Genomic DNA, 72,089 nt, shown 5'->3' on the forward strand with positions numbered 1-72,089 from the left:
TGAATAGTTAAAGGGATAGTTCACCCAAAAATTAAAATCTGTCATAATTGATTCACTCTCATGTTGTTCCAAAGCTGTATGCTGTGTTTGTGTTGAACACAAAAGAAGATATTTTGAAGAATGTTGGTAATCAAACAGTTGACGGTAGCTATTGACTTCCATAGTATGAAAAAAAAAATACTATGGAAGTCAATGGCTACCTTCAACTGTTTGATATCTTCTTTTGTGTTCAGCAAAAGAAAGAAACTCACACAGGTCTGGAACAACATGAGTAAATGATGACAGAATTGACAGACCACTTTAATGTAGAAAATATAACGATTTAAACTCGGTAGGGTGACAGATCATCACTGACTGCATGCAAGACTAAAAGAACTGAAGACAAAACAAATTTGGAACTTACCACTTAAAAGCCATAAGCAAAAACAAATGAATGTGTAAACCATGTTCTCTAAGATTATGTCCTGTGAGATATCACGACAATAGTCAGGTGAGGCACTATGCTATGGTGATGGTTCGTCACATGCGTGGGATGTTCACTTGACCTAGAAAGCAGCTCTACAGCTCCACATATAGCTTCAATCAATGAGCAAAATAATTCAATGCAATAACATTTTTTTACGTACAATCAAGGAAATTGCCCTATGGAATATAGAACAGAACACTGAGATTATTTTGGTGCCATTTTTCTTTAAAATAATGTCAAATAGTTTGAAAATATTGTAGAGTTATGCATATTGGATACATCAAATGGTGGACAGCTAAACTAGTTTTACCAAGTATTGTTTTAAACTGCACAGTATGCACTTACATAATATTTATGTGGTGGAAATGTTCATGAATAACAGGAGAGAGAAAAAAGACATGACAGAATTCTCCTGTGATGTGTTAATGTACATATCCAATATTTGACATTGTTAGTACACAACTTTAACAACTAATGGGAGTGAAAATATGTCAGTATGTGAATCAAAATGTAATATTTAATATTTAATTCAATTGCAGTAGAAACTACATTGCTTATTCAGACCTGGATACATTGTTGTTGTTTTTCAATACAGCATAAATGCAACAGGAATTCATCATACATACAATCAGATCCATTGCCTTTGCTTTTACAAACAACATAAGCATTCTTCACATCACATTTGTTTTACACTTGTAGAGGTGGTAGTTGACGGTAAGCCCCTATTTCCTGTAGTCTACAGAGAAGAGAGAAACTCTTACATTGGGACATTAAAAAAGCGGATTTAGCTCTAGATGGTAAAGATTGCTGTATTGTAACTCAAAGCGTTAGTTTGCTGTAAGGCATTTTACTCTGAAAGTAAGAGACAAACTGCCCATCAACTAAACTCACCCACACACACACACAAACGCACACTTTCCACTTACAATAAAAGCCTTTAACCAATAGCCTAGACCACAGTACATCTCGCTTTAGCTCAGAAACCCAGTTGGAAAGTGTGTCAAGGTGCATGAAGAACCTCATGGTTATTATGTTTAGTCTCCTCCCCGCAAAAAGGAAAAAAAGGACCCCCTTAAACCCAGTGTATTCATGTAGAATTACATTTTCAGTTACATTTGTGATGTACGCTCATAATTTGCCTATTAAAACATGTAATTCCCATGAACCAATGTAACTCTACAATAATGAAACACTACATGAAATATTCTTTATTAGATTTCATATTTTTAAGACTGTAAAGGGCTGATACAGAGTCCACACAACAGCCTGGTTTTACTTCCGCCACCCACTGTAACCCATACAATAATCAGGTAATCTTTTCCCAATACTTATTTTCAATGTTGGTATGTATCCTAAAAAAGTTGGTACTGAAATGTGCACATCAAATTACGGTAGTTACATGTTTTTTTTTTTTAAATTTATGTGTGTAGATTTGAGAACATCGCCCCCTGGTTAATGTCCTGTCTTACTGAACTCCTCCAGATCTGATGTGATAAACCATCTGCCAACAGTAGCCACGCCCACCAGAGCAAAGATCACCAATCAGATCAAAGCTTCGGTGAAACCACAACACTGCAGAGTCTGAGGAAAGAAACAGAAGACATGTAACTCTTTATTAGTCGTGTAACAATCAACAACATTAATGCTGAGGTAACCTACCTGAACATGTCCCACAGAGATAGAGTAAATTATGTTGTTTTTCAAAGTTTTAAATTTAGCCCATGCTCAGAAATAACCCACCTCACCACCTAAGCATCTCTTTACATAATGACATAAAGTCCAGTGTGTTCAGGTCTGATGTTTCTGATGGTCAGAGATCCCGTTTGACTGTCCATCTGGAGGCTTTTCTTAAATGTTGGACCAGTGGCATAGACGTTCTTGTCTGTGGATTTCATGCAATACAAGTCTCTTGTCCAAACATCCACACTGTCATCTTTCTGTAGTTCAGTGTTTAGAGTGACAGAATCTCCCTCCATCGCGGACACTGACTTCATTACATCAGTATCAGCACAAAACACACCTAAAATTATAACTAAAAAACATTATTATCAGACCGAGACTTAATCGCTTAATCATGCACTTCTAGGGAAACAATTTTTTTTAGCTCTTGAGGAAATGCATTAATGTTTAAATAAATGCTCCACATTTGCTTATTAAAAGTGTTGAGAGTTTCTCACCGCTCAGGACAAACAGGATTAGAACACACAGATGAGAAGACATCGTGACAGAAACAGTCGAGAGTCAGAAGAGCGACTTCCTGATTAAAAAGTTCAGGTATTTCCAGTCTAAACTGCTAAATCAAAGGCAGGGTTTTAGTGTCTCGCTGTCCAGATAAAGTTTAATGTGTTCTTTATCTTCCTCTTAATATTTGAGAAACTAACTGTGTATCTCATAATCAAATGTTTCATCACAACATCCTTCTGGATTCCTCTTCATCAGAAAACTCTGATTTCATGTTGTTTCTGAGTCTATCAGGTTCTCAGAAGGTTTGTTTGTGGTTGTGAGAACAAACTGCACGTCTCACACTCTCACGAACACAAACACACATTATTAACTGAACATCCGGCCAGCAAATTACACCACAAGCCTTCAGTTCAAACACATTTACTGAGCTCAATAACACAAGAGCTGACTCCGAAACATGTGCTGGATCACACACACAATATAATGATGAATGTCTTTCAAACGATTTGAATAAGTGAATCAAACGTTTATTGATTTACAGTAATTCTCTTTTTTAGTTCAATTCATATTTTGGTAGGCAGATTCATTGTTCCTAAATTACATGTTGAACACATTTCATTTCATTATATCAAATGCATTTTACACTTTTGTTAATGCATACATCTTGTAACCTAAAGACCTTGTTAAACTGCATGATGGTTTTGGTAAAATCATGTTGAATGAGGAGATATGACCAGTGACGGTGTCAGATCTGCAGACGGTAGATGATTTCTGTGTATTCTGATATGCTTTCCTGATCTAAAACACACACACACATGGAGATTTTCAGTGTATTTAACATCAGGTGCTGCTTTCTGACATTTCACTCTGATATCATATATTTTAGATTACATTACCAATATACACAAAGTTTTCATGGTAAAACTATTACAAATTTTAATAATGTAATTTAGGCTCTTAGTTGTAAAACTAATTTGCATATAAAGAGGGTTGTTGTATTATCAGTTAGTAATATAGTGATACTTGCCCTTTGGTTTTACTCGATTGCTTTTCTTGCAGCAACAGTAAAACACACACGCAGAAATGAACAGTAGCGTCACTGTTATGAATATCAAATTAAATTTACTCTCTGACATTTCTGTAATTAATAAAAGAGAAAATGGTCAATACTTTCAGTCAGACTTCATAGACAGTAAACTTCACATTTACAAAGAAAAAGAGTTGCAAAATGTTGCTGCTGACGTACCTGAACATGTGTGACAGAGATCAGTGATGTTGAGGTGTTTAGTTCGGTTGGTGAATGAATAAGACACGACACATCTGTATGAATCATCCAGACACTGAATCTCCAGAGGTAGAGAGAGAATGATGCTGAGATCAGACACACTGATGCTGGACAATACACTGATTCCTTTGTACCAGGAGAGAGTCACATGACTCACATTCAACACTGAACACACCAGTGAACAATTTGATGATGATGATGAAGAGTCTCTGATAATGACAGGAACTGTCAGCATACCTTAAAAAACATGAAAGAAAAACATATTTCAGGAACAAGCAATACTGATATTTGACGTGTGTAAAGATCTTCAATCATCATAGACCAATAATAAGTAAACGTTCGCATCAGATTTGCATTTTATTTCGAATTTAAACCTTGTAACTTATTCAGTTTACTCACCATATACAGTAATGTTGAAACTCCTGTGTTTGACCCCTTCATTGATGACCTGTAGTTTATAAAGTCCAGAGTGTAATGTGGTGATGTTTGTGATGGTCAGAGATCCTGTTTTCTCATCTATCTTTAATCTGTCTCTGAATCTCTCATTATCACCACTAACATATATACTAGAAATGATCGGTCTGTAAATTTCAGCGATACGAGTCTCTGAACTGTTCATTCTAAATGTCCACAGTATCTGAAGACGTTCCTGTATTTCAGTAACACCGGTGTGTAAAGTGACAGATTCTCCCTCCATCACTGATATCATCTCAGTTTCATCTGTATAAACACCAGACACACCTGGAACCAAAGAGTCAGTAAAAAGAAATCACAAAATCTTATCTCCGATATCTTTTGGTTTGATAAAAAAAACAACACACACACAGTAATAAAATGTAAATGATTACAAATTCCTATTAGATTGTGTTGGTAATTTACAGTATTTCATTACACAATGTAACGGATCCTACCAGGGCATTGAATAATCTTTTCATCAGTATCACCAAACACACATGAAGAACATATAAAAGTTTTCCAGCCACATAATTATGTTAATTATACAGAGATGATAAATAAATTTTATTTACTCACGGCACAGGCCGAACAGGAACAGAACACACAGAAGAGAGGAAATCATTCTGACACTTTACTCAACCTCAACAGAAAACTGCTATGAGATAACATTTAAACTGTGAGCGGATCCTTCACACACTGATGTTCTGTGTGTGAAGAGGTTTATATGTGGTTAAGAAAACAAACCACACACTTTACACTCACACAGACACACTCTTGTGCTTTAACTTCACATCTCAACACAATAAACCACAAACTAACACCGGCTAGTTGTAACACACGTGGTTTAAAACTTTCCACACATGCCAGCATGACAAAACTTAGTGCATTTACTAGTCACCATCTCAACACTATATAGAGAAAAAAATTCTATATTCTAAACAAATCTTTGCAAGAAATCACTGAACATTTCACGAGTTCATTTATGCTTTTTAACCCTTTAGCGTCCTCTCGACCATTAGGTAGAGCACATTTTGAGTCACTATATTTTATTGAGAGGAGTACCTAACTTAACTCAACTTTATTCACCTTTAATCACCCCATCAAGGTCAGTCAGAAACCTTGGAGTAACATTTGATGAGCACCTGACCTTCACAGACCACATCACAAAGACAGCTCGATCATGCAGGTTTGCACTGCACAACATCAGGAAGATCAGGCCCTTCCTAACTGAACATGCAACACAACTTCTCGCCCAGGCCTTGGTTATCTCTAGGCTTGATTACTGCAATGCTCTTCTGGCCGGTCTTCCATCATGTGCAACTAAACCTCTACAAATGATCCAGAATGCTGCAGCCCGTCTTGTCTTCAACGAGCCCAAAAGGGCCCACGTCACTCCTCTGTTCATCTCTCTGCACTGGCTACCACTCGCTGCTCGCATCAAGTTCAAGGCATTGACGCTTGCTTAAAGATCGACCACAGGCTCAGCCCCCTCCTACTTTCACTCGCTCCTATGAATCTACATCCCTACCAGAAGCCTGCGATCGGTCAATGAGCGACGGCTCGTGGTACCATCACTCTCCAGAACATTCTCATTCACGGTTCCTTGCTGGTGGAATGATCTCCCTACCCTCGTCTGGAATGCAGATTCCCTGACTACATTCAAAAGACAACTGAAAACTCATCTCTTCTGTGTGCACTTGACATTAAAAAAAAAAAAAAAAAAAAAAAAACACCTCTTCCTTTAATCCTCCCTTGTTTGGCTTATGCTACTCTGAGCAATGCCTGAACTTTGTATTTTGAGCACTTCTTGCGTTGTTTTTGCCTCTTCACGATGACTCGCTTGCTGTAGTCCTCAGTTGTAAGTCGCTTTGGATAAAAGCATCTGCTAAATGACTAAATGTAAAATGTAATTCAAGCTGATTGAGCATCTCTACCATCTGAGGTATGTTAAGACAAAAAAAAATCCACTAGATGTCACTGTGTCAATCAACAGCACTTGTCACAACACTTCCTCAAACATGGATTTCAAAAATAAAAAAAGTCACTCCTGCCATGTGAACTGTTTTTGGTGAAATTTTGCAAGGTAAGCATATTTTTTTGCATATTACACTGTAAGAGCCCTAACTTTACAAAATTATGTTAGTTGGTGCCATGAAAAAATGTTAGCAGCCTATGTTTTTAATAGTTTTTCAAAAACATGCTCAACCAAATGGTCGATTTGGCACATAACGGTTAACTGTCACCCCCTTTTTTAGAATGGAAATTCGAATGCACTATTACAACTTGGTTTTAATTCAAGAATGTTTTGGAATATAGACCCAAGTTTGGTCTTGTTTTAAAGAAAACACTCAGCAGATTATTGCTGGAGTGAAAGCACTTAAAAAATGTAAAGTATGAAAAAGTAATGGAAGTTTAAATTTACATTAAATCAAATCAAATAGACTGTTAATATTTAATATGCTTAATACTTAATATGCATTCTGCCTAACAAATTAATACATGTCTGTCCAAATATAACTTCTGTCACAAAATATGGAACCTTGAGACTCAGATAAATAAAGAAGATTCAATATACAAAAATATTTTATTTTGAATGTTTTTAAATAAATTTGTATTAAAGTTCATATGAAAATGTCTATACATTTTTTTTTACCTTTAAGTGCCATACCATTTGGTAGAGGTTGATATTTTTTTTAATTATGGGATGTGTTAAAAAAAAGACATTGATTGTGGTTACTAGCGACATAAGGAGATAAGAAATGCAAACAACATTTTTTTTCAAATGCCTTTTTCTTGGTGGGACTGTTAAAGGGTTAAGATAATAATAGATTTGGCTTGCTGTCGGCAGTGGAGGGGCTCGAGGAAGTATCTTCAATTCAAGCTCAGATAAACCCTTCAGTGGGACTACTAATGCTGGGATGAGGAGTATGGTAGCAAGATGCCTAAATTATGATGGTGGAGCTGGGGAGGTGGAGGGACGCTAAAACAGCGGATGCCAGAGCAATGTGAGCGGCTGCTTATATGATCCGCAGTTCATTGAGAGATTAGATGGATTCACTCCTCCCGAAATTAAGTTTGTGAACATCACTTATGCAACCATATAGCAAAAGTAAATGTATTACTTTTTTAGTGTTTATATACAATGAGACAAATCTGATATTATTGTAATCTAATATCTGTTATTTAACAGTAACAGATAGTTCTTTAATGCTGATCTAACCAGCAGAAGACACTAGCCGGGTGTAAATCCCACTTGCGCAGATGGGGCATTTTGTCATGTTGTATTTTTTTTTATTAGATCAGATCAAATTTTAAGCTGTCATATGGTCATGTTACATTGTGCTCCACCTGTGGGGCATGTTGTCACATTTCACTTCCATTATTTCGGGGGAAATCAAGAAAAAGGTATACACTGTATTAATGAAACAAAAACAAAATTGTACATGTGGGAAATTAATGAGAAAAAAAAAACTCTGAACCTAAGTGGATTTTCTCAAACTGAGAAAGTCAAAAAGTGTTAGGTATAGTGCCCCTCTCTCTATATTGAGCTCAGAGAGCAAGTCTGAACGTCCAAAGACAGTTGAAGACTGATGGTCATTACTGTTGTGATACTGACCTCTGCTGGTGAAAATGAGTTATTGGATGTGAAAAGTTCGCAATAGATTTCAACATTTAATTCTATAGTGGCTTCACATACAATGATATGTACAAAAACAATTGCAGAAAAAATTAACATTCGTGCAGCGAGATGATCTTTTATCGATCAAGATAAAATCCGATGAGACCGAATGTATTTCATTTGAGTCGATATCCGAATTAAGTGATATCGAATGAAAAATGCCTTTTTTTTACCGAACTTCAGATAATTCGATTGATAAGTGGATGAAAACTTAGCTACTATCTTGATATTCTAATCGAATTGAATTTCAGAAACTGACACAAAAGATGACTCTAGCCTACATTTAACAAGGCTAGAAAAAAATCAACCATTCGGAAACTGCAGTAGGCCTATATATCTGAATTTTCCTAATGTTCTTCTCCATTTCTCACTTACAAATAAAAAAATGTCCACATTTATTTGTAAAGCGCTTTTCACAATACATATCAAATCAGTTTGACAGAAAATGTATGTTTCGTGATTGTTATAGAGTGAGTTTGATCTTTTATCAGAGGCGACTGTGTCCAATATCCATATTTCAGAAACGAACACTTCTAAAACAACAGAGATCATGCGGTTGGCTAGATCATGTATTAATTTGAGCTCATTGAAGCAATTATTACAAGTTGTGATCCATATAATGATTAAGAAACATTTGGTAGTAGGCATCATCAAGTCCTTGACATATAGTCCACATACTGTGAAACACTTCAACCACAATGTCAATTAATATTCAACAGAATCCACTATGGCTGAAAACAATCAAGTTTCCATGAATCAGTTTCCATGTATTTCATTTCACCGTTAATATCTATATCTGAGGCTTACTTTGGCATAAACAGACAAACATAATCAGTGCAGAGAGAGAATATTTAATAATAATTCGTCAGAAAATAGACAATTGCCACTCCTACAGCCTAAAAGAACTAATCTGCTTACAACACATGAGTTATAACTCAAATCATCAGTCACATTCATCTGGTGTCCATGATATACAGACATAAATAATACTGACAGCAGTTGCAAAAACTTTTTGTTAAATAGTGCACCATTACGGTTTTACATTACGACACCTTTCTTCAGGAATATAAAAACTTCATTAAATGCGTCACATTCAGAAATAATATTACATGTTGGCTGGCTATACCTGGACTGACGAGTTCACTACTTTACTAGTTCAAACAACTTCTTGCTTGCCAATTTCATTACATTGTTTGATGTAACAATTTTACACCACATAGCTAAATGACATCAATAATTTAAAGAATCTGAGATTATCATCTTGAACTAATATTTTGCTAATACTGTAGGCAGCAATAAATTATAAATGACCTGTTTTAATGACATTGTCTTTAGAAGAGGAGTCTTGAAATTATTCAGTCAAAGGCCATCATTTAAAACTTATGAAATATGCTTTTTGTCCCACAGACAGTGTAGTTATGGTTATATACTAGCAGAAGCTAACTGAACACTGCTAACCAGTCAAACCCATAATAACATATTGATTCCTGTAAGTCTCTCAACAGTCAGAAGAGGGAGCCATTAACACACATGCAGGACTGAACACATTTCATCTCATTTTACACGTGTTCGAGTCTCTGAAAATCACTAAAAAAGTTGCATTTCCTTTGTGTATTATCCAGACACGTGGTCTTTATTAATAAATATTACATTCTTTTAGAAATGGCTTAAAATTAAATGCTGAAATTCAGTCATCTGTCGCAAACAACAACAATCAGTGCATTTGTGCTTTAACTTTGAGGTTTTAAGCTTAAACCGCCTCAACATGATATGTGCTGTAATAAACTGATCTGTACGATTATAGTCTGAATGATAATTTTCTTAAAGCGACTTCTGAATACACCGTCTGGTCCCGTCCATCAGCCTCCTGTAATGAAATGCACTTTATAGGATGATTTCAATTCACAAAAGAAAACAAGCAAGCACATTATGAACCATTAAATACAGATTTTTAAAAATTGTGTATGATTTGTGAGTGTTTAATTATACAACATAATGTATATAAAAACAAGTAGACAAACAAATAAACTGTACTTGCTTAGCAATAGCAAGCTCTCATATAAGAGATTTAGTGCAGAGAATAACAATCGTATCTTACCGTATCCGGAGATCTGTGTTTAATGAATGTCGCATCAGTATAATCAACTTCTTCTTCATTCGTCTGAGCTGTTTAATAATTATTTATAAAAAAAAAAACATTTATAATACTTAAATGGTTACAGGCTTTGTTGGCATTTCTGAGAACTACTTTAGCAATAAAACATAAATTTTCCTGTTGTGTGTATACTTGCCATCTTGTTTTGCTTGTATGTATTCCCTGCGGCGACAGAAGAACAACACGACTAAAACTGTGATCAGCGCCAGCAGCAACAGCAGCGATAAAAGGAGTAATGGAGTTTGGCTGGATTCTACAATGATAAAACACACACAGTTATTAACCTACTGTAAGATTCTCAACGAAGATGAAAACAGCAGATCTGATGGAAAAATACCTTAGTGAATACCAGAGTTATTTTGATAATCAATTAATCTGTAAATTATTTGTAATAAACAGGATACAAATTATTTTCTGTAATGAAACAATTAATTATTCCAAATCTTGCTCAATGTTCTCCTGCAAATTAAATATACACTATTTCCCAGCTAACAAATTTGTGCTCTACAAACAATGTTGGAACAGTGATTTACAATGTTTCTGAAATGTTACATTTCTTGCAGTGATTAGAACGTTATTTTAACGGTTACGTAATGTTAGTACAGCATTCTCCTAACCGTATTGATTATACGGTTCAAAACTACGGTATTATTATAATCTTTGAATGTTAATTGTAATATTCCAAGAAGGTCAACATTAACATTGATCGAGTACAAAATGGATGCTTCGGAAATGTTCTCAGAATGTTCTCTTGACATATATCAAATATTAATAATGTTATACGAACATTCTATAAATGTTATTTAAATTATGTTTTATCTGAGGATTCACATAACCTTTACAAAATATTAGTGAAAGAAGTTTTGGGAACTTTGTTAGCTGGGATGCTATACATTATGTGTTTTAAAAAAATGCTTACTTTACAAAACAAAATAGCAACTTCTCGTCTGTTGATGAACACTCAACCATCTATAAAACATTTGAGAGATATACCAGCATGACATTATTAACGAGTCCAACTCTAAATTTAACTCTAAAATTACGGACAATGAATGTGCCGTATGAAAACCCCTGACGTACCTTCACATGGTTGACAGAGATGACTGATGTTGTCCAGATGTGTGGTCTGGTTGCTGATGGCATTGTTGAGCACACAGCTGTATGAATCATCCAGACACTGAATCTCCAGAGGTAGAGAGAGACTGATGCTGAGATCCGACACTCTGATGCTGGACAATACACTGATTCCTTTGTACCAGGAGAGAGTCACATCACTCACATTCACAGCTGAACACACCAGTGAACAATTTGATGATGAAGATGATGACGAAGAGTCTCTGATAATGACAGGAACTGTCAGCATACCTTAAAAACATGAAAGAAAAACATATTTCAGGAACAAGCAATTACTGATATTGTGTGTAAAGATATTCAATCATCATAGACCAATAATAAATACAAGTGCACATCCAGATGTTCAGATTTGCATTAGATTTCAAATTAAAACCTTTTAACTTATTGAGTTTACTCACCATAGACAGCAATATTGAAACTCCTGTGTTTGACCCTTTCATTCGTGACCTGTACTTTATAAAGTCCAGAGTGTAATGTGGTGATGTTTGTGATGGTCAGAGATCCTGTCTTCTCATCTATCTTTAATCTGCCTCTGAATCTCTCATTATCACTACTATCATATATAGAGATTATCTGTTTATAGATTTCAACTATTACAGTCTCTGAACTGTTAAGTCTAAATGTCCACATTATCAGACGACTTGTCTGTATTTCATCAGTGTGTAAAGTGACGGAATCTCCCTCCATCACTGATATCATCTCTGTCTCATCTGTATAAACACCAGACACACATGGAAGAAAAGAGTCAGCACAACACAATCACAGATGATCACCTCAGATATATTTTGTTTATATTAAGTAATTAAACTCCATTATAATTTATTAAACCGAACACAGACAAAAGCCAATAGAGCCTTTTAAAATAGCCTAAGTGATTTGTACACACTGGATGCGGCGCGACAAGACAAATCCCTGTCAGTAGTTCTAGTATTTCTGACGCACTTTCCCTATTTCTGACACAGAATACAACGATTACTTTGTCGACAACGAGCAGCTTAACTTAAAGGGACAGTTCACCGAAAAATAAAAATTCTGTCATAATTTATTTACTACGTCGTTCCAAACCTGTAAGATTGACTTTCATCTGTGAAGCACAACATAAGTTATTCTGTTTTCTTTGTCAATACGTGTAAGTCAATGCTGTTTAGATCCCAACGTTTTTCATAACGTGTTCCGCATAAAAAGAACAACAATAGCTACTACGTGAACAACATGAGGATGAATAAACGATTACGGAATTTCCCCTATACTTCCCTATATTAGTTTACTTATACACCCTGTCAGACTTTACACATACCATTTACAGTTGGTGGGCTTGAGATTTGTTTCAAGTAGGGATTCGGCCAGGGAAGTTGCTGTGTCAGCATTAAATCTGGAAAAAGGTTTAAAAAGGTTTTATAAATAATATTAACCAGAGAAACAAAATGTTTGTTTAAACATTTACATTTATGCATTTGCCAAACATTTATATTCAAAGTAATTCAATACAAACATTATGCATTCACATATTGCATTCAATATAAACATTTTATAAGTTCAACTGAATTAGTAATAACCGTTTGATGTACATTAGAAATCAGTCAGATCCACTTTTGTTGACCCAAATATAAGTATGGGGTTATTCTCTTTGGTGTTGTAGCCTATTAATCAATTATGTTGAATGTAAAAAAAGAAGGAAACTACAAAATATCTTCTTTTGTGTTCCACATATAAAGCAAATTATTCAATTGTACATTTTGGGGTAAAATTACTTCTAACAGAGATCAAATATCCCATGAAGTTTATATTTTGGTAAATATTTTTTATTTCAAAATATTGTAAAGTGCACTTGATGATAGCCGGAAGTAAAATTGCACTGTGTCATTAAAGCACTTTTTTTTTCATTTCTTTTTGAGTGAACTCCTTTAACATTTCAGCGTCAAGTTTTGTTTTCAACCCCTAATTCAGTGAACAGTGAAGATGCACTTTTAATTCACCCTGATATTATTTTAACAAACAGGCTCAAAGCAGTGCCCCAAAGCATTCTGTTTCCAGTCAGACTGTGAGGACATACAGGAATAGTCCGACTATATAAGTATATGCTATTTCAAGAATTGAAGCCAAAAAAAAAAAAGTACTTACCACCCAAAAGCCATAGACAAAAACAGACAAATTGATGAACTATCATAATTGTAAATATTCCAAACAGTCTCGAAGCATAAAACGCATCATGTCTGAAAACAATATAGGTCTGAAAACGACAGAAAAAAGCAGCCTACATGATGTAGGCTACATCAAAAGGCGGTGTCACTATCGCGATCATGAATGATTGTGGGCTTTATAGCTCAACTGACCGTTTGATGAACGAATCTCCTCCTCTTCGGGAAGCCGGTCTTATACACCAAATGATAAAATACATTTAACTATTCGACTTAATTAGGATACATTTACTGAGCAATTTTACCCTTTGAATGTGTGTCATGTGCTTTTGCTAAATACTATAAAGACTGCTCTGCCTTCGCTTTTATTATTTTTTGTTATCATTTAATGCGTTTAAGTGAAGCCCAGAAATACTTGCTTAAATACACAATCAACATTTTCTTTGGAGATTTGTATAGAGTCCTACGCACGTTTTATTCCAGGGTTTCTGCGGAAACATCATGTACATTTGAAAGGCGTTTGAAACGATTAAGACAGCGTTTTTAACAGTTTATGTCGGAGGTTGTACAGGTGCGCATGTGTCTGGAGGAATAATTAGTGCAAAAGTGAAGTCATCAGCTTTCTTGCAATAAGCGGCTGCATGCGTGTAAACGTTGATAAAATATGAGACACAGCCATGTGTAGCTACATCAATGTAGATATCACTTTTTTTCATGCGTAGCCTAAATAACAGAATTATGTAGAATATTGTTCGTGTAGCCAATTTTTATTTCAGAGCGCACCTCTCTCTCTCTCTCTCTCTCTCTCTCTCTCTCTCTCTCTCTCTCTCTCTCTCTCTCTCTCTCTCTCTCTCTCTCTCTCTCTCTCTCTCTCTCTGTGTCACATAAAATACCATCTTGTGAAAGTACCTTGAAGCGTTCACACCGGACGCGAATAGCGCGTCAAATTCGCGCCTGCCGCGTCTAGTTTGACGCTTGAACATTTTGAATGCATTCGCGCGTCCAAAGCGAAATACACGCGCGTAAAAAGCAAGCGTTTGGAGGCGAAATCCGCTTCTTCTGGGAGAGGCAAGTGCTGCGGGAAATTTAAAAATACTACTGTTATTGTGTCACGAAATGTAGTTTTAAAAGTTGTTCAGTCGAGAATGTAGTTGTTTAAAGCTCAAATCTGTGGTTTGTTTATAAAGATAGCGCCTATTTAAAAAATGTGATCTGACGTTTCGGAGTTGTGAGATCCAGGCGATCACCGGGCGCTCAGCGCTCATGTAACCCGCTGGAGCAGCCTTACCTCGGCTAGTCCTCCTGACGTCTGCCGCTGGTAAACCAGAAATGTTTAAATGTTTAACGCGGCGCGAATTGACGCAGAAGTTCAGATTTTTCAACTAGGGCGGCAGACGCGAATTCGTGTGCTTTATGGTGCGTTCACACCGGACGCGAATATCGCGTCAGGCGCGAGTGATTTCAATGTTAAGGCGAGACACGGCAGGCAAAAACATCGTTTTTTTTTCACTGGTCAATTTTGAGATTTTGGGCTATTTGTCTTCAATAACATGTTTTCTTTCAGACTTGTGCTGAAAAAAAGTCCAAAACACACATTTAGGTCTTTATTTTACTACACTTTGTCTATTTGCGTCAGTAGATTTCTCTGAAATTCAACAAAAGTTGCCGTTCTAAATCAACGCGCTGCTCCGCGATCTCTGTGTTCTTCCTTTAATCACGCACATGTCTGAAAAGCTCTCTCTCTTCTGTACAGTGCTGTCGGATCCAAATATGGTCATTTCCTTTTAATCAGTAACCAATCGTGAAAGTAAAATGGGCATTTAACCCTAAAAGCGAAATCTCATTGGCTGATGTCAATTTATGACAACCTGATTCGTTCAGATGCATCACGTGACGCGCTCTGACACTCAGATGTGTGTTTTTGACTGTTTTTCTGCTCAGTTGAAGGCCATAAATGCTGTGTTTATAAGTTTTGATGTCATTTAGGTCGTTTGTATTGTTGTTGCTAATGATTTGATAAGATATTGTGTCAGTAAATAGTTGTTTCCACTAAAAAAAGTATGATTTTTTACATTACAAATCTTTAAATGCCTTTTTCTCAAAATGACTTTTCTCTCATACTCCAAGTCCGAAATCTCCTCTTCAGTAGCACCTATACACACCAAACTTTCCAGTCTTGTACCTAGTTATATTATGAAGACAATTACAGAGGGATTTGTAAATATATTATTCCTAGCCTGATTTATATAACATTTTATTCCAAAAAACATGGCGAAAATAATTTTTTTAAGGCTATTGACAGTATATTCTGTTTTACAGGATAACAAAAGTAGATATCCATAAATCCCTCTGTAATTTTTTTCCCATCTAATATGTGAACACAATGAAAAAAGAATTTTGAACCTGGCTTTATCCAATTCTGAGATTTCGTTTTTTAAAATATAGGCAAATTAGCGCATATTTAATTAGATAATGCCTAATTTGCATATTTAAACAATAAATTACAGAAAACTTGTAATACATTTTTTTCTCATCTTAATGTAGGTAATCAACTGGGAAAGTTTCATGGTGATATCTGCTAGTTACAAATATTTCCCTATTCACCTGTAGTGTCTCGCCTTAAGTCAATGCAAAGACGCGTTACGCGCGTAACGCGTCTTTGCATTGACTTAACATTGAAATCACTCGCGCCTGACGCGCTATTCGCGTCCGGTGTGAACGCGCCCATTAACATTGACGCGCTATTCGCGTCCGGTGTGAACGCAGCATTAGTGCTTTTTGTGCATTCACGCGTTTGACGCGAATTCGCGTCTGCCGCCCGAGTTGAAAAATCTGAACTTCTGCGTCAATTCGCGCCGCGTTAACCAATCGGAGCCTGCTTGCTGCTGTCACGTGATGAAGTGACGTGATAGACGGGGGAATGCCCGATGTCATTTTAAATTTTAAATAACTTAATGTTTGGCCTTAATACATTTTTTTTTTGACACGACACTGAACACTTATCAGTGGCTGCATTTCTGAATGAGATGAAGAAAAACTCACATAACGTTAATTAAAAAAGTCGTTTGACCTACGTTATAACGAGTCATTAATGTATTTTAACTTATATGTTTCATATAATAGAGCCGAAGCTATAGATTGTGAATTTAAACATTTCTGGTTTACCAGTGGCAGACGTCAGGAGGACTAGCCGAGGTAAGGCTGCTCCAGCGGGTTACATGAGCGCTGAGCGCCCGGTGATCGCCTGGATCTCACAACTCCGAAACGTCAGATCAAATTTTTTAAATAGGCGCTATCTTTATAAACAAACCACAGATTTGAGCTTTAAACAACTACATTCTCGACTGAACAACTCTTAACACTACATTTCGTGACACAATAACAGTAGTATTTTTAAATTTCCCGCAGCACTTGCCTCTCCCAGAAGAAGCGGATTTCGCCTCGGATGCGCGTCAATTTCGCTCCAAACGCTTGCTTTTTACGCGCATGTATTTCGCTTTGGACGCGCGAATGCATTCAAAATGTTCAAGCGTCAAACTAGACGCGGCAGGCGCGAATTTGACGCGCTATTCGCGTCCGGTGTGAACGCACAGTTACACTGTAGCATAATAAGGGTACTTGAGTAGATGCAAACCGAAGCATTGAGAACTTTTTAAGTCTAGAGACAGTTTAATAAGAAGATAGCCTAGCCTACTTTATAAAGACAGTAGGCTACACGTCGCGTATACAGGCAGGAGCCATCTTTGGAAAACAGACTCGACCAGTCGAGCCAAGAACACCTTGCTAAGTGAGCTGGTCGATAGGTTTAAAGGATTAGTTCACTTTTAAAATGAAAATTCTGTCATCATATACTCACCCTTAAGTTGTTTCAAACCTGTATGAATTTCTTTCCTCTGCTGAACACAAAGGAAGATTACCTACCGTTATTATGCTACCGTGTTAGTGAGGCTATTTTGAGCCTTGTTAGTGGTATTAACTAGCGATTTCTTTTTATTTATATTTGATGCCCCATATACTAGCGTTATAAGCTAATCTGTTTTTAGAGATAAACTTCGATTAACATGAAAACACATCCCAGAGAACGATCGACTCGGTAACCATGTGTTAATTACCCCTAGGTTCATTTTTCGCCGGAATTGTCCTTTAAGCTATAATCATGACATCTTCTTTAAATACAATTATGAGACCCAGCTTAGAGTTGTAGTCGAGTCACATTTCAGGATGTGTCTGTAAAGTCAATCAATAGTATGGGGAGCAAGGGTCCGGATGACAAATATTGATTTAAATCTCCTAAAGTTTTTTTTGTGCTGTTAGCTTAAAAAATGTTTAGCTTGTTTATTTTTGTTGACAGAATTATTTGCTTTGCATGACTTTTTTTTTTCTTCCATGTTAACAGATGCTGGTATTTTTCAAGAAATGACAGTTTCAGTTAGTTCTACATCAAGGTTGATCATCTTGACCTGCAAAACTGATTTGGCTCCAGGCGGTAAAGTGTATTTTAACTCACAACATTAATTTGCTGTAAGGCTGTTTACTCTGTTGAATTTTATGGACAAGCTGCCCTTCAACTAAACCCACCAACCCACCCACACACACGTAAGCGCTTACAGCACACCTACCACAATAATAGCCTTCAGCCAATAGCCTGCATAGACCACAGCACATCTCGCTTTCACTCAGAAACCCAGTTGGAAAGTATGTCAAGGTGCATAAAGAACATCTTTCTTGTTTGCAAATAAACCAAACTGAGGTTCTGTGCAGAATTGCACAAATGCAACAGCGAACACAATGAAATAAAAATGTTCAAATGGGCGACATACAGTAATTTGCATAGATGAGATCAGCTGGCAGTTAGTGCATTGGATTTGCAAAGGCCTACATTTGTTCTTGCTTTTTTTTAGTTGTTGTCGCTCGCCATTGTGAAAGAACAGCATGAATTTAGCTATAAAATCTAGCAAGAGATTATTGTAGAAATCATTTAATCTAAATAACAGGCTATATGAATTAATAGTATAGCTGATTATTATCTTTAAGTTAAATATTAAAATGATGTTTAATTATAAATGAATACTCACACTGCTCATATTGAATACTACAGCGATGTTTAGCACATTATTGCTGAATTAATGTCAGAGAAAAGCATCTTAATACCAGTAACTGTCTCCATGCTGGTATAAACAGATCATATTTTGTCAACATCACTACAAATACATTACAGTTTACAGTAAAATTTGCAGTGTCTAATTTTAAACTCCTGAATCATCCATGTGTTTCCATCAGCTCCAGCATAATAACGCTGTGGGTTTCTTGCATACAGGCCCACAGGTACGGGTCACTCTCAGGAGCTCAGTGAATTCAAGCGTGTACCGTGATAGGTTTCCATCTGTGCAAGAAGTCCATTCGTGACATTTCCTACTAAATATTCCATGGTCAACTGTTAGTGGTACTATAACAAAGTGGAAGCAATTGGGAACAACAGCAACTCATTCATGAAGTGGTAGGTCACGTAAAATCACAGAGCGGGGTCAGCGCATGCTGAGGCGCACAGTGCGTAGAAGTCACCAACTTTCTGCAGAGTCTGCAGAGTTACAGATCTCCAAACTTCACGTGGCCTTCAGATTAGCTCAAGAACAGTGCGAGAGCTTCATGGAATTAGTTTGTATGGTCGAGCAGCTGCGCCCAAGCCTTATTTAACACAGTGCAATGCAAAGAGTGATGCAGTGGTGTAAAGCACGCCGCCACAGGACTCTAGAACAGTGGAGATGTGTTCTCTGGAGTGATGAATCACACTTCTCTGTCTGGCAATCTGATGGACGAGTCTGGGTTTGGCGGTTGCCGGGAGAACAGTACTTGCCTGACTGCATTGTGTCAAGTGTAAAGTTTGGTGGAGGGGGGATTATGGTGTGGGGTTGTTTTTCAGGGGTTGGGCTTGACCCCTTAGTTCCAGTGAAAAGAACTCTAAATGCTTAAACATACCAAGACATTTTGGACAATTTCATGCTCCCAACTTTGTGGGAACAGTTTGGGGATGGACATTCCTGTTCCAACATGACTGGGCACTGCGCCTTCCCAGAAGAGTTGAAGCTGTCATAGCTACAAAGGGTGGGCCAACTCCATATTAAACCCTACAGATTAAGAATGGGATGTCATTAAAGTTCATGTGGATGACGTCCCAAAAACTTTGCAATATAGTCTTAGCCCCAAAAAATGCAGACTAAAAATGAAGACCCTGTTTTTTTTTGTTTGTTTTTTTTGCATTCTGATCCTGCTATCCTGCCATCCAAAGGCATAAGAAGACATTTTTATTTTATTCCGTGGACCTCGCCTGTTTTCTTTCACTTGTTACCACTGCTTTTCTGCCTCCACAATGCGCATGTAACTGCAGGGAAGACAGTTGGTTCCCAAATGGTCAATTACATAAATAAATAACAATTGTCAATTTTGATTTTTGTGCCAACTTTAATATAGTATAACACATCAACATTGATGCTAGATATAGCTAGGAGTCTTTCTTGCTATCTCTATATATTTCTATTTTTATATTTTATATTTTTATGAACTTATTCTTAGGTCAATAATGTAGACAGTAATAAAACTTTTAGGTAATTAGTGTTATATATTATTTAAAAAAACAGAGACATCTAAATGAGTTGATTAAGTGAATGTGAATTAGCTTTGCTTTACTTTGAGAATGGAAAACTCAAGTCTGTGGGTTGTGTGAATGTCTGCATCGCCCCTTTCACTTGTTTATACACCACATCCTGTGAAAACATTTTAACAACTCCGGTCATATCATGTCACGTCAACCAAAAAACCAAACAAACAAACAAACAAGCAAAAAATAACATTATCCAATCACATAACTGGGTCATTTTCAAATTTTTTATTTTTTTTATTTTACGCCTGTAATTTTCAGCTTTCCTCCATTGTCCACCAATCATTTTTACCAGGTTTTGTTCGTAGTACTAATGTAGCAAGACAGTGATATTAAAAGACCAAATTCATTAGGCTATACACCTAATGATGCATATGTACAGATAAGACCAGAATATAAATGCAACACATTCCCGTTAAATGTTTTTCCATAGAAAACCATTATAAAGAAAATGGCATTTGGCGCATTGTGTTCATACTCTGGGCTCATCTGCTTGCCTGAATACTTTAGGCACTTTGTTTTTTAGAATGTTTTAGAATGACCACAAGTCCCCAAAACTATCTTTTTTTCTTCTTCTAATGAGATGGAAAATTGACAGGCCTGTGCTGCAGTTCTATGGATATTTTGTCTTCCGCGGCAGTCACATGACTGAAAACTATATGAATTGCAAATGTACTGTATAAAGTGGTGTACCAGTTCAAGGGTGTGGTTGGAGAATTATCAGAGCCTTGTGAACACCATCACAGAGAGGCTTTCCTGAACATTCACAATGGCTGCATCCACAATCGCATATTCGTAGAATAATTAACTTGCGACCACTAAAAAAAAGGATGTCCTTTTCTATATAGTAGGAGTGTGTATTATGAATGTTATCCGGACGCACCACATTTGCCATGTTGTCATTATCATGTGACCTACTGTCCCCATCGGTTTGCGTGGAAGGATGAAACTGGATCCAAGTAGCCTACCGCAGTGTTTATTGAAAACAAAATCAAACTAGCCAAAATACTCAGTTTTCTCATGAATTCCAAAACGTGAACAGAACAACAGGTTCAACGCAACAATAACAGACACCGAACTGAACCAAACACAGAGCTTAAATACACAGGGACATGACTAACAATGGATGAACAACATCAGCTAATCTTGAAACACAGACATGAAAACGGGGAATTCCAGAAAGCAGGTTATGTGATATACCCAGGTGTTTAAGTGGATAACTTCCACTTTCGGTTCCAAAAACGGCGGTATCTTTCAGGGTATGTGCAATCTACTCTCTGAACATATCCTGCTCCGGAGCAGCTCATGTTCCAGGGTTAATTTACATCAGAGGTGTTCAGTATTAGTTTACATCAGAGTATGCGATTTCGGACGCAGCCATTTACTGCGCTCCACTGAAAAAAAAAAGTTCTTCCCAACCCAGACTCCTCTTTTCCATAAGCACTTTACTGAATCCAGTTGATGTTTTCCCAATTTTTAAATCCTTGGTGATTCCCCTCCCTGTAGTCTGTACTCTTCTAGACAATGTATGAAATAAATACAGACACTGGCGAAAAAAAAGAAAGAAAAAAAATAGTCAAACCACTTTTAAAAACAGATTATAGAATGCCTATGGGGTTTTATTTGAATATTTGAAATATTTTTAATGAGATTTTCAACACCAACTTTTGAGAATGACTCAGTTATCATTTTGTTAGCAGACCTTTTGCATTAGTCCCCCATTGGCACAACCCGTCTCTTTTTAAAAATAAAATAGAACGCATCACGACACAATGGCCCACCTGCCGTCTGTGTACAGTAGGCCTACAGATGCTCTGGGGGAAGGGTGTACATCATGCATAAGAGAACAAAGTACTTTTCGTGTTAATGTCAGATAGATGCCCACAAGGGAAGTTTCGCAGACCTTAGCCAGGGGAAAACCATATTTGAATTTAAACAAATTTAAACAAATCTGTGACGGACAGACGAGGCTCGAACGATCTCTTTTTATAAAGCGGACTCAGTGGGCCAAAGTGAAGATAAAATAAAAGTGATGGGAAAGGAATGGGAAAATATCTGAGACTCGTTTGATTATTTTATTCACAACGACAAAGGGGATGTTGTGTATTCACTCATATAATTTATTGACTCATAACAAACTCTTTTCAATATACAAAATATAAAAAGTAGGCGTCACAACTACTCACCCTCTCTCCAATACAAACAACCGGTACAAGCTCATATAAGGAACTTTAGATTTTTTATCATGTGATAGGAAGTGAATAGCAGTGATGGCAATGAAACAATGTTATTGCTCTTATTTGGAAAGCTTTATTTCCATAATTCATATTTACATACATCTCACTGTTCTTAATTTTATTTGATAAGTTTACATGTTAATATCATCCTTTAGTGAGATAATAGGAAAACATTTGAATTGCTGTTCAGGCTGATCAACAAGAGTCTTGAATCTTATTCTGTCACTGACACTGACACTGACACTGACTTCATTTCATCTTCATCACCAAACACACCTGAAGATCATTTAAAAGTTTTCTAGACACAAAATTTTGATATTTACAGAGATGATCTATTAAAGATACAATATGTAATTGTTTTCGCAGCAAGGGGTCGCTAACCTCTTACAATAACAAAGGCATATGTTGATGATGCAAAATTTCCTGCGGAATTATGGAACTTGTCGTGAAGCCGATGGATCTAATAATGTTTATGGATGAGTGAACACATTAATGTTTTTAACATGACTGTGGTATGAAGCAGGGCGCGATTGCTAATGAGAGACAGATATCAGCGCACACACACGAGTCCTGCGGATATTAAAGAATAAGGATATTTAATTCTACCGAACTACCCGCAAGTGCTGAATTACTACTCACAAAGGTCAGTTTATTTGACGAATTAAACTTGTGAGGTAACACAGCGCTGTTTCACTCGCTCTACACTATCACACTAAACTGCATTTGAGTGTGTTGAAAGTTTTAATGTTATTCTGTTAGTTTGTTGGCTAGTGTAACGCAGTGTAAAATGTTAAATTACTGCATAAATGGGGACAGCGCCATCTGTCTGATGCGTGATGGCATTTAGTGTACGGAATAGGGGCCGCCCACAGTAGAGATAACGAGACATGCTGTGGGTAAGTTGCACATTTCAAACAGTCGAGAATTATCAGTTAAAAGTGTCCAAAACACATAAAAAAACACTTTATTGTGGATTTATCCTACAATGAACTTGTTAGGCAACTTTTGATATGTGTTTGGCGTCGAGTGTGTTATTTTATATAGAGTTATTTTGACAAAAATATTACATTAATTAAAAAAGATAAAAAAGAATGAGTACTGTTTTAAATAAACAGCAGAGATAACAAGACATGCTGTGGAACTGATTTACACTCTGTGCACTGGATCCCTTATTTCCACATTTTGTTTCCTCATTGTGCAGCTCCACTGGGCAGAAAGACTGCCCAGGCAAGACCGTCACATTGGTACCGTGAAGTTGTGATGCCGCTGTGTTGCTATGGGTCACGTCTTCAAACAAGTTGATGGAAAGTCCCGTGCTGCTGCTTAGGGATTGGAAGCATCCGTCATCAGTTTAACAGCTCTTCCTTGGTTCACCGCCTTTCGTGATCAAGAGACTCTCTCACTTTATCCTTTTTCAGTTTAATGGGATATTTCGCTCTGATCATTGACATTGAGTTTATGTTTGTATGTGTGTGTGAACTTGAAGCACACTTTATCATTCATAATGAGTAATAGCAATAGCTATTTGCCTGACCAATTAACTCCTAGTCCAGTAGGCAGAGGCAGAGGGGTTTTAGGTGTACCAATTCCCTTTTTAATGGACAGCCCCAATACTGGGAATAGTAATAGCAGACCTGGCATTACAAGAAGGGTGTGTACTATGAGAGAGTGTGATGCGGCAGACATGCAGTCAAATGTCAATCAAAAGTCTTGAGATTTCAGCCTTCAACACCTAATGCTGAACATGGTGTGCCTGATATGTTAGGGCAAATGAGTTCAATTGTCCATCAGATTGGTCAACAGTTAGCAGACAACATTATATCCCATCTTAGTCCTTTTAGCTTGGACATTGACATGCCAAATAGACAACTACCTGACAATTCTAAGGCTATTAATAGCCTTAGAATCGTCTATTAATATATACTAAATATATTAATCGGCTATTAATATATACTAAAATATATTAACCCATCAATCATGGTAAATCTGTCGCAAAATCAAGTAATTGAGCACAGAAAAGTCAAGGAGCCACCTTCATTCAGAGGGGATAGTTCTGACACAATTGAAATTGAGGAATGGGAAGATCTGATGAGGACATTTGTTAAAAAGAGCAACATGAATGCTGATGAATATGTGGAGAAAATCCTTGTGCACCTGCGTGGTAAAGCAAAATATGTAGTCAAATTTTGGATCAGGAACTATGATTCTGCCACCACTGTCTGTCCAAATTATGTCTATAGCCTGTTGCACAGACATTTCAGTTGTAGTCACTACTCACCTGTCCCGCTTGCTGATTTTTACACTACCTTGCCCGAGGAGGATGAGAATCCATACGACTACTGGCTGAGGCTCAACAAGGCAGCGGCTGTTGATTCTGAATGTCTGCGGGAGCAAGGTAAAACACTTGACAAGCCCGGTGTGGAAGTGGTCCACATGTTTATCAGACACTGCCCGAGTAAAGACTTAGCCCTAACCTTCAGGTCCAAACCGATTGACAAGTGGTCAGCACATGAAGTACAGGCTGTACTTAGCGACTATCAGTCTGATTTGTCTTTCAGAGCCAGCAGTACAGTGCATCGTAGCCAAAGTGAAAAGGTTTCAGTCAACAAGATTGATTTTGATACAGTTCCAGTGCTCGCTGGTTCATTATTTTACACAACTGTATCTGTAGTAAATGGCCTGTCTTTCACTGCATTACTCGACAATGGTTCAATGGCCTGCACTCTCAGCGAGGCTGCTGAAGCTAGTTTGTTGGCAAATGCTCCCACGCTGACAAAGTGTTCTGCCGATGATGTTGTGATTATTGGATGTGGTGGTCATCGAGTCACACCAACTGCAATGTATGATCTGTCTGTCTGTGTTTACGGATGTAAAATGATAATACCTGTGCTGATTGTTCCAGGACAGACAGATGAGATGATCTTGGGCAGTAATGCCATCAAAAGCATGCTGACTCTCCTGAAGAATACAGATGACTACTGGAAATTGATCTCACTTCCATGCGGTAAAGGAGGGAACGAGAGTTTAGAGTTAATTTCTTTGCTGTCCAACACACAGAGATGGAGAGGTGATCACGCACCTGAAAAAGTAGGTACTGTTAAGCTCAAGCACTGTGTGATACTGCAGCCTCAGAGTGAACATCTTGTTTGGGGCAAGCTTCCTGTCAATGCCGCAATGTCTGTGGGAAGTACAGTGCTTGTGGAACCCACCCAATCCAAATGTGGCCCTAAACAGATCATGGTAGGCTGAGTCATTACACCTTTACCTATGAAAGTTATAAATCCTACGAATAATGTGTTGACACTAAGAAGAAATGCAAAGATCGCAGACGTTTCTCCAGTGGAAGATCTTCCAGAGAGTGTCCATATTAAGTCTCAAGTTCAGCACTTTCAACATGAGGAAGCTTCTCAGGAATCTGAGGATGAGATGCTGCATATCTTGAACGACTTGGGTTTGAAAGACCTGGATCTGACTGCGTGTGAAGTGTCCTCAGCATGGAAAATTGAATTACTTCGTCTCATTGAGAAAAATGAGTCCATATTTTCGAGGGACAAGATGGACTGTGGTGAAGCCAAAGATTTTGTACATCGTATCCGCCTAGTGGACGACAAACCTTTTCGTCTCCCCTACCGTCGTGTGCCTCCAAGTCATTATGAGAAGCTGAGAGTAGCGCTGGATGAGATGGAAGAGAAGGGTATTATCAGAAAATCAAATAGTGAGTATCCTTCTCCTCTTGTCCTGTTGTGGAAAAAGAACGGTGATCTGAGGATCTAATCCAACTTTCCGGTTGAACACCAGGACCGTGAAAGACGCCCATCCTCTGCCACACCAGTCAGACGCCTTAGCTGCTCTTGGGGGGAATGCTTTCTTCTCCACTATGGACCTCACCTCAGGCTTCTATAATGTTCCGTTACACGAGGACAATAAGAAATATACTGCTTTCTCGTCGCCATTTGGACTGCATGAGTATAACAGGATGCCGCAGGGCCTCTGCAATTGTCCAGCTACATTCATGCGCATGATGATGTCAATCTTTGGTGACAAGAACTTCACAAGTTTACTATGCTATCTTGATGATCTCATGGTCTTTGCTCCCAACGAGCACTTAACAGACTGGAGATGGTGTTCTCAAGACTCAAGGCCCACAATCTCAAGCTTTCCCCTAAAAAATGCCATTTCTTGAGAAAGTCAGTAAAGTTTCTTGGACATGTCATTTGTGAAGATGGTGTTAAGACAGACTTTGAGAAAGTTAAGGCCATTACAGATGTTCAAGCAGTGGACTTAATGGACTCTGATGGAATCACTCCATGCCACAAGAAAATCAGATCGTTCTTACAGTAGGTATGGTTTTATACTACCAACATTTTATAGAGATGTTCTGTTAAAGCCAAACCCTTGTTCGATCTTATCTCGAAGACCGACACTAAGGGCTCCAGAGACAGGAGGAGGAAACTCGCCTCAAAGGCTGTGTGCGTTAAACTCTCACCAACAGACTGGACGGACAAATGCCAGAAAGCATTTGACACTTTGAAGGAGGACCTTCTCACGAGTGTAACGCTAGCACACCCAGATTTCGAACGCGACTTCATACTGGCTTTGGATGCATCGTTTGATGGATTGGGTGCTATTCTTTCCCAGATCCCAGAGGGTGGCACCATGGCCAGGCCGGTGGCGTTTGCTAGCAAGACGCTATCATGTTCTCAGATGAATTACCCAGCTCACAGGCTGGAATTCCTTGCACTTAAGTGGGCGATATGCGACAAGTTCCATAATTGGTTAAAGGGGCGTCATTTTACAGCTTGGACGGATAATAGTCCCCTCACCTATATACTTACCAAGCCAAGACTTGATGCTTGCGAACAGCGCTGGGTTGCTAAGCTAGCCTCCTTCAGCTTCGACCTGAAATATGTACCCGGTTCTAAAAACATAGTTGCAGACGCGTTGAGCAAGGCAAGACTGTCACACTAGCAGTAAGCTAGATCAACATTAGAATAACATACAGATCATATTCTAACATTTCATCATGTTGAACTATATAACATTGATTAGTTTTATGTACATTTGCTCACCTGTCTAATAAAGTACATGTACTGTAGGAGCGGCGTCTCTGTCAAGTCGAAGTTTGTCACGGACGTGGAGCTCTCGGCATCTTGAAAACGCCACGCTGATATTGATCCTCATTTTAGTTCTCATTTTTTCCCAAAGTCTGCTTGCCATGGTCCATAATGTTTGAATGAAACAGCAACAGCGTGCAGCTAGATGTTACGCTACGCAGTTGTCCACGTCTGTCGCCATGGTTACTATGGCAGTACTACAAGGAAACCAGGGATAACGCGAATATTGACAGGCGACAAGTGAATAGGGATTCCGGGACGGCCAATTATTTAAAATTGGAATTTCTCTGAAATTAAACATCTTTGGGAACTTTTGGGATATTGTAAGTACACAACTGCAGGAAATATATCACACTGTGTAAGTGATTTTTGGATATTTTATTACAAAATTATTTTGAATTGCACCTTTGCACCTTTATACAAACATTTCACATATACTACTGATAAAAATTGCACCAATAGAAGTTATTTCTATACTCACGGCACAGGCCGAACAGGAACAGAACACACAGATGTGAGGAAATCATTCTGACACTTTACTAACCTTCAGCAGAAAACTGATGAGATAACATTTAAACTGTGAGCGGATCTTTTTCACACACTGAGGTTTATATAGGTTGAGAAAACAAACCACACATTTTACACTCACATAGACACAATTGTGCTTTAACTCACATCTACACAAGAGAATAAACCACATTCATTGAGCTCAGAGAGAAAGTCTGGACGTCCAAAGACAGTTGAAGACTGACGGTCATTCATTAATGTTGTGATACTGACCTCTGCTGGTCAAAATGAGTTATTGGTTGTTTATGTTGTAAGTCTATAAGGTGCTGGGTCTTGTAAACCAACCAACTGGTTGTAACTTTTTACACTAATGTCTGATTTCTATTTATTTATTACAGTATCCAGTAAGGATTTCCGTCGTAAGTGGATGGAGGTTGTTGTTGTTTCGATTTGGTCTTTTACAGCTGAAATGTAACTCATTTGTAATATAAATTGTTCTAATGCTTAAACATTAAACAACTTGACAGTGATATTTATCTCACCATCTACAATAACCATGAATATCTCCCGCAAGGTTCTTCTGGAGCTGCTGATAGAAACTGTATAATATCCAGAGTCACTGAATCTGGTGTTTGTGATGGTCAGAGATCCAGTTGGATGCAGTTTCAGTCGGTCTCTGAATCTCCCATCAGCACCAGTTATCACCAAACTCCCATGTTATGTGATTATTTCTCTGAATGTTATAACAGTGTGTAGAGTGACAGAATCTCCCTCCATCACCGATATTATCTTTACTCCATCCGCTTCCACATCTGCAATATATTTATATAAAAAGTGTAAATTGTGGATTGAGAGCCTTGAGAGATCGATGGGTGATTTTAAAGAAAGAAAGAGGTCAGATCAACATTATGTGATCTTAGTTAGCATATTTTTTCATGTCATATTCACAAATCTTACAGTTATCGGTATGTAACTGCAACACGAATGGGCAACTAGATCTGTATCAACAGAAGCCAGCCTATCCCTCACTGTTTCCATAGACTCTGTTATTCCCGGACTTCATTTCCCAGAACCCTCTGCTCATCATTAGTTAATCTGTGTCAGCAGTGTCTTGTTTTATTTGAACATCACCCTGTCTATTTAAATGCCTTTTGCCTTCATTCAGAATGAAGTCTTGTTTGATTTGACAAACAACTCAAATAAAAGTTCTCACTCTTTCTGCTATTCGTGAAATTATCATAATTATAGTATTACGGGCACTTTTTAAAAATGGTTTTAGCGGCTGGTTTAACTGTGTATTTTCAAACTGTGACTGGCTTGACTGCAGTGGTAAACCTGGGGTGGCAATGCCTTTTCTATAGGGCTGAAGTTGCCACCCTGTGCCAAGTGGTGCTCACTAGAGCCTGCAGATGGCATCCAGCTCCCCCTCTCTGCTCGTCCTTTTTTAGTCCAGGTTATAGCTCCACCTGTGTGGCTTTTCTGTCGTTTCATCATATAGGGTGTAATTTGAAGGGGCGTGGTTTGTAGTAGCTAGGGATCAGAATTCAGAAAAGACACAGGAGAATGCCGCTGTTCAGCTCCCAGCGGCACTTCTATTCTGCGCGCTCTATTTCTGAGGCACTTCAAGCACTCGTTGGGTGGGGGAAGATTGATGCGGCGGACCGGGATGAGTCGGAGGACTGTTTTTGTAGAAATGTTTTTTTGTGTGTGTGCTTTATTTTGTAGTATTTCGAATAAGTAGTTTTAAAATAGTATTAGTTATTTTTTTTCTTTTCTTAAATTTACTATTTTTCTCATTTTGGTGCACCTATGAATGAGTGGCGGGCCTATCATTTGCCTATTCCGCGGGCCGGCCCTGCATGACCCCTTTAAACACACTCAAGCACCCCTGTTGAAGCGGGCCTGGCAACTCGCGCGGTTAAAGTTACCTGATTGTGACAGATGGCCGAATTTACATGAAACATTATAAATTAGCATTATAGTCTGCGAACTGCATACACTCTAAAAAATGCTGGGTTGTTTCAACCCAATTTTGGGTCAAATATGGACAAACCCAAGCGTTGGGTTAAAAATGTAATGTACAAATTTAACCCAACGGCTGGGTTTGTCCATATTTGACCCAAAATTGGGTTGAAACAACCCAGCATTTTTTAGAGTGTACGGTGTCAAAAAGAAGAAGGGGATAAAGACGCAAACTAATGCGTCTGTCTTTATCAAACTAATGCCTCTGTCTTTGCATTAGTTTGCAAACTAATCTCTCCCAGGGAGTTCTCGCCCAGAACGGAACCATACTGCCAATCCAAACTGTATGCTAATTGTCAATCGTATTTGGCGATAGTGGTCCTGACAGAACATCAAAATGCATGGAATGCCCCAGCTTATCAATCACGTTGTGTGCATTAGACATTAAAATGATACCATCATAATCAGTTAAAAACACATGAGTGTAACATCATAATCATCACATAGGCTACTTAAATAGAGTCTAGACATAACTAACATGTGTTACATAAACAACAACAACAGTAAAAAACAGTTATAACATTATGTTCATCAACCATAACCACAATAACCTTGTGGGAGTGTGGACCGCTCTTTAGCAAAAATACAAAACAGATAACTATCATAATCAGAACAGATAACCATATCATATACAATTTGTATATGGATTGTTTGAATTAATGTGTCAAATTGACTCAACTCATTGCAATTTTCTATCAAATGACTGGAGCAGTTACTTATGAACTATCTGGCAAATTTCCTGCCAGGCAGTAGCATTGCTTTGAACATGGAGTTTAGTCATGGCGTAAGCTCAGGGATGAGACCAAGAACATTGTCTGGTTCGTACCAGATTACGTCATCACGCATCGGCCAGAAGAACCGATTAGGGTTACCCTAACCCTAACCCATCATACATTTAAATATAGATAAATAAAAATAAAAATAGACTGTACTGGAATGGTGATATAAAGTTCTCAGTCCAAAAGCACAAATATGTCATGAGAACCTACAAAGAGCACACAGAAACGGCATATATCATGTCCAAAGCTACGCCTGTAATTTCTCAGAGGTGGAACTGACATTTTAGCAGTTTTCTGCAATATTAGCACACCCTCATGTCAGGCTTAGCTACTTTTGGATTTAGCATGTTGTTTGTTCGTAATAAACATAAATACATTATTTTCATATTTTTTGTACATAATTCAACCAAACTACAGCCAAGGTGGAAATGATGACGCTGAATAAAAACACTGTATAAAAGCTTGAGTTACCTTGATTTATTTTCTTGTGGTGAAGAGCACATGTGCCTGAAGTTTCATCTTCAACTAACATAATTTCCACTATTATTTGAATCACCCTGCATTTCCTGCTCACTGCATCTGTACTGGGTGAGAGGGTAATAAGTTTCCCCTGACATGTTGCAACAAGCTTTATTTAATATCACAACCTACATAACAAATGAAATACTTGAGTCAGATAAGCAAATATACCTCAGATTTCGTGTCAAACATAGTTTTACATTCAATCGCAAAGCTCTTTCCCGTTAAAGGGATAGTTCACCCAAAAATGAAAATTCTGTCATAATTTACTCACCCTCAAGTTGTTTCAAACCTGTATGAGTTTCTTTCTTCTGTTGAACACAAAAGAAGATATTTTGAAGAATGTTGGTGACCAGACAGTTGCTGGAACCCATTGACTTCCATAGTAGGAAAAAAAGATACTATGGAAGTCAATGGGGTCCAGTAACTGTCTGGTCACCAACATTCTTCAAAATATCTTCTTTTGTGTTCAACAGAAGAAAGAAACTGTGCAGGACAGTCGATCGCCAGGAGCAGGATTGGACACCCCTGAACTAAGATGTTAGAGTTTAAGACCTGAATGTTAGAACTAGAAGCCTCGATTGGGTCTAAACTTAGAGTGCTTGTAAATTAGTGACACATGTTAGGATTTCGTTTGTTCATTCATGAAACTGTATCTATATTCGCGAAACAGTGATTTTTTTTTTTTAGCATCAAGGCTTTCTACAGACTTGAGCAATCAACCCAACATCTGTTGATCTCTTGAACGCAATGACCGGTGTTGTGCCGATTTCGAATTCTGACCCCGCCGTATTACCACACACACACACACACACACAGGTTTGGGTCCCACTTTATATTAAGTGGCTTTAAGTTACATTGAAATTAATAATTTAATACAATGGACTTATTGTGTACATACATGTTTTTACATTGTACTTATATTTTTAAAATACCTGCACGTAATTACAGCTGTAATTAATTTATGTAATTACATTTGTAATTACACTGACTGTTGACCCTTCCCTTACACCAGGGGTGTCAAACTCAGTTCCTGGAGGGCCACAACCCTGCAGAGTTTAGCTTCAACTCTAATTTAACACACCTGATCCAGCTAATCAAGGTCTTCAGGATTACTAGAAACTTCCAGGCAGCTGTTTTTTGAGCTGGTTGGAGTTAAACTCTGCAGGACAGTGGCCCTCCAGGAACTGAGTTTGACAGCCCTGCCTTACACCGTCCTTAACCCACCCTTATCTCATACCAGCACACCTGTCTCTAACCTTACCCGTATCACACCTCAATAGCAGCAAAAGTGTTTTACAATAAAACATGAACACAATAAGTAGGCTACATTGTACATATTTTTCGATGTAAGTACATAGTACTTAAAGCCACTTAATATAAAGTGGGACCAAAGTTTGTTTATTATACCACAAAAGGCCACCAGGTGACACCCACAATCCATTTTAATTTTCTGTGGCGAATGCTCTCCTCATAAATGAATACATTTCTAGTCACACAGTATCACTTCTATCAGTGGTCAAATATGTAACCTGGAACGTTAGATATATCCACTTATATGTTTTTTTGTCAAATTAAAATAGGAGGCAATATTAAAAGTTGCAAATTGCAACAGCTGGAAGGATTTAAAGTGCAGTTGTCATGACATTGTCTCATTGGAAAATTCAGACACTTTTAAATGTTACCTAGTTTCTGATAATTAATTAAATTATAAATTAGAAAATATGCTAATAAAAGTGCAAACATGACAGTTTATAGTGAGGCAGTCTCCAGTTAAGGTACAGAAGATCAAAAAAAAAAAAATGTAAAAATGTAATGAAAAAAAATGTAAAAATGTAAAAAAAGTCCTATCCCGCAAATCCTGACTGGAGAGAGCAGGACCTGGGGAGGGAGGAGGGTAATTCGCTCTTGAGAAACGTGATAGCTGCTGATAATACGGAAGGAGCTTATATAGCCTATGTTTACGGTGAAAGGCGTCGTATTCCTATAGGTAGACGTGGATCAGCTGAGAGTCACTGATGCGAGCTTAACTAACGTGACCTGCCAGAACTAACGCTACGCTTGATTTTCTGATTTTATAACAAAAGGTTTTACCCATAAGTTCTGAATTGAACTCATGATTCGGTGCTTGTCATTTTTGTCAAGAAAAGCTTAGACTAAATACTACATGGCCACCAGATGTGTATGTGCCATATGCAGCACACATTAATTAACAGCCAAAATGCTACATCATATTCAAACAACTTCATAAATTAAACAGTCATTAAGGGACTGATGGTGACATTTCTGCTCTCAGTTTATGTCCAACACTACTCGATCTGAAGTGGTCAACTAATATAACAACAGTAGCCACGCCCACCACAGCAGAGATGACCAATCGGATCACGGCTTCAGTAGAACCACAACACTGTTCAGAGTCTGAGGGAAGAAAAACAAAAGAGACTGAACTTTCAATTTCAACAAGCTTTTTCTCTCTGGCTTTCTTAACCACAGCTTAGCTCAGTAAATTAATAATAACATCACTGGTGTCATACCTGCATATGGTTGACATATTTCACCAATGTCCAGATGTGTGGTCATGTTGCTGATGGGATTGTTCAGCATACAGCTGTATGTGTTTTTATCCTGATATTGCACCTCCAAAGGTAGAGAGAGACTGATGCTGAGATCACACACACTGATGCTGGACAATACACTGATTCCTGCGTACCAGGAGAGAGTCACATGACTCGCATTCAACACCGAACACACCAATGAACAATTCTGACTTGATGATGATGATGATGAATATTGTGAAAAGTCTCTGGTGATGTTGGGAATAGGCAGATGAGCTGGAAAACAACACAGAAGAAACATAAAGTTCACAGAAGTGTTTTGTAGCTGTAAAAAAAATACAGATTAAATCGATGTTCTCAAAGTTGCTGTCCTTCAGATAAGACCTAATCATAAACGAACATGTCTTCAGCTTTTTGCGGCACAATTAGAATTGATACCCTCTTCATGATGGTGAACTCTCATCTCTTTCTGGGTCACGGGCTGAAGGACGGCAATTTAGCAAACGATAAGCACCCCTAGAGAATATTAGAGACTACTTTTTAGCACTCTTGCCTGCCCTCAGCCCCTAATGCTCCCTATATGAAGATTAAATGGCTTATTATAGAATGCAGTTTACTCAAAGAAGTCCGCATTGTTCGTGCTATTTGTGTAATTACACCTGTGGAAAACTCTCACTAAATGAAATTACATTGAAAAGAGATGTTTGTGTTTATTCTCTTGATAGCAGCTGTAGTTTATTAAATGAAAGAATAGTGTTTAATAACTAACCAAGTACGCAGTGTAGGCCAATATACTTCTAGGATTTAAAGGAATTGATTTAGGTCTGAATTGTTGTGGTGCAGTTATTTTATAACTGCAGTTATAAACTGTGGTGCAGTTGTGGTGCAATTTATTTTTTTATTGAGCACAGCTCAATAAAAGCTAAAAAGTCAATAAAGCAATCAGCACAGGTGTTTTGGGTGTGTTACCTGATTTCACACAGTCAGTTAGTTAGTTGCAATACTCATATTTGAGTGGCAGTGGGGTTTTTCACTTGTGTTTTCACTTTGTATGTTTGTTCCAGTAGGCCATAAGTGCACTGAAGTTATTGGTGGGCAATTTCCGTCAGGTTTTGTTCTCCTGGCAACAATGTTCTGTCAGTGGTGTGACAAGTGACTATGAGTGAGTCATTCACTCAAAAATATCCACCATTTTATTGAATGCTGAAGTCATGTGACATGACCTATGACTCATAGGTCTCCATTGTTTCTAGTGTAATGGCGTTTTTAATCTTTCCTAATGATTTAACAGATTAATGCTGTATGTTCTCTGTCTATATTCTGAGTTTCCTGATGTAACGTTGATTCAGCTGGAGGGAGGTGTGAGCCCGAGAATGATCTGTATCTTAAGTTTCCGGGATGGGGGAAGCTGTTCCTTCTTGTGTAAACAGCAGTGGGGGGGAAAGGTTCCCTTGCATTATAAAGCAGCAGGCCAATCTCTCTTCAGGAGGAGTGCCAGTGTCTGTCTGTCTCTGACTCTAGCCTGCAGCCTGGCTGCAAGGCTGGGGTCAGGGAACCATTTTCTTGCATGAATAAATTACTTTTCTTTTTAAATACAATTTGGATCTTGATGTCTCTTTTGCCGTGATGCAATTTTTGTTTAGTAATTGTTTTTTGCCACAACACTAGTCAAATGGATGCTTCACAAATTGAGATGACCCAATTCCACAGTTATCAACACCTAGTGAAGTTTGTTTTGATTTCTCTCTTTTTAATTTTAATATAAATCTATTGCATAATAGTTATTAGGTTACCATGGCAGAAAAAAAGAAGGGCATTTACATGCTGCAAGGGTATTTATATTACAATGGCTGAGGGAGTGATGGCAAATTTTTCTAGCAGGAAATCCTGGATTTTTTTTTTTTTTTTGGAGAACATCTCTCTTGATTCGCATTGTTTTCTGTTGTTATTGTTTTATTTTTTCTGTTGTTTAAGTTTATTTGTTACATTAGTGTCTTGGACAATGTCTGAATGAATGTGCTAATCTATCAACTGTTACCATACAGTGACTAAAGTAATATCAAAGATGGCAACAAAGTGGTATCACATTTTGAAACTACAAAAGTTGAGGCGCAGGTGCATCTGACAAATTAATCGACAACAGTTTCAATACTGACCACAAAACTTGTAAAAGGCTCTGGTGGAAGACTGGATTAAAAAACCTTCTGATGACACATAGATTATATCTATGTTTTATGAAGTTACCGTAATCAGAAAAGGGTGGCTCTCTTGGACTTTATGACATCACAGAAGACTTGTTGTTTAGTCCTTGTTAATGTGTTTTTTTCACCCAGCAGGGCTTTGCACAAAATGCGATTGTGAGTCATGAAAATGTACAGGCATGAATTTGGTTAGTAGCTCGCACTGCTGTAAACTACCATATATATATATATATATATATATATATATATATATATATATATATATATATATATATATATATATATATAATTAAAAAAAAGTTATTTTTGTGCTGACAGTTGGTCTCTCCACGCTGTTAGCCTATGGAAGCCATGTGCATTAATCAGTCTCTCAATATTTTCTTCCCTCTTTTGAAAAATCATAGAAATTATATTGTTTTTGTGAAATGTCAAAAGGGTCTATTAGATTAGATTATTTTTCTTGTTGATGATGTTATGTTAAACCTATGAATTTGGCTAAAAAAAGCATACAGCTCCATGGTAACAGACGTTGGCCAGTGAGAGCGGTGTGTGTAAACCTGCGGTCTTTAGCATCCTTGTTAGAGAGCCTGCCTTCCATGCGGACGGTCTAGAGTTTCGCGCCCTGCTTAGAGAGGGCACTTCGAACAGGAACAGGAACAGCTGCTACGTGGTGCCATGACCCGGTGGGAGTGAGTTTTAGGGGGATGAGTGTAACAGAGTGTTTTTTTTTTTAGCCTTCTTCTTAGTGCCCACACTCTAAAAAATGCTGGGTTGTTTCAACCCAATTTTGGGTCAAATATGGACAAACCCAGCCATTGGGTTAAATTTTTTAATTAAATTTTTAACCCAACGTTTGGGTTTGTCCATATTTGACCCAAAATTGGGTTGAAACAACCCAGCATTTTTTTAGAGTGCCCGCCTCCCATGCGGATGGGCCCTGGTTCACGTCCCACTTAGAGTGGGCGGCTTGAACTGGAGGGGCTACACTGACACAGTGTTGCAATGATCATTTTTGGTGGGCGTCCTGTTATATCCAATGCTATCTCACAACCAAATCATTGGAATTTGTACAATTTGTCTAAACCCCAGTGATAGGTAGGTTTAAAGGCGGGTCAGGGGTAGGTCATTCGTACGAATTAGCCACCTAGTAAAATACGTAAGAATTGCCTTGAGATCGGGTTGGTTATATCCAATGTTGAGGTCCAGATTAAGGTCCAGAAGTTCTAAGGCTTTTTGTCCACAAAATGACAAGAGTACTAATATAGGCTACCTTCTTAGGGGAGTATTTTAATTTAAGGGATGCATGCTCGTTTTATATAGTCAGTCTGCAGTACAAACGGGAGCGTTTGAAAGCAGGCGTCTATCAGCGGACCGGTCCAAACGCTCCCGCTCCCTATTTTTAACACACTTTCAAACACTTCTGTGTGCTCTCAAACGCTCCCGTGCGTTGATCATTGTAGCCAATCACAGACATATCCGATGAGCTTGTGAACACAACGGCCAATCAGAGGTGTTTACGATTTCGCTCAACAGCACTCAAAGCGTCAACATTTTAACATTTACCGACTTGGTACCGATTGGTACTTTTGGACAAATCTAACGCGAACTTCCCGCTTCTACATGCTGAATCTTCCTTAAAAAACCTAGACAGTGTCCATCTAGAGCCAACGGTGCAGAAAACACCAAAAAACTAAGTCGGCCAACGCTCAAAAATAGCGAGACATTGCCCGACGGACGATCGTCTGCTTGGTGTGTCCCGGGCCTTAGAGATAAAACACTGAAACTCTTATGAGACCTCACCACCGATGATGGTTAGATTAATACTCACCATAAACTGTAACTCGGAAGCTCTTGTCTGAAGTCCCTCCATTACTGATGATGGTTACTCTGTAAAGTCCAGAGTGTTTTATTCTGATGTTTTTGATGGTAAGAGACCCACTTTGATTATTCATCTCCAGTCTGTCTTTGAATATCTCATTACTGTCATATGTTGGGATTTTCTGCTTGTAGATTTCAGCAATACGAGAGTCTTCAGGTCCAAACCTCCAGAGTATCTGGTCATCTCTCTCTATTGCAGAAACACTGATGTGTAAAGTGACAGAATCTCCCTCCATCACTGATATTGTATTGTCTGCATCTGAACTAGCCCCAAACACATCTGAAACATTATACAGATACATACAAGTTTGGTTTATTTATAGAGCACCATCAAAACAGCAGCAGCTGACCAATGTGCTTTACAACATCGGATAAAATAAATACAAGCAAAAGTAGTAAAAACTAATTTCACAAATAAAATCAAACTAAAAAGCAAGAGAAAATCAAAATTCCAACAAAAGTCAAATATCAAAAATAATCATCAAGGAACATTAAAAGCAATGGAAAAATAATAATAATGATTTAAAATTTTTAAGATTTAAAATTCTGTATTGAAGGAGCAAATTTAATGTGAACTGGTAACCTGTTCAATAGTTTAGGGCCTGCAACAGTAAAGGCACGTTCTCCTCTTTGTTTTAATCTGTCTCTGCGAACAGTGAGCAATTTATGGCTACCGGAGCAAAGAGCTCGAGGAGGGTTATGTAGAGATATTAGTTCAGATAGATATGAGCGGGCTAAGTTGTTAAGGGACTTAAAAGCAAAAACTAGGGTTTTAAGCTGCCCTCTAAACCGCACAGCCAATGCATTGATGCTAACACAGGAGTAATTTGAGTGAATTTACGGAGGCCCAATAAAAGTCTTGCTGACACATTTTGGACCAACTGAAGACAAGCCAAGGAAGTAGCGTTCATTCCACAATACAGTGAATTACAGTAGTCTAAACGTGATGATATAAAACCATGAAATTAAGTTTTTAACAAATCTTTTGGCTTGAGATGCTTGAGATGTAACATAATGATCATTAACAAACTTTGTGTGAATTCCACTAGGGGGACCAAATAATATAATTTTGGTTTTCTTTTCATTTAGATTGAGAAAATTTGTTTACATCTTCCAAACACTCCATCAGAGGGCCCAGGATGGTGTTGCCTGAGCGTTTAAAGGGTTAGTTGACCCAAACATGAAAATTTTGTCAGTAATTACTCACCCTCAGGTTGTTCCAACCCAAAAATAACGACTTTATTCAACTAATCATTTTCTTCTGTGTGGGCATCTGACGTCTTCAAGAGAGCATCACGACGCATGCGCGGGAACTGAGAAGATGACACAGATGGGTCTCGATGTAGTTTTTAAAATGGTTCTGAAGTGTGCATTTCCTGGATGTCCGAATCGTGAGAAACCAACGAGAAAACGTAAAAGTGCCTTACCAATGCCACAAAATGAATGGCTTACCTTTCACACTTTCACATCAAATGATTGTGAGCGTCATCTTCTCAGTTCTCGCGCATGACGCTCTCGTGAACTCACGTCAGAGGCCCACTTGGCCTCCCAGAAAATTTATAGTTGAATAAAGTAATTTTTTTGTTTGTTTTTTTTGCGCACAAATGTATTCTCATCGCTTGATAAACTTAGGGTTGGCCACTAGTCAATTGGACTATTTTAACTATGTATTTACTAACTTTTCTGGACTGGCAGATATCAATTACCTAGCAGCCTATGAAGGAGTGGGACAGCTCTCAGATCATTTCATCAAAAATATATTAATTTGTCTTCCGAAGATGAACAAAAGTCTTATGGGGTTGGAACAACATGAGGGTGAGTAATTACTGACAGAATTTTTGGGTGAACTAACCCTTTAAGGGGCAGATAAATCTGGGTGTCATCAGCGTAGCAATGAAAAGACAATGCTTTCGGAAAATCGAACCTAGTAGGGAGCTTACAAAGAGAAAAAAGTGTAGGAGCTAGTATATCCCTGCGGGAACCCCCTTGGGATATTGGCAGCTGATGGCATGAGTGCCAAGACGAACAGAGAACCACCTGTACTTTAAAGCAACACCAAGGAACTTTTCCTCTGCGGTCATCCTACAGTTTGGAATTGTCCATAAATAAGCTGTTGTAAATAATTTAGCCTACCGCAGCTAATGTCGCACGCACACTCGCTGTTTATCCAGCACCGGCTTAGGAAAGAACGATGTCCACAGACAAGGTAGAGTATGATGCATGATTTTATGAAAGTATGATGTATTGCGACATCAGAAACGAAGAAAAACAAAATAATGACTATTGTAATGCTTGACGTAAAGCAAGTCAAATTTGTAGTTTTCTTATGTCTCATTCGAACTACAGAAACGTGACCCGATGGCAATCTTACATAGTGTGGTTATAGCAGTTAAAGGACCGCAAAGTGGAGGCATGAGTGCCTTTCTCCCTGTTACAACTTTATGAACTGTTGAAACGATTTTGGAAACCTTTAATTTTTAAAACCTTTAATAAAGCCGACTCAGTACTGTGAAATGTTCTAAAACCTGACTGAAATGTTTCATAGATACGATAGAATTTTGAACAAAAAAAGTTACTTTTTCAAGAATTTTTGAAAGAAATGGCAGATTGGAAATGGGCCTATAATTTGAAAGATCAGCAGGGTCAAGATTTGTCTTCTGTTGAGATGGACCCACCGAAGCATGTTAAAGATCTGCTGGTATTGTACCCAAACTAAGTGTTTTGTTGACAATTGCCAGAAGGCCCCAAGGTATTAAACATAACATTCATATTCATACACAAATATAAAAACTTAGCTTAAATATAAAAAGCTTTGGAGCACTGCAAGCTTAAAAAAGCAGTAGGTTTCTATTGTGTTTAAAAAGACCCACAAAGAATCCAACAGGAAATGCTTTCGCTCTTCTTATAAATAGCATTGCAATTATCATTGTTTACACCACAGGTTTATCAAAGCTCAACAAGGAGAGGAGCTCGCACACTTTATAGTATAATTTTTTTACGCCAAAATAAACACTTAAGAAGCCAAATGCAAAGACAACATTTTTCGATTTACATCATCAACAGTGTCGTGTACACTAGAGGTTCAGACATTTTAATAATCAGTGTAACTGCACCAAATACTAGATCGCACAAAAAGGGTTTAGATTTTCTGTTTATCAACTTCATCAATAAAAACAAAATGCATTTAATAGTAAGTTATAGTATAATGATATAATCTGATAGTAAAATCTCACCCTGTGCAGAGATCAGAAACAAGATGAACCTCCACATGCACATTGTTGCAGGACTGTTGAGTTTCTGTGGAGTTTGGAGGCTCTCTGAATGCAACAGTTCTTCACTGCTGAAAGCTTGTTTCTGAAATGACCGTGAGATCAGACTCAGACCACAGTGGGTGTTATACCTCAGCAACCTCTGACACACTAAAACCGAAAGGTAGTTTATTCCTGTTTTAAATCAACAATATGCTGCTGTTGATATTTTAATATGCTTTAAATTGTAATTTTAGCATGACTATATTTTCAATGAAAAAAACTCTGTTCAGTAATATTTTGCACTTGTTTAGGCTCTAAAAAAAAGTGGTCGTTGAGGGCTTATATGTGCGTGAGAGAAGAAAAGGCATCACCCACACCGCTGTGGTTAGAGTCTCATCTGCCTTTTGACACTTGTGAGACAACAGGCACATTTTCCTTCAGTTTTTTTTATAGCTCGCCTCTCTCATAGTAACAACAATCAAATATGAAATGTCTTATAATTCATTTAGATTTAACGTTTATTCACGACTGGCTTTGTTTCGATGTTTTAAAATCCTTTTTCGATCTAAACATGCAGGTATGCACATTTATAACTGTGATAATGCTGTAGGGCGCAGTAGTACACAGAATAGCAGTAGGCTATTTTAATATTATTTTGCATGGGACTGGAGAGAGACTTTGAAGTATGTTTAAATATTAATGACCATGTTCAGACATGCCATCAGGCGCAAACAAAAATGTATTTTCCCAATTTTTCTGTAGCCTTTGTCCTTTTCCGGTTGTCACTTCCTCCTGGGTGCTCGTTCAGTGGGTGTGTGGGTGTTAAGCTGCAGTGTCACTGAATATCACCTCACTTCCAGTCCTAACTATTCACATATCAATCAGTTCAACATAAACAATGTTGAACTGTTATTTCTTGTGTTTTGGATTGTTCTGCTGAAGAAACACTGCAAAAATAATCTTTCCAAGAACATTTCAGTAGACTGCTTTTTTTTTTTTAGCTGTGGAATCTTAAGTGATCTAGGAGCTTTATACAGATTTTTACAGCAGATGCCATTGCAAACACATTCACTGATGTGAATTAGTTTTTTTTATTATTATTCCTTGAATAAACATAAAAGATTGTTCTGAATAAGGTCTATATGCAGCAATAATCACTCGTATGTGCTTGTTCCTGTCCTGTACCCTCTCCTGTGTAATTATTATTAAACTCTTCCTCCCCCTAGTGGCTATGTAGGCCTAGTTTTTTTTTTTTTTTTTGACGCACCCATCTAAAGGTTGTGCAAAACCAGATTTCTAAGAAATATAAAAAGCTAAATAGATCATCTTTAAATACTAAGATATTAACAGCTCGTAGCAGTCATGTTTAAACTTTAGCAAAAGAACATGTTTGTGTCAACAGCAAAAGTAGCATTAAGTCAAGCATATCTGGGCTTATGTCAGATAAACTTACTGTAGGCTACACCCTTAGGCCATATTTACAAAACATGTTTTATCTCACCACTAAGAGTTTACAGCATACGGTAGGAGCTACGTTTTAGCCTAGGCTACTACGTCTCATTTTACAAATGAAAGGGCGGGTCGGAAGGTAGGCTATTCACTGAGCAGATTGCCTCAGGGGGTTAAACTCGGTCAAACTTCACAGCTTCACAGCGCATCTTCCCGTTGCGTGTCACCACGTTTTTAAATAAGCGGAGCTCCAATTGAAAAAAGAAAACCACAACAAAAAACAACCCGATTTGGAAACACGGATTATGATTCGAAGCGCTGTTTTCCTCTGCCTCTGTCTATCTCTCAAGAAAGGTAAACATATAGGCTACTTTTTACTGTTCTTATTTCTCGTTGTTTTACGTTGAATATAGGCTACGTTGTATAGCATTTATGAGTTCATGTGCAAAACTAAACTTGTAGTTAGGCACTGGTTTGGTATAAAAAAAAGTCATTTTCGTGCAGGTCCCCACCACCCCTCTCGAATCAATGTAAATGGACCCGCAGGTCAGGTGCTTCTGTGCGGACCTGCGGTGAATCAGTTGATGAGACAGGAGCTGGAGTGAGCCGTGATAGAAAGTTAGGAAGACAGGGGAAGAGTCATGTCTTTCCTTAAGAAAGGAAAATCAGGGGCTCAAAAACGAAAAGAAAAGAAGATTAAAGAGAGAAAGACAAATGAGGGCACGCAGTTGCTCACTCAGTTTTTTGAAAAGAAGAGTGAGCTCCAAATGCATCATCGAACATTGATATTGTTTAAACATAAATATCTACTGGTAGAATAGCATACATTTATGTTCGTACTCTATTTGAATAATTTACCAATACTTTATAGTAGCCTATCACACTGACTCTACATAGCGAGCAAATGTTTCTGGGTAAATAACAGGGAGTGCAAAGCGGAGCTGGGATCTCAACATACTGCCACTCCAGGCAGCTGGTTTAGGAAGTGTTATGCAAATTAGCTCGCGCACGCTCTTACATTAAGTAGGCCTACAGGATTGTTCTAAGATTAATGCACATCTTAATGATTGAAAATTACTTATTTTAAAACGTAATTCAAAGACTGAATGTCTAGTTTGGCGATTAGTGTGTACCCTGTGATTCTATAGCCTAGTCCGCATTTATTTTAAACAGACAAATGGGCATTTAGTACAAACTAACATTATTTAGTTTAGTCTTGATGGACTTTTTTAAAGCAGCATCTCTACTCTTCATCAGTTTCCGTAAATTTTCACTTAACCAGGGCAGATTGACCTTGTTTCTGTTTTTCTCTTAATTTTAACAGTGAATTTATCTCTGACAACATTGATCTTTGATGTAAATAACTGACAACTGTGCTCCAGATTTTCAGAGGATAAAACATCTTCCCAATCCAAGTTTTGTATCTCAGTGTCAAATGTGTCCTGCTTACATTTAGGTATACGGGAAACATTATTGTGGCAGGATGATGTATTATTCTTAAATCTATTTTTGGTTAATTTCCTTGCCACTAGAGTTAAGTTGTGGTCAGATAAACCAGTGATAAGATTGTAACTTTTTGTTATCCTTTCAGGTTTATTACAAAAAAAAGATCAAGTTGTGTACTTGAGCGTTTTGTGATTCTAGTTGGGCCTTTAGAATAATTTCTTTGTTGTGATCACATTCTTTGAGAATGTCAGTAAGTTCTGTATAAAATGTATCGTTGGCAGTTGGGGGTCTATAAAGGCCTATAATGATGAATGACATTTGCTGAGACAAGACGACTTTTAGTGCAACATACTCAAGGGAGATAGCTGGCTTAAAAAACATACGAGTCTTTTACATACATAAGTACCCCGTCCCCTTTTCCCACTGTCCTGTCTCGCCTAAAGCATTGAAAACCATTCATTGTAAATACATTGATGGGAGTAGAATATTGAAGCCATGTTTCAGATATACACAAAAAGTCCAAGTTTGAATTCGCTAATAAATGAGTCAACTGTTCGGTTTTGGAGATGATACTTCGGATGTTTAGGTGACCACCCAAAAGCCCTCTTGGTTTCCGCTTCGGACCCCAAACGACCTTTGCATGATTAACAGTTTGAAAAGGGATATGTTTTTTAACAGCAGGATTGATGTATCCAACATCATTAGGAGCAGAATTTTCAGGCTGACAATTCCCCGTTAGCACCGCCGTTGTACCGGCTAGCTTGTCAAAAAACAGGGTTTTTGTGAATAAACTTAATTTAGTGGTTGCCAACCAAGTGGTTTTCACTGGTAAGATGCGTTTTTGATAAGATCACAAGCGTTCAGTGCTAGTGCAGGCACAACGGAATCTAAAAAGTTTTAATATATGAATTTTGTTTAGCCGCATTCTACTTTGACTGCCTGCTACTTGGTTGGTGGTTGTGGTACACTGTTGATGACTCATATCACAGAATGACAAAGGAATTTGTTTGTTTGACATTAGGTCACTTGGTGTTTGTAACTGTAGCCTGCATACCTTGCAGATAGTTTTGTACTTTCTGTGATTTGAGTAATTTATTGAGTTTTACTAAATGCATCACAGAATAAACTGAACAAACTGCACTGAAGAAAGTGATGTTGTGTCTGAGTTAACATTGTCATAGTGTACAGTAGATTGGATATTTGTAATGCAAGAGGCTGTTCTTGAAAGAGAAAGTCAAGGAAAACCTTTTCTCTCAATCATAATCATATAGTTAATTTTTTTCATCTTGACTAGTCCTGTTTATTTCATACATTAAATCAACTTGATTCATGTAAAATTACCAACTTCAGCCAATAATCTAATAATATAGATCTTTTTTTTTTTCTTTTTTCTAAACATAATACTTACCAATTTTTTTCTAAATCTGTTTCAGGAGTGTTCGGTGATCCAGCAGAAGTGAAGACAGTGACTGAGGGAGATTCTGTCACTCTAAACAGTGATGTTACAGAAGTACAGAGAGATGATCAGATACTTTGGACGTTTGGACCTCAAAACACTCGAATAGCTGAAATCCACACGCAGAAGATTTATGTTTATAATAGTAATGAGAGGTTCAGAGTCAGACTCCAGATAGACAGTCAAACTGGATCTCTGACCATCAGAAACATCAGATCTGAACACACTGGACTTTATAAACTACAGATCATCAGGAGCTCAGGGTCAAATTCTAGGCATTTCGATGTTTATATTTATGGTGAGTTGAAGATATTTTAATACATTATGCACACCCCCGTCATATTCATGTCATGGCATCTTGTCGTTGTCCTGATTATTCATAATGACTGTTAGTTTCTTTTGATCAACATTGTAATTCAATTATTGACTGTATAATTTCAGTTTATAGCGAAAAAGTACATTTATAATGTTAATGTTTAACATTTAAAAAAAATATGCGAATTTTATGGCTATTATCTGGGTGAATAACAGAAGACACTCTATAATGTGTCTTAAAACACTGCACATAGTACTATACATTTTATTATTTAATATACAAAACAAACATATGTTTGTTTTGCATATTTATATACTTTACTGTAATATCTACTTTTTCTCTCTCTCTAAATCGTATTGAATTATAACTTAAGTATATATTGCACTGCTGTGGAATGCCTGAGCCTCAACCAAATGCATTTCAATGTAAAAATTGTATTGTATGTCAAATAAACAAACTTGACATGACTTGAACACTGCTTTTAAATAATTAAAAAAAACATCATCTTTTATTGTTTGTATACTTCTTTCCAGATAATCTTCCTGTTCCTGACATCACCAGCAACTGTTCTTCGCCATCAGGATCATCAAGCCAGAATTGTTCACTAGTGTGTTCAGTGTTGAATGTGAGTCATGTGACTCTCTCCTGGTACGCAGGAATCAGTGTATTGTCCAGCATCAGTGTGTGTGATCTCAGCATCAGTCTCTCTCTACCTCTGGAGGTGCAATATCAGGATAAAAACACATACAGATGTGTGCTCAACAATCCCATCAGCAACCAGACCACACATCTGGACAACATCACGCAACTCTGTCACACATGTGAAGGTATGTCAGTATTAGGGGTTTTCACACAGGTTTGGTATCGCAGTGCACTTTTTTCATGCTGTTATGAACTAAACTGGCAGTGTGAAAGTTCCCTTAGAGTCCATAATTAATCCTGATAATAATGTCCTGCTGGTTTATCTCTCAATTGTTTTATAGAAGTAATTGAACTCGCATTTAAAGATGCTCGTGTATATGCGCATCAGACAGACGAAAAGTTCTTTTGTTTTATAAAGTAACTTTAAACACTTTTAAAGCACATGCTGTATAGCATTGCTTATGTTTTACGAATGTTAAGATAAAACATTTTTTAAATAACATTTTTAGAACATTCTTATAACATTATTAATGTTTGATATGTGTTCTCATGATGTTGAATGGAATGTTCTTAGGACAACATTTTCGGAACACCCATTTTGTACTTGATAAATGTTAATGTTCTTGGAATATTACAAATAAACATTCAAAGATTGTTATATTGTGAGTACAAATAAGTTAGGAGAATGTTGTACTAACATTACATAACCTTATAAATGACATTCTAATCACGTTTAAAAAAGTTTCAGAAACATTATAAATCACTGTTTCCACAATGTTTTTAAAACATACATTTATTAGCTGGGATATATCTTCAATTTGGAGGACAACATTGAGCAAGATTTGGAATGTTTTTTCAATACAGAAAATATTTGTATCTAGTTATTAATCATATAAATAATGTACAGATTCATTGATTATCAAAATAACTGTTAATTGCATATGTTAAGAGATTTTTCCTCGTCAGATCTGCTGTTTTCATCTTTGTTGAGACTCTCTAACAGTAGATTAATGACTGTGTGTTTTATCATTGCAGAATCCAGCCAAACTCCATTACTCCTTGTATCGCTGCTGCTGCTGCTGCTGCTGTTGTTGCTGGTGGTCGTCACAGTTTCAGTCGTGTGGTTCTGTCGCAGGAACTACGCACAAGCAAATCAAGACGGCAAGTATTACGTACAACAGAAAAAATATATATTTTGGGCAAAAGTACTTCTCAGAAATTACAAATCCTGTAACCACCATTTCAGTATTATAAATCTTTTTATTTCATTTGAAACACACACACACATACACAATAAAAAAAAAATCTTGCTTGTTTTCTTTTGTAAATTGAGATAATGAAATTATTAAAAGTGCTTTTCATTACAGGAGGGGCTGATGGACGGGATCAGACGGTGTATTCACAAGTCACTTTGAGATGATGAGATTGAGATTTTATCAACACTAGAAGTGCCAGAATTCCATAACTACTACAACTGCCACAAGCTCTGATTACAAACTCTATATCTTTAATGATAAACACCCAATTGAGAGATTAATGAATTTATTGTATTAGGATATCTTTTAAAAACAAAACAACACCAGACTGTACATTTAAGCAAGTCTATTTTTTTTTGTCTACATATTTTATTCACATACACATTCATATGCACTTGAGATAAAACAAAGAACAAAGAAATGATCATGCAAATCATTCTAATGAAATAATAATATCATTAGTAGCCTACCGTAATTATCGCACATTCACAACAGATAGGCTATATTTCCATATCCATTCAACATAACTAACAAGATAATAACAACAAAAAAATATCGTATTTAATTCTAAAACATTTTATTTTAATATAATAACAGAGAAAATAGTCTAATAACTCATATATAGGCCTAATAGAGAATATCTACATACTAGATAACGTAGTCGGGTATTATTAGCCTATTTCTGATCAACAAATTTAATCTAATATACTTTTTGTTTGTAGAAATTAGCATATATGCAAACACTCAGGACCGCTACTGACCTTTTCTGTTGACAGTGAGAAAGACAAAGGTCAACCGCGGGAAATATAACAAAAGAATAACGCGAAATTCAGGGTAAATATGTTCATTTGTTTTTTTGCCTTATGTGTAATTTATATGAAAAACATTTAAAATGAAAATACAGACACTTTTAGGAAAAGTCAGGTACCAGCAGGATTTTATTAATTTTTTATTGCAGATCTAAAATTCGAAACGGTCAAAATGACCGCCATGGCCGTTCTAGTGTTAAGACAGACCACATGTCTGTAGAACACACAACCGATAAAAGGATATGCCACTTTTTTCAGGGATTTCTTGGGGAAAATCACACATACAATGTGTTCAGTAGGTGCTGTTGTGGCCCCTACTAAAGCATTTTTTAATGACATACTCATAACCCATTCTCAGAAAATGTCCTCTGCATTTAACCACGTCCCGAAAAAACACTGTAAGTAGTGTATGTGTGTAATGGCCTCTGCCGACTGTTACAGGAATTACAGGAATGAATATGTTATAACGGGTTTGACTGGTTAGCATTGTTCAGTTAGCTTCTGCTGGTATAATCATAACTACACTGTCTGTGGGACAAAGGGCATCTTTCAAAAGTTTTAAAAGACAACCTTTAACTGAATAATTTCTAAACTTCTGCTCTGTACTAAAGGCCATTAAAACAGCTCATTTTTTTTATTTAGCTATTGCTGCCATACAAGTAATTGTTAAATATCAGTATATAGAAGTTTCTACTATGTGCATTCAGTAAGTAGTGAACTCCTCAACCAGGTACTACAGCCAAAATGTGATATCATTGCTGAATGTGGAGTCAGTCTAACCTGGTAAACCCAGCTCAGGAATTAATGTGACTGACAATTTGAGTTTTAGCTTTATTCAGATTTTTGAGTGTAGTTAGCAGATTTATTCTTTTATACTTGATATTGTTAGGCTACAAAAGTGGCTTGTGCATTTGCTGAACAAACATTACTAAACATTCTCTCTGCACTGATTATGTTTGTATGTTTATGCCAAAGTTAACCTCAGATATAGATGTGGACCAGGTAAACAGTGTTATCTTCAATAAAAATGCATAAGCTGATTGATGGAAACTCGATGCACATTGTTTCAGCCATATGACTGGCTGGTTAGGTAGACATGAACATTAGGTAGATTGGATATGACAAATTTTCGTGTGAATGTGTCCCAGCACTCTCAATGCTGGGTTGTGTCAGTAAGAGTGTCTGGCGTAAAACCTTTGCCAAATCAAATGTGTGTGTGAAGTGGACTCTGGAAACTTGTTGTAATTGCTTTAATGAGCTCATTGTTTCATTGATATGTGAATGTGACACATTTATTGAGATCAAGTTATTATTTTTCTGAAGAAGGATGTATGCAAACTACAGAAAATAATGCAATGGATTAATATAACCTAAGGAAACTGTAAAAATGTCTTGTTTTTGTTTTATTAAAGTTTTTGCTGAATCTCTTGAAGGAAGGCTTTACGAAGTGAATTAAACTTGCAGTACTGTGAAATGAGAGCTAAGTTTATTAAAATAAATGTTCGCATTAGCTACTCTTTTTTTTGTCATATTCAGGGGGTTTGTTTATTTGACTGGAAATAAACTCTTATTCTGAAACATTCTTTCTGTACTGATTGTGTTATTATGATATCCCCCACTTGGGCAGTTGTGTCCTAATGGTTAGTCGGACTTGTAACCCGAAGGTCACAGGTTCGAGTCTCTGTACTGTGGGGGAGTGAATGAACAGTGCTCTCTTCCACTCTTATTACCTTGAGCAAGGTACCAAACCCCCAATCGCTCCCAGGGCGCAGCAGCAAAAAAAGTGAATTCCCACTGCTCCGGGTGTGACTTCAAACGTGCAGCAGTATTCACATGTAACATTTGATTGGCAACAAGCCATCTGTGTTTATTGATGAGTGCATGGTGGTGGCAGAAAGGCATATGTTCACTAACTTATGTTAATGTTGGGAATATACTGAGCCATGATGCTTTTTGTGGTAGGGGGAGAGTGGCGTGATTTGTGCCAGGGGGGAAGTAGATCCACCCCTTGTTTCTGGAAAACCATAGGAGAAATTGGTCATGTGACCACATAATTTTGAAAAGCAATCAATTTTACTCATCCTCCAAAGAAGAGAGACACATGGCATGAGAGGTAAACACATTTTAGCTCAAAAAACAGTTTTTTTCCTTTCAAAGTAAAATGTCTATGATTAAGGTTTTTGGATTGTAGTGTCTGAACAAGTATAGACACGTTTGAAAACATTTCACATATGTTTTAGTGCTTTAGCATGCTATACAATGAGTCTATACAGTTAGCATAAAGTTAGCTCTTAACTGCTGGATCATGGTAGTTTTTCAAACTTGTGGGTCTGGGGTGATTTGTGCCAAAGGGTCTGGGTTAAGTTGTGCCAGAACCAGACCACATATACCTACATACTCACAGGGGATAATCTGGAGATAGGCATGCCTCATCAGTGTTTGACTTAGGCCTACCTGCCATTTGTTTAATTTAGCTAACACTGATTTCAGTTTTGAGTTTGCACTATGTTATTAAAGAGAAGTTTTATTAAGTTTTTAAGTGGCCTAAATCACAGGATGTTTAGAAATTAGCCTAGTCACTTTATTCTTATATGCTACATAATTGACAGACAGCATTCTATGTCAAAAGGCATCTATTGCCAAAGCCTTTTTGCCTGAAATGATTCACAAATATCATAAATTGTGTTGCTATGGTGCTCTAAATGGTTGCTAGGGCGGGGGTTAGCTTCACAATGATCCTGAGAAACTGATTGGTCGTCTGAGTAAAATGAGCCCACCCTCTTGTCTCTGTGACACTGTGATCCAGAGTTATGTTCAATACAAAATCCCTATGCAATTTACCATATTGGAAAAACGCATGCTATGGTATTCTAACAGTTTAATAGGGTGACAATATCTAAATAAACCTTAAATGAGTAATTTTGTATTACATTTGTCTTGCTTTTATATTGCATTACAGTTCATAACATTAAAATGTTCTGTTTTACTTCAGAAATCACTGGCACAATTTACCCCAACGTATTCCCCCAAAGGCACAACTTACCCCGCACCAGGGGCAAGTTGTGCCACGAGACCACTTTTTTCCCAAAAGCTATATTTCTGAAACAATTTATTTAAGATCCAAAGTTATTGTTCTCAGGGATGCACCACATCCTGAAATATATGTAAATCCTTAAGTTGAAGGCATTACCGTCATGGCCTCACTTTAAAGTCACTTTGAGTAAATTATGTCTCTTACAGAAAAATGCAGTAGAAAACACATGAAACATTTACGTTATTTAAAAAAGAAATATCCACGTCGTTTCACGTATTTTGGACAGTGGACATGTAGTAGCAATTTTAATCTTTTATTTCTTATTTTGTTTTCTCAATGATAACAAATGAATGCCAAGTGTTCTGTATTTTGAGATTTATGTTGTAACGTTGATACAGCTGTGTGTGTGACACTGAGACAGAGATGAGGAGATCCCCAGGCTAGGGAGGGGCTAAGGCAACCATGGGGGTCCTTAGTTCCTTTTGTTTGGGATGGGTGCTTTGATAAGGACATTATAAAACTACCAGAAAAACACCTATCTGGGTCTCACTCTGCCTGCAAACTGGTCTGTGAAGGCTTTCACCCCAGCCTGCAGCTAGCATGTGTGGCTAGAATGGGAACTATTCTTGCAAGAATAAATATATCTTTTTCTTTTAAATACAATTTGGATCTTGACGTCTCTTTTGCCTGGGAATGCTGTCTTTGTTAAATATTGTTGTTATACTGATTCTGGTGATTCTGGACCAAGGTGGAACGTTTCTACTAATATTACGTTTTGCAGACTAATGTAAACTGACTTTTTTTAAATACCGAAAGTTTAAAACATTATATGAAATGAATTACAACATTTTGGAAACATAATATTAAAATATTCTGTTTTCTGTATTTTGCATTAAATAAATAAATAATGAAAACCACAATGAGGTGGAAAATATGCTTTAATAGAGAATAAGAAATTTGCAACACAAGGCTTGGCTATAATATACATTCCTCAATACAGCACAAAAATCTAACCAGTGCTTTATGTACATTGAAGTATTTTAAATTTAATTGATATAATATGCAAATTTACACTGATATGCAAAGCATGGAGAAAAACACCTACTCAGTGTATCATTGGTAAGATGGTTGCTTAACTTCGCCATCTAGTGACCACATGGGAGAATAGGATTAATCATTGAGGAGCTGATGGTGATTGAATGTTTTCTGTCTGTTTCCTCATTTTCTGTTCAACTTTCATGGATCTGAAGTGATCAATCAATACAGCAACAGTAGCCACGCCCACCAGAACAGAGAGGACCAATCGGATCACAGCTTCAGTAAAACTGCAACACTGGACAGAGTCTGAGAGAAGAAAAATAAAAACACTCAACCATTAGTGCGCGCAATACCTCATAAAAGCTCGTAATCTCACCAAAAGCAAAAAGGAAGTAAAATATATTATATAAATATTCATTTTTTATTAAAAAAATATATATATTTATTTGATTTTCCTATATCATGCATCATTGGAAATTACCCTGGTACTTATTGAAGTACCTTCACATGTGTGACAGAGTTGTGTGATGTCCAGATGTGTGGTCTGGTGTGTGATGGGATTGTTGATCACACATCTGTATGTGTTTTTATCCTGATATTCCACCTCCAGAGGTAGAGAGAGACTGATGCTGAGATCAGACACACTGATGCTGGACAATACACTGATTCCTGCGTACCAGGAGAGAGTCACGTCACTCACATTCACCACTGAACACACCAGTGAACATCTGGACTCTGATGATGATGATGATGAACAGTTTGAAGAGTTACCGGTGATGACGGAAATGGGAAGAGGAGCTGTAAACACAAGAAAGAAAGAAAAAATATATTATTCTAATATAGATATTAATATTAGATATTTCACGAGTTCACACTTACGAATGATCAGAGAGTAAAGGTTTATGCGTATTTGGCGTGCTGTCCGGGGGGAGGGCTCCGAGCTCGGAATTTGGGCCCGAACCCAGAGTACTCCCCCCGTCTCTGGTTAGGAAGATAGCCATGCAAGTGTGAGGAGATGGGGTGGTGGAGGGATGCTGAAAACTGTCGAGGAATAAGGGTGAGTTGACTGTGAATATTTATAGGCTTTACTCATGCTGATTGAGTGGATCTGTTGATTACTGATTGATGACAGCTGGTTGGAGTTACTTGATTGCTTGATCATTAGAACGTGTTCCTCCCGAACCTTGTTAATAAAACATCATTAAAAGACATTTCTAAAGATTGGTCATCATTTTAAACACATCACATTTTTTTACAATATATTAAGACAATGTGTGTTCAAATTAATTTGAAAATGAATGGTTCTACCTATTACTTACCGTAGGAAGTAACGTTGAATCTCTTGAGGAAGATCCCTCTGTGAATACGAACTTCATAAAGTCCAGTGTGTTCAGATCTGATGTTTCTGATGGTCAGAGATCCAGTTTGACTGTCCATCTGGAGTCTGTCTCCAAATGTCTCATTTCTCTTAAACATATGGATGTTCTGATTGTATATTTCAGCAATGAGAGTCTCACGAGGTCCAAACATCCACAGTATATGATAATTTTTCAATACTTTAGTAAAATCAGTGTGTAGAGTCACAGAATCTCCCTCAGTCACTGACTTCATTTCATCCCAATCAGTGCCAAACACACCTGAAGAACACATAAAAATACATTATTATAAGACAGAGACATAATATAATCTCATTTCCTGGAGTTGAATCATGCACTTCTAAAAGGTCAAACATGCACTTTATTGCATTTGTGTTTAAATAAATGCTCCACATTTGCTGATTAAAAGAGTTGAGAGTTTCTCACCGCTCAGAACAAACAGGATCAGAACACACAGATGAGAAGACATCGTGACAGAAACGTCCAGCCGAGAGACACTTCAGACACAGAGGAGCAACTTCCTGATTAAAGTGTGCAGTTATTTCCTAATTCTAGTTTACTTAATCAAAAGCCAACTGGTCTCGCTCTCCAGACGAAGTTCAATATTCTTCATCATCGTCTTAATATTTCAGAAACTCTCACTGTGTCACGACCTGTGTTTTTTTATTATTATTTATTTCTCTGTATGGACTACTTGCACAACTGTTTCCTTATTACGGCTCAGGCGTTTCCACAGCATTCAGAGCATAGACAGTTACTCAGGAGAATGTAGTATTTACTGCATTTTAGGGCTGTACACTCAGAGTAAACTTAGTTAATCATTAAAGGGGTCATGACATGTTTTATTTTATTTTATTATTATGTTCCCTTAGGTGCAATTATAGTATTAATATAGTTTTTTTTACAAAAAACTTTTCAAATGTAGTGATTTATGACCTTTTCCCACCCTGTTTCTCATCCTCTGATTCAAACAGTCTGTTTTGGGGGTGTTTCCCCTTTAAGAGTTCAGTGTTAACGCCCACTGTTATGATTGGCTAACGTCAGTGCCTATGCATCAATTATTAACGCCCCCAGCCAGAACCTGTGCGGATTCAGCGTATTTAAAAAGTAGTTTAAAGTTTTAAATACATTACTTACAGTTTGCGTCGTCGTTGTTGAGCCCAGAATAGTCGGCACAGACTTATCTTTGAGCAACAGTTTTCTGGCAAAGCCAGCATCATTTTGGGATTTTTTATCAAAACAGTCATCCTTCAAATGTATAGAACAAACGCTTAAACTTACACTGCCGTGACTGAGACGTCCGCAAAAAATAAAGTACATCCATTTTTCCCTGACGACTGGATCTTTCGCAGCGTATTCAAAGATGTTGTTTGTCCACAGCCAGGAACAGCACATCTGCGTGGCATCGTAATTTCCCTGTACACAGACCCACTCTCTCTGTTCGTCGACTGAACACTTGTGAGGCGCGCAGCGCGCGGGCGCGACAATGTTATGAAATGAGCGTAGTTGTCTTGCGCTTAAAGCGTAGTTGTCTTGTGCTGGAGGCGGTCTATATGCAAACGCTGGTACGTCACTTCGTACCGTGACGTCACTTCTTACCATGGATCCAGAACGAGCTGTATTTAGAGCTTGATTAAATAAATGATTCGTTTATAATGGGGAGGACGTTTTAAGCTATGAAACTTGCAGGAATGTTGCAAGGTTTTAATGGTACAAAGACCTCTTATATACCAAAAGATCAAGGCAAATTTGGTTTCTCATGTCATGACCCCTTTAATAAATTATTTGATAATAATTTGATGGAATTTAAATGTGTAAATCTAAAAAAAAGAGGGGGAAAAGGCCTTTTTATATATACCGAGCGGCAACCTCCTGAAACCAACACGGAAGTGACTTAAACTGTAATTCATCAACTGGTCGCTAGATGCTGGATGCAAATGGGAGTCAAATCTGTATCTCCCCATGTTAAAATGCCCAACTTTACAGCAGACACAAATATGTTTACATTCTGGTGCAAAAAGTGATTTTGGTCTATATAGGTATAAAATAAAACACAGCACAATGACCCACATGCCCTCTGTGTACAGACAGACATCTGTGGAGGAATATTTCCAGAACTCACAAGAGAACAAAGTCTTTTTGTGTGAATGTCAGAGATGACCAAACAGGAAGTTTTGAAATCCTAATCTGTGAGTACAGACACGGCTCTCAGTCTAAATGTAACTCACTCGTGTGTATTGCAGCCCAGGCTGTAAGTTTAGAGCAAAGTAAAGAGGGAAAAATAAATGTCAAGGTTGAGGGAAAATATCTGCGACTTGTTTCAATATTTTATTCGTAATGAGGGGATGTGGTTTATTCACTCAAATCGTTTATTGTGAGTCAACAAATTATTTACAATCATAAAAAGTAAGGCTTAAACTTAAGCTAGGTTTAAGTCTCAGGCTAAAATGTATGTTTGACATGTTTTAACTGAAAGCAACTTGCACTGATATATATTAAAATATGTCAGTGTCATTGTTTGGTCTCAAGATGCACACCAGTTATGTTTTTATTATTTCAAATATCGGCCGATATATCAGTCTTGCTAATATATCGGTCGACTAAAAACAATATATCGGTCGACTAAAAACAATATATCGGGTGACTAAAAACGATACTCATATATATATATATTTTTTTTTTGTGTGTGTGTTGAACACAGAAGAAGATATTTTGAGGAATGTGGGTAACCAAATTTGCTGGTCCCCATTGACATGAATAGTTTTAAAAAACATATGGAGATCAATGGGGACCCAAAACTGTTTGGTTACCAACATTCTTCAAAATATCTTGTGTTGTGTTCCAATCATGAAAGAAACTCATTAAAAAAATGTAAACTTATATTTGTTTGTTAAAAACATGGTCTGCGCTCAGACTTTGTATGTATTGTATTGTGTTGTGATTTTGTATGGATTCATACGATATGTTAGAAAAAAAAGGAAACATGAAGGTCCTTGTTTAAACCTAAACCCACCCCTAAATATCACTGGGTCATACGATTGTACATATTCATTTTAATGAACAATTTGCTTAAATAAAATATAAACTAGTTACGAACTGGCATGAGATTGTTGAATATTTTGAATCTGACTAAGAGTTGTGTGTGTAGGCCTATATGTGCTCCAGTAATTGTTATAAACCTCATGATCTGACATCAACAAAAAACGTTATGATAACACAAGATGTCCCGAGTTTGAATGCTTAAATGGGTTTGGCCAGTCACAAAAATTCCAGTAAAAAAAATTAACCGCATTGAAAGCTTAAACGGGGGTTGGGTGGTGACGAAAATTCCAGTAGGCCTATGAACAACAGATAGGAATGGGAATTTCCTGCAAGCTGCTTCCTCAGTATCATATCAGTGAACAGTTGTGGCAGAGTTTCGTAAGGAAATATAAACTACAGCGCAAAAGAGGATCAAACATCTGCTATTTTCACCTCTTGATGTGAGCAGAACCAGAACAATAATTCAACAAACCAGGTGTGGTGAAGGAATTTTTCTTTCTTTCTGTATCTTTGTTTAATACTGTTATCTTAGGGGGTACCCTAGTGGAAAAGAAAAGCCAGACTAATTTAGTACTTCAATACAAGTGTATTGATGATTAGTAAAGCATAACTTTAGGGGAGAGCGGGGCACAACCTAATGTGGGTTTAGTTGTAACACCCTTGTTGTTTTGAATACTTCCACACATGCTAGCATGACTAACCTTAGTGTTTGTATAGTTGCCAGAGAACAAATTGTGCCAAGTTTCAGAAATAATTGGAAGATATCACTGAACATTTATTTAATTTCTTACTTATGTTAATTTTTCATCTTTATTTTTGGTGTTTATTTTAAATGATACAAATCTGATATTATTTTAATCTCCAATATGTTATTTAACAGTTGATATGGTTCTTTAATGCTTCACTAGCCGGGTTTAATCAGTCGCGCTGGTTTGGCATGTTGTCACACTGAGTTACAACCTATGGGGCATGTTGTCACACTGAGTTACAACCTATGGGGCATGTTGTCACATTTCACTTCGATTCTTTTGGGGTAAATCAAGAAACAACGGTAACACTTTACAATAAGGTTCATTTATTAAACATTAGTTAATGTATTAACTAACATGAACTAACAATGAGCAATACATTTGTTACAGTATTTATTCATCTTTGTTAATGTTAGTTAATATGAATAAAGCTGTTCATTGTTAGTTCATGTTAGTTCACAGTGCATTAACTCATGTTAACAAGATTTTAATAAAGTATTAGTAAATGTTGAAATTAACATTAACAAAGATGAATAAATGCTGTATAAGTGCAGTTCATTATTTGTTAATGTTAACTAATGTAGTTAACTAATGTTAACTAATGAACCTTATTGTAAAGTGTTACCGAAACAAGTATACACTGTGTTAATAAAACAAAACCACATAATAGTAATACTGTATATGTGAAATTAATATGGGATAAAATAAATACTCTGAACCCTCAGTAGATTTACACAAACTGAGAAAGTCAAAAAGCGTAACGTTGTGCCCCACTCTCCCCTATTTGGTTACTTTTTTATGGAAAGTAATGCGTTTGAATAAGCCTCAGGCCGAAATAAATGCAAATTCACGCCTGTACAGTCAAGGGCGCAGTAAAAAACAAAAAAATAAAACATTTTCAGCTGTTTAGCCTTTCTGGATTAAAGAAGAACTTACGGTTCCTCTCGCCATGGAGACAGGAGAGCTGCCAGTCAATAAATGGAAAATCAAAGTAACTTGCGTTACTTATTTGAAAAAGTAACTCTGATATTTTGTTGTAAATTTAAAAGTAATTTGTTACTGTAGTTACTTTGGAAAAAGTAATCTGATTACGTAACTCAAGTTAGGCTACTTGCTATATTCAGTTTCCCACTGTCATATTCATGTAATTTTTACTGCTGTATAAAATTAGTGTTACCTTGTCTTTATTTGAACAAATATGATTGCCAGTGCGCACAAATTTACCAGATTAGGCTACTGAGTGCCCTGTTGGTTAGTGTTTACTTCCAATTTTTTTTCAAATAATTTCTTTATTTGTGAAAGATACTAGAATTTGATTACAGAATCAAAAAGTTCAAAAAGAGAGGATTATTTTTTTATATATTTTTTATATCGGTCGACCATGAGTTTTTAGTATAACTGAATGGTGAATTTTTCGTATTCACTATTGGTGCGGGTTTCAGAAGGCAATTATTTTGAGCACAATATTTTTTTGGATAGAAGATAAAAGGTGAATAAAGAGTGAGAGTCAATGTTCATAAATGATTAATATGTTTTTAAATATGTTGTATATAATAGCTGTGTTTTACGGTGTGTTTGTTGTCAAACTCAAAAATAATTTTATTTTAAATTATTTAAAAAAATAATTAAAATAAAGTTAATAGTTGTATTATTATTTTTTGAGAAAATATTTTAGTTTGTCTGGTATATTTTTTGATTAGATCAGATATTATTTTAAGCTGTCATGTGATCATGTTACAATGTGCTCCACCTATGGGGCATGTTGTCACATTTCACTTCCTTTCATTTCGGGGTAAATCAGGAAAAAAGTATACACTGTGTTAATAAAACAAAACCACATAATAGTACTAGACATGTGGAAAATTAATGTGGGGAAAATGCATTCGTGTTACTTTTAAATTACAAATTAATTACAAGTGTCTTCAAAACATAGTCTACAAGCTATCATAAATGTATTATATATTTGAGTAAAAAGTATATGCCCAGGTTATATGCTTTGGCTTATTCCAAATACTACAAATTGCAATCTTTGTCTTCAATAACAAATGCACATTAATAAACAAATACTTAGCTACTTTGTACAAAATACTTGTAAACTATAATGTTTTTTGTTAGAATTATCATTTCTAGCACACAGTTAAAATATACCAAAAAATATTTTAATAAAGTGCAAGTAAATACACTTTTAAAAAATAAACTGAATTTTCACCTCAAGTATGTTTTTCTAAAATATATTTTTAGAAAATATACTTAAGTACAATAATTTTAAAGTGTGTTCAAAGTTGTATTGTAAAACAAAAATAGGTATAAAGCATGATGCCAATATACTTTTAATATATTTAAAAGATAGTAAAACATTTTGCTAGTATATTAGCATTGTACTATTGAAAAGGGGAATATATTTCAAATACAATAAAGTATACTTTTTTTCACTAGAGGACACAAAGAAATTCATACTATATTGATTTGACGGAATATAACGTAGCGTATTTATTTTTTACATATGGTTTACCTGTATTTTTTATTTTGAACTTTTGCGTTGTGTTTTAGGTGTAACAGAAATGACTGGTTATTTTATACCAGTACATTATAGGCCTAGCATATTATCTTTTTTTTTTTTTTTTTTTTCAAGTGTAGGAAGTAGCCTATAAACAGATGTGCTACTTTTTTTGTAGAACAAGTGCTTTTATCTTGTGTATTGTTTGGTGAAGAGAGGAAGTTGTATTTATTTATTTATTTATTATTGATTTGTTTTTACGCAGTGATATTGTATGTATATGGGTGTTTTAATTTGTGGAAAGGCAGAATAAATGTTAAATTGTGGGTAAGATATCATCTTCACAGCTAAGTGGCAGTATACCAAAAAATAAACTAAGCTAAGTTTTTGTTGTTGTTGCACAAACAGCTCCAAGTGTGTGACCACAAGCTGCATGCTACAAGCTCTGCAAGTTTGGCTTGTTTTGATCGAAGACATCGGCCAGATTATTCCTAATTTTAACTGCATGATGCATATCACTCTCCAATAGTTCTTAATTTTGGGAATAAAAATAGGGTTTGGTCTGATTGTTGTTGTTGTTGGATATAATATAATTAACATATTATAGTGTGGTATTATATTATAAGTAAACGGAACAGCTTTGTCAGGCTTTTATTTACTCAACTCAATGGATAAAACAGGAGATGCGCTCTCGGGTTTATGGCTGACACAAGATAGCGCTGTTATCCACACTCCTGATGATTTGTGTTCAAAGCATTTTCCCATCCCTATGATCCAGTGATTGATATGTACAAGTTTTGGATTTCTAGTTTAACTAAATGTCTTTGTTGGCGACAGAAATGACGAGCGGGTTTGTTGGGTCTGCTGTCACCGAGTAGCCTAAGCAGAATTATGGAGATTTACAATCAACTTTGATGTTTAAGTTATTTCAAATTAAATTACATTAAACCGACTTTAAAAATAGTTGAATCTTGTATAACTTACAAAAAGTTGAAAATTGCTTAACTTATTTTGATGGGTTTTGTCAATGTTGTCACATATTGTCATAATTCACTGATCATATAATTTTATATGTAGCCATATATTGCATAGATTCCAGAGGTCAGTGTTGATGGAGGAAGCTAAATCTTTTTCCCATAAATGTTGCATCATAATTTCATTGGAGTTTGGATATTCATTTGTTGGAGTTAGTGATTTTCATTATCCCTTCCATTAACTGAAAAGGATGAGGTGGATTATTAGTTATTTTGATATTGGATTTAAATATGGATGTGTGTGTGTGTGTGTGTGTGTGTGTGTATGTGTGTGTATATATATATAAATGAATCCCCTGTATATATATATATATATATATATATATATATATATACACAGGGGATTATATATATATATATATATATATATATATATATATATATATATATATATATATATATATATATATATATATATACATATACTAAAGACCTTACCTCTGGACTAGTGTTTTAATGATGTGGTTATTTTGAAGTGATGGAGGTGAGTAATTCATTTTTGTTGCCAACGAGAGTTTACAGGTTTATAAACGTTAGCTTAGTTGCTGACTATAAAGAAAGAATTCATGACTCATGCCTCCCAGTACACAATAATGGGGATGGGGATTCATTTCTGTTTCAAAAATGAGGGAAACTTTTTCAACATGAATATGATTATATGATGACGATTAGAAGGACTGAACGGTATCATTGGATCGTATAGTGAATAAAGACTGGTTGCGCCATTTTCAGCCGTTACTTTTGAATGATCTTGCAAAAGTATATTTAGAAAACATTTGTAGGTAATACAGTAATAGCCAACTAACGTGAGCGCTCCAAAACAAAGCATGGTAAAATATGTAGTAGCCTACATTAGTGGTAAACTGCAGTTACCACAGTGGTCCCCTGTTTCTTTTCTCATTATAGTTTAGACACCCCCTCCCTGGAATGATACAAACACAATATGATGAATGAATGATACAAACAAGTCTTTGTTTTCCCCTGATTGGGTCAATGCTAATGTTGTTTTAGTCACTCAATTTATCAATGCTGATGGACACTGTGCAGAAGAAGACTGGCTTTTTTGATTTAGATAGTTTTTGGATCGTTAATTAGAGCTCACAGCGGGTGATCGGTCAGAATCACGCAAGATTTCTTCATCAGAAGTATTTATTGACTTTACAACTGCATGATTGAATATGTACATTGATGTGTGGTTCTGAAACAGATAAATAAATAAAAACAATAACCATTAGTTGAATGCAAATGAATGATTATCGTGCAACAAACCTCTATTTGTATTAACTGTATCCTTTTCTAATAATATAGCAGGAATAAAATACAATAACATTTTAACATGGCCGAAACTGGCATTAAAAGAATGAACAAAGCTGTTCTGCGGGTCTAAACCGCTCCAATTATAACAATGAGAAAGGATAAACCATTCGCAATACAATGGCTCCCTCTGCTGGTCACATAAATAACTACACCAGGCCGCGCCGAGAGGTGTCACGTGACAACTAGCGTACATGCGGGAGGTGCGTGCTCTATAGCAAATTAACTGGAATGAAGGCGAATATCACCGCGATAACTCACAAACTATGCGCAGAGGGTGCTTAACTGGTATTCTACAATGTGTAACCAAAGAATAATGCCCGAGTGGCAACCTATACATCGCTAGAAAGAAACATAACAACACGAGGCCTAGCCGGCAGGAAAAGCTAAGCTTATATTTAGTACACTGAACAAAAAACACTAACAACCTAGCTTTCACAATGACAATATAAGAACAACGAAATACTGATTCTTACTTGTAAAGACGCACACAAAAGTAGGACAGTTGTATTAAGGCGGGTTGTAAGTCCGTGCAGTCAGCGTCAATACTAGCAAAAAGTCTCGGACAGAATGCTACAAGCGTGCAGCGAGCCTGAGTCGACTTGTGATTGGCTAAGAGTCCAGGTGAAGCGAGGCGTTATCCAGTAGGAGAGAGAAAGTCACAGTAAAGTGTCTGATGCTTAGCGAACACCAGGGGGCCTTTTTTACAGCCGCCCCCAGATTACTGAAGGGAATCTGCATCAGAGGAAAAGGCGCCCAATCGTCCGTTAGTGATTAGTCTGGCAACTCTGGAAGCTGGATGAGTCGAGCCACAGGGCGGGTGTACGACCGGTCTCCTACTTTCACTTCAGCAGATCGTATTCTACCGTCGAGGCCGGGGAAGACGCTAGTCACTGTACCCACTGGCCACAGTGAGCGAGGGAACTGCGGGTCGATGATGAGGACCGTCTTGCCGATGTGCAGGTCTGGGTTTTCAATATTCCACTTCTGTCGGGCCTGGAGGCTGGGCAGATAGAAACGGATAAAATGCTTCCAGAAGTGGTCAGCCAACAGCTGGCTATGGCGCCAACGCCTACTGCTTAGGAGCTCGGAGTCAGGATACACCACCTGCGGGAGAGAGGCATCTGGCCGCCCAATGAGCAACGAGTTGGGAGTTATTGGATCAGGGTCGGCGATGTCTGCAGATGTGTAGCCTAATGGTTTGGAATTGAGGATCCCCTCAATCTCAACTAGTAGGGTTCTCAGTACCTCATCTGTCACAAGCTGGGATCTAAGGGTGACTTGCAGGGCTTGTTTTACTGAGCGTATCTCACGCTCCCAGCAGCCGCCAAAGTGGGGGGCGTTAGGTGGATTAAACTTCCAGTCGATCTGCTGAGAGGAGAGTTGAGCTTTGATGTCGGGAGCAAGGTCGGCGAATGCTTCCCGGAGCTCTCGATCGCCACCTCTGAAGTTAGTCCCCTGGTCTGAGATCAGCTCGAACGGCTTTCCTCTGCGGGCGATGAACCGCCTCAGGGCCATGAGAAATGAGTCTGCATTCAAACTGGAGAGCAGATCGATATGCACGGCTCGGGTGGTCATGCATTTAAAGATTATTCCCCAGCGCTTTTCACTCCTCCTTCCAATCGCTACCGAGTATGGCCCGAAACAGTCTACTCCTGTTGAGTAAAATGCTGGCTTGAAAAGTCGGACTCTGGATGGAGGTAGGTCTGCCATTTTAGGGATTTGTGGCTTCCCGCGCCATTTCTGACACTCTTGACACTTGCGCTGAAAGCGGCGGATAGCCTCTCGCCCTCCTGGTACCCAATACTTGCGGCGCATCTCTGAGAAGACCCTCTCTGGGCCTGGATGGTGCAAGCGGTCATCATAATCTTGGATGAGCAGCTGCGTGACTGGGTGTTTGGCATCCAGCACCACCGGGTGAACAGTATCCAGTTCCAGTTGGTTACTATGGCGCAGACGTCCGCCAACGCGGATGAGTTTGTCACTGTGGTCGAACTCTGGCGCCAGCTTGAGAAGTCTGCTGCTCTTGGCGACTGGTTTCCCTGATTGCAGCTGGGCATAGTCAATAGGAAAACTGTCTTGTTGGACCTGTTGTAGTAGGGCCAGCTGGGCTTGCCTATAGGCTGTGACGTTGCCGGGGGCCGCCCCATGTATAGTCTTAGTTGTGGCGGTCAGGAGGTCTTTAAAGGAAGAGAACTGCTTAACGTCAGGGAGCTGACTTAGCGTGGTAGTAGTGAAGCCGCAGAATGGAGGTTTTTTTAGCTCTTCACCGTGATCTGCCTCTGTCTGAATCTGAGGACTTTGTGGCCATTTGTCTGGGTCACACCACAAGAAGGTTGGGCCTTGACCCCACCGGCTGTCTGGTGTCAATGTGTCGAGAGGTTTGCCACGAGTTAAGTCGTCGGCAGGGTTTTGTGCAGAGTCCACGTACCGCCATGTGTCGCCCTCGGTGAGATCTTGAATCTCTGCCACACGTGTGCCAACAAACACTTTAAATCGGCATGACTCCGACTGCAGCCACTTGAGCACGGTAGTAGAGTCCGACCAGAGTACCACCCGCTGGATGTGCAATGTGAGTTCAGATTTGAGGATCCGAGCCATTTGTGCTCCGGTCAGAGCAGCGCATAACTCCAGGCGTGGGATTGACTGCTGCTTTTTTGGAGCAACTCTGGATCTTGCAGTGACGAAGGCTACTTGGACGACTCCATGAGGATTCTCGGTTCGGAGGTATGCCACAGAGCCATAGGCTCGCTCTGAGGCATCACAGAACACGTGGATCTCACGCTCACAGGTTGGAGAGTCTAACTCACGGCCAGTGTAACACCTCGGAAGTGCAATGCTCTGTAGGTGAGGTAACTCGTCCTCCCACTCTCTCCATGCGGCTAGCAGGTGATCCGGCAGAGCAGGGTCGTCCCAATCACGCTTTTTCTCCCACAGGTGTTGGATGACAACTTTGGCCCTAGTGGTGTAAGGTACTAAAAACCCGAGGGGGTCATATTGACTTGCCACCACTTTGTAGATGGAGCGCATAGTGACAACTTCTTCAGTGGCTACAGTCTCTCGACACTTGAAGGACAGGGTGTCCTCTCGACAGTCCCACTGCAGGCCCAGGGCTGATTCTTCTTGACCTGGGTGACCTTGGGCGATCCACTTTTCAGCACTAGCCGATCTCGCCTCAGCAGGGAGGTGACGGATGGTGTCTGGATGGGTACTGGCCCACTGGCGTAACTCATAGCCTCCCTCGGCAAGGAGAGACTGCAGCTTGTCGATGATGGGCTTGGCATCTTCAACTGTAGGCACACTCTGAAGACAGTTATCTACATAGAAATGTCTTAACACAGAGTTTCTCACTGCATCAGCTGGCTGAGTATGGTCGGTGACGTGCTTCTGTAGGGCGTATGTAGCACAGCAGGGGCTACAGGTAGTGCCGAAGGGAAGCACCTTCCACTGGTAGACTGTGGGTTGTTCATCACGTTTGAGCTCCCTCCAGAGGAAGCGGAGGAGAGGCTCATCCTCCGGGAGGAGCCTCACCTGGTGAAACATCCCCCGTATGTCACTGCTGAAGGCCACACAATGTTCTCTGAAACGCAGGAGAACTGAAAGGAGAGGTGTACCAAGGGTTGGACCCGGGAGCAGGAGTTTGTTCAAGTCAGCGGCGCTGTACTGGAAAGAGCAATTAAAAACCACTCTGTGCTTGCCATTGTGCTCGACAAGGTGGTGAGGGATGTACCAGCTGCTTGAGGTGTTCTCTGTGCCATGGGGTAGTTTCGCCACATAGCCAGCCTGTTCAAGTCTCTGGATCTCTGCGTTGTAGACTTGGGCCGTCTCAGGGTTCTTCGCCAGCCGCCTTTCCATATTCCGGAGCTGAGGAAGTACTGCCTCCTTTGGTGCACAGAGCTGGGGAAAGTTTTTCACGCGGAGAAGAGGAGTAGCATAGCGGTGGACACCATCAACATCTACTCGCACCGTCTGTTTATCCAAGCATTCAAGGGCCTCCTTGTCCTGCCGTGACCTCGTACTGGCCTTTTCGCTGCGCCATGAGAGGACGTCCAGCTGCCACAGTCTCTCGACATGCTGGTAGATGTCAGCTGGAGGTGCCCCGAAGGTGGTGAAAAGACAGCGTTGTTCGATCAGGTACTGCTTTAGATAGTTGGTCGGACCTTGCAGCGTCCATCCGAGACGGGTACGGACAGCAACCGGTGCACCAGGGGGACCAAAGATGACTGGCTCAACTGGAGTCACCAAGTGGGGGTGGTCTGAGCCAATGAGCAGTAGCGGAACAATGTCCTTGAATGAAGGGATAGGAAGCTTCTTCAAATGTCTGTATTTGCTCTGCAGTGCTTTGAAGGGATATGTGTGCTGGCCCAGCCCGAGCTTGGGTGCGGTAAAGGCTCCTTGGATGTTGTATACCATGGCTGGGGAACAGGCTGGAGAGATGCTAAATGAGACAGCCGCCCCGTGAAGCGTCTGCAGCTCCTGTCTGACTGTACGCAGGGGCAAATCCTCGAGCTGTCCTTGAAGTCCCAGTTGTTGGACTGCCGGTTGGAGGAGCAGGGTGCGTTCAGAGCCGTCGTCTAGCACAGCGTATGTCTCTAGAGTTTGGTCACCATGGCGGAGGATAACTTTACTGACCTTGAGAAGCACACGATGGCCCTGCGGTGGCTTGCCAATGTATAGCACTTGGTATGGGCAAAGGTTTGCTCTCACTGTACTTCACCTGGTCAGGCCTTCTCTCAGCTTTGTCAGTCTTGGCTAGACTTCTCTCGCTGACATCGTGCAGAGCAAGCAGGTGTCTACTGTTGCATGTTTTACAGCACATCTTCAGATCACATTCAGCTGATCTGTGTTCTCTGCCGCATCGCCAACATCGGTTGTTGTCCTGAATCCAGTTACGTTTCTGGGTGGCGCTGAGGAGTTTGAAATTTGCGCAACTATTCAGAGTGTGCTTGTAGTTCTCATGGGCAGAACTTCTTTGCATCTAGACTGGTTGAAGGAGTGGATTTGGCCGGCTCCCTAACCGATTTGGGTTCAGCCCCCAGCATGAGGACTGAGGCCTTAGGGGACGACTTGACAGTACTCTTGGAGTCTCTGGGCTTAGATCCAGTGTCCTTTCTCAATCGATATTGTGCTACATCCTCCTGGATCTGAAGCTCGTATTCCAACCAATCTGCTAGGTCCAGAAGAGTGGGGATAGGAATGCGGAGCGGGTGGATGTAGCGCCTGAAACTGGACCTCAGGTCGTGCGGTAGCTTGCCCAGTAGACGGGTGACATGAGAACCACAGTCCAGCTCAACTTGCCCCTTTAAACCGAGCTGCTCCAACATGCTCACCAGGGATCTGACGTTCAGGGCGAACAACCTGAATGACTTGATGTCTCCACTCTGAATGTTAGGGCCATCCATCAATTCAGCAATACGCTGAAGGGCGAGTTGGTGTGGCTGCCCGTACTGCTGGTTTAAAGCTGCCATAGTGTCAGTGAAGGGGTAATCAGAATTGCTGTAAGAATCTGCCACCAGCAATGCTTCCTCCAGCTTCAGATGATCCACTAAAATCTGGAACTTGAAACGTTCAGTGGCATCTCTTGGAAGGAGATTGTCTAGGGCAATACGGAGTCTCGCAAAGTCTCTTGGGTTAGGACAGTTGAAGTTCGGGATGGTAGGAGTGGGCCCTCTGTATGTTCTTTCCTGTCCACCAGGAGGGGTCACTGAGCGTCGGTGTCTGGGCTCGTGCCGAGGTGAAGTGGGACTACGTCTCTCACGCTGGTCTGGAGAGTAGCTGCGGCGGCGTGCAGGAGAGTAGTCACCTCGGCGTGATGGTTCTTTGTATTCTCTGGAGGAATAACAAGAGTCTCTGTAGCTGGCGTGGCGCTCAGGTGAGCGGCGGTGGCTGGACTGCTCATAATTATAATGAGAACTGTAGCGCCCTTCCCTGGACTCATAGCCTCGTCGCGGGGCCTGGTGTTTGTTGCGTACTGACTCAGGAGAGCGCTTTGGTGAGGGAGAGTCATACCTGGTTGATTCCCTGTAGTCCTTTGTCTCTCTGCTGTAGTCATGATGCCTGTCAGAGGACCGTTGTGGTGGTGTCTCCCTGTCCTGGAAGTAGACTGATTTGTACCGGCTAGGAGCACCTCCATAATCCAGCCCTTCTCTGTAAAGTCTATTTCTGGCAGTTACAGTACGTGGCTCAGGACGGAAACTGCTGGGCTCCGCTTTGGCTCTGAGCTGCTCGTTCTGTATTTTTAATTCCTCCATTGATGCTAGGAGATCTTCCCTTTCACGCTCTAGTATCCGGCGCTCCCTTCTCCACTCATCTGCAGAAGATTCCCATTTGTCAGTGACTGACCATCGCGCTGGGCTGTGGTGCAGCTGACCTTCTGGGGATGCAGAGCGTGAATCAGGTCTGCTGTGGTCCTCTTCGTCTAGCCGCTCTCTGGACTGTGACTCAGAAGACTTCTTGGTTTGAGATTTGGTCGGGAGATCAGACAAGTCATAATCTTGCAAGTAGTTAGGGAAGGACCGCTGCCTCCTGGATCGTGCACTAGACTCTTTATCCAAGGTGATGCTTAGCGAACACCAGGGGGCCTTTTTTACAGACACTCTTAACCCTTGTATGGTGTTCGGGTCTGTTGGACCCGTTTTCATTTTTTATCAAAAGAAAAATGAAACGATTAATTATTTGTTCAAACTCAGACTCATTGGCCTTGGCTCATTTTCTGTGAAGAATATATATCAGAACATTTTCAATGACCAATGACTGTATATTTTTTGAACAGGTATAACAAGACTATATCCCAGATTTTCTTTGCCAGTAGCTCATCATTTTGATACTATGATTGATAATATTTGTTTTTGTGAGCCATCTCTGGTCGTTATACAATAGAATTAGACACGTTCTACTGGAATGACCAGTTTGTCAGCTCGAAGAAAGTGGGGACTTTGTCATCTAAATAATGACTTAAACCAAGAATGTGAGATGTATTTTTTTTATCCTGCGAAGATGTTTCCTGCTCTGACGGAAGTGCTAGAACACACACACAAACAAACACACACTGGTGTAATCTGATAGTGCTCATGTTGCAATAAGCTATTGTTGTTTGCAAAATACAATTGTAACTAATCAGGTATTGGTATACAGTTATCTATATCTTGTCATATTATCATATTTATCATTGTGTTGTATGTTTGAATTTTGAGTCTTGTTTAACTTAATGGGGTTTTGTTTTTAGTTTAGATAATATAAGCTTTGCTCTTTACGACTCTTCCATGTAGCTACTGTGCACTTCCCAGATACTCTTTTTAGTGTACTAGTATACTACGGTAAAATGTGAATCTTAAAGTAAAGTCTTATGTTTTTGTAATTCAAACTTCTGTCGAGCACCTGCCTGATCTTGGAGAACAGTGTAGTCAGAGAGAAGGGGATTTGTGGAGTTCACTGGCAGACTGGGCAATTGAATTTGGAATTTCCCTAATGCTGTCAGCGCTTCTCAGCGTCTTCAAAGTCTATCATCCCTCTCTTCCAAAGGAGGGAAGAACATTGCTGAAAATAAAAACAAGCAGCATTAGCAGTATAGCTGGTGGTGTGCTTCATAATTGTGGGATTCTGAATTCTATTAGTAAAATCCTATAAAAAGGTCTACTGTGCCAGACAGACATTCCGTTAAACTACAGTTGAATTTTGATGGTGTACCCCTCTTCAAAAGTACTAGTACAATTCTTGGTTTGTTGCAAGGATACACTAAGAAGCCAGTGTTGATTGGACTGTTTTGTGGTCTAAGACAAAATCATTGACTGAGTATCTTCATAATCTGGTTCAAGAGCTGAAAATGTTGAGAGATGGGTTTCTGTTCAAGCAGAAAACTTTATTTTTGAATGTTGTTTCTGTTGTGTGTGATACTCCGGCCCGAGCTTTCAGAGGTGTGAAGTCACACACTGCATAAAAAAACCAGATGACATTTCCTAAGATCGATGCAAGCAGCAGAACTGCTGACAGTTAGATAAACACCACATCCCATCCGGTATGAAAATTACAAACAGTGAGCACAGGACAAAAACATAGTCCGATGTCCACATACTGTCTTAGGCACGTTAGTATTTTATACTACTTTTAAGAATCACCCAAAGTTATTTACAGTTTTTTTCAATTGCTTAAGCACAATTTTGAAAACAGGGCCCGGTTTTTCAAAACCCTACACACAATTTGCACAACACTATACACCAAAGTAACACAACACCTCAGATCATTTGCAAAATGGAACACTTTTGTCAAAACTATACAATGTCTTATAAAAACCTTATTTTGTTGTCATAACATAAACACAACCATCATAGGGTCTGATTCTGTTTGAATTAGTCAAACACTCCTGTGCTCAACCGAAAACACTTTTAGCATTTACACAGAGAGAGTGTACAAATAAATTCACCAACACCACGACACCAATTGTGCCGACTAATGAAAATATGTTACAGTTTTTCTCGATTGCTTAAACACATTTCTTGAAACTATGCCTCGTATTCTCATAACAGTAAACACAAATCCATAACGTCTCACCCAATTCCCTTAACATCCTATTTTCAGGTCAAAATGAAGCTCCACACTCAAAACCATTCACTCTTGCTGAAAAACCAAACTTTGTCCTCAGACTGCACACACAAGCCATCAAAATCACATACACTACAACATAGTCTTACACACTGGTGTAATAAATTCAAAACAACATTTCCAAAACTGGTAAGTTATGTTGCTTGTGGTTCCCCCCTCACAAACCTTTTCACATGATGAACACAAAAGACACAACTAATGGATACATTGGCATATTTTTATTCATTCATGTACTCTTGTAAAAGTAATTTTTTTTTTACTCTCTCCTCTAATTTTTTTTTTATATATATTTATATTTATATTTACTTACGTAAGATATGTGTGTGAGCATCATATGACAGTAAAAGAGCACACACAAACCTTATTCAAATATGGAATTGTATTGGAATGGTAAAGAGTGTTGGTCGTGACAGGAGGGCCTCCACTAAAGGATAAAATATGATGAACAAGTCTAAGAATGTTCCACGTATGGTTGAAAAACCATCATTGGCCTAGAAAGATAACAGTCTGGGAGTCAAGACTATAAAGGAGGAAGGATGCGCTCCCTTCACTGTCACACTCTGGAGACACTCTGTGTGACTGTACGACTGCTAGCCTTTTCTTGCAAGAAAATAAACCTCATCAAAGACAATGGGAAATGTTTGCCTCTTATTCAGTGATAGAGTTTTGTTTGCCAGCACACCTCCCTGAAGCTTCTGATGATGGAGGCGACGGTGAAGTGTCTCAAATTCTGCCTTACTCGTAGCCCAGCCTCCCTCATAGTCATGCCATGGACAAGGACATGGTCAACTAAAGTGGCTTGAATTTCATCCGAGACC

General features: G+C 38.3%; 3 protein-coding genes and 1 long non-coding RNA gene across 4 annotated transcripts; all 4 read right to left on the minus strand.

The window, feature by feature from the left end:
- Window positions 1-677: 677 nt before the first annotated feature.
- LOC306988450 lies at window positions 678-2,962 on the minus strand. Its single transcript, XR_013795402.1, has 3 exons — window positions 2,644-2,962; window positions 2,207-2,486; window positions 678-2,047 (listed from the first exon to the last, which is right to left on the minus strand). It is a non-coding gene; the product is annotated as an uncharacterized lncRNA (long non-coding RNA).
- A 5,482-nt stretch (window positions 2,963-8,444) lies between these two features.
- Window positions 8,445-14,349, minus strand: LOC306988445 (SLAM family member 9-like). Its single transcript, XM_079593449.1, has 7 exons — window positions 13,481-14,349; window positions 12,657-12,731; window positions 11,758-12,069; window positions 11,306-11,590; window positions 10,362-10,478; window positions 10,169-10,236; window positions 8,445-9,937 (listed from the first exon to the last, which is right to left on the minus strand). Exons 1-7 carry the CDS (start codon window positions 13,524-13,526, stop codon window positions 9,869-9,871), a joined length of 972 nt encoding a protein of 323 aa, XP_079449575.1. The 5' UTR covers window positions 13,527-14,349; the 3' UTR covers window positions 8,445-9,868.
- Window positions 14,350-33,169: 18,820 nt separating this feature from the next.
- Window positions 33,170-41,388, minus strand: LOC306988448 (CD48 antigen-like). The gene is made up of 4 exons (XM_079593452.1): window positions 41,198-41,388; window positions 37,915-38,244; window positions 33,865-34,161; window positions 33,170-33,748 (listed from the first exon to the last, which is right to left on the minus strand). The coding sequence occupies exons 1-4, from the start codon at window positions 41,238-41,240 to the stop codon at window positions 33,594-33,596; spliced, it is 825 nt and encodes a 274-aa protein (XP_079449578.1). The 5' UTR covers window positions 41,241-41,388; the 3' UTR covers window positions 33,170-33,593.
- Window positions 41,389-53,540: 12,152 nt separating this feature from the next.
- On the minus strand, window positions 53,541-54,769 carry LOC306988447 (uncharacterized protein). Its single transcript, XM_079593451.1, has 3 exons — window positions 54,464-54,769; window positions 53,981-54,298; window positions 53,541-53,844 (listed from the first exon to the last, which is right to left on the minus strand). The coding sequence occupies exons 1-3, from the start codon at window positions 54,504-54,506 to the stop codon at window positions 53,804-53,806; spliced, it is 402 nt and encodes a 133-aa protein (XP_079449577.1). The 5' UTR covers window positions 54,507-54,769; the 3' UTR covers window positions 53,541-53,803.
- Window positions 54,770-72,089: the final 17,320 nt, after the last annotated feature.

This window comes from Phoxinus phoxinus (genome assembly GCF_949152265.1).
Source record: "Phoxinus phoxinus genome assembly, chromosome: 20".
Taxonomy (NCBI): Eukaryota; Metazoa; Chordata; class Actinopteri; order Cypriniformes; family Leuciscidae; genus Phoxinus; species Phoxinus phoxinus.

Coding starts and splice junctions, on each gene's coding strand:
- LOC306988445 (XM_079593449.1), bottom strand. CDS start 13,526: ATGATAGTTCATCAATTTGTCTGTTTTTGTCTATGGCTTTTGGGTG. Junction 11,591..11,757: donor TTTCAATATTGCTGTCTATG/GTGAGTAAACTC, acceptor CATGTTTTTAAG/GTATGCTGACAGTTCCTGTC. Junction 10,479..11,305: donor TCTCTGTCAACCATGTGAAG/GTACGTCAGGGG, acceptor TTATCATTGTAG/AATCCAGCCAAACTCCATTA.
- LOC306988448 (XM_079593452.1), bottom strand. CDS start 41,240: ATGTGCATGTGGAGGTTCATCTTGTTTCTGATCTCTGCACAGG. Junction 38,245..41,197: donor GTTTCTGATCTCTGCACAGG/GTGAGATTTTAC, acceptor ATAATGTTTCAG/ATGTGTTTGGGGCTAGTTCA. Junction 33,749..33,864: donor AATATGTCAACCATATGCAG/GTATGACACCAG, acceptor TTCTTCCCTCAG/ACTCTGAACAGTGTTGTGGT.
- LOC306988447 (XM_079593451.1), bottom strand. CDS start 54,506: ATGTCTTCTCATCTGTGTGTTCTGATCCTGTTTGTTCTGAGCG. Junction 54,299..54,463: donor GATCCTGTTTGTTCTGAGCG/GTGAGAAACTCT, acceptor TGTGTTCTTCAG/GTGTGTTTGGCACTGATTGG. Junction 53,845..53,980: donor ATTCAACGTTACTTCCTACG/GTAAGTAATAGG, acceptor TTTATTAACAAG/GTTCGGGAGGAACACGTTCT.